Source organism: Emys orbicularis, chromosome 11 (assembly GCF_028017835.1).
Source record: "Emys orbicularis isolate rEmyOrb1 chromosome 11, rEmyOrb1.hap1, whole genome shotgun sequence".
Taxonomy (NCBI): domain Eukaryota; kingdom Metazoa; phylum Chordata; order Testudines; family Emydidae; genus Emys; species Emys orbicularis.
Genome location: NC_088693.1, coordinates 1,339,811 through 1,407,300, shown reverse-complemented (window position 1 = coordinate 1,407,300; position 67,490 = coordinate 1,339,811). Strand labels below are relative to the sequence as shown.

At 63.1% G+C, this 67,490-nt stretch overlaps 3 protein-coding genes across 3 annotated transcripts in view; 2 read left to right on the top strand and 1 right to left on the bottom strand.

Moving 5' to 3' along the window:
• The window catches only part of RETREG2 (reticulophagy regulator family member 2), a 24,355-nt gene extending 8,114 nt beyond the window's left edge, over positions 1 to 16,241 (top strand). The window contains exons 3-9 of the mRNA XM_065413150.1: positions 4,674 to 4,704; positions 5,566 to 5,701; positions 7,271 to 7,355; positions 9,178 to 9,315; positions 9,773 to 9,867; positions 10,935 to 11,070; positions 12,173 to 16,241. Coding sequence (XP_065269222.1) covers positions 4,674 to 4,704; positions 5,566 to 5,701; positions 7,271 to 7,355; positions 9,178 to 9,315; positions 9,773 to 9,867; positions 10,935 to 11,070; positions 12,173 to 12,906 — 1,355 coding nt within the window. The 3' untranslated portion in view covers positions 12,907 to 16,241. The remainder of the gene's footprint in view (positions 1 to 4,673; positions 4,705 to 5,565; positions 5,702 to 7,270; positions 7,356 to 9,177; positions 9,316 to 9,772; positions 9,868 to 10,934; positions 11,071 to 12,172) is intronic.
• Positions 16,242 to 21,574: 5,333 nt separating this feature from the next.
• ZFAND2B (zinc finger AN1-type containing 2B) lies at positions 21,575 to 28,710 on the top strand. Its single transcript, XM_065413638.1, has 9 exons — positions 21,575 to 21,629; positions 23,404 to 23,498; positions 24,583 to 24,714; positions 25,673 to 25,824; positions 26,591 to 26,698; positions 26,934 to 27,003; positions 27,626 to 27,702; positions 28,213 to 28,297; positions 28,666 to 28,710. Exons 1-9 carry the CDS (start codon positions 21,575 to 21,577, stop codon positions 28,708 to 28,710), a joined length of 819 nt encoding a protein of 272 aa, XP_065269710.1.
• Positions 28,711 to 40,068: 11,358 nt separating this feature from the next.
• Positions 40,069 to 66,552, bottom strand: ABCB6 (ATP binding cassette subfamily B member 6 (LAN blood group)). Its single transcript, XM_065413381.1, has 20 exons — positions 66,508 to 66,552; positions 62,828 to 63,359; positions 60,248 to 60,385; positions 55,147 to 55,336; positions 52,256 to 52,348; positions 50,431 to 50,623; positions 49,779 to 49,900; positions 49,267 to 49,376; positions 48,681 to 48,746; positions 48,223 to 48,348; positions 47,953 to 48,029; positions 47,486 to 47,549; positions 46,996 to 47,081; positions 46,120 to 46,177; positions 45,700 to 45,804; positions 44,408 to 44,582; positions 43,987 to 44,099; positions 42,371 to 42,465; positions 40,833 to 40,901; positions 40,069 to 40,290 (listed from the first exon to the last, which is right to left on the bottom strand). Exons 2-20 carry the CDS (start codon positions 63,341 to 63,343, stop codon positions 40,149 to 40,151), a joined length of 2,538 nt encoding a protein of 845 aa, XP_065269453.1. The 5' UTR covers positions 63,344 to 63,359; positions 66,508 to 66,552; the 3' UTR covers positions 40,069 to 40,148.
• Between the last annotated feature and the right edge of the window lie 938 nt (positions 66,553 to 67,490).

The window sequence follows — 67,490 nt, the reverse complement described above, 5'->3', positions numbered from 1 at the left end:
CCACAATCCGCTGGCTGACCAGACAGCAGGCAGAGCTGGAGGAGGTGCAGATCATTCCCACGTTCTTTTTTTTGTCTTGATATTTAAACTCTATGCATAAGTGTACAAGGAGGGATTTGAATTGAGTACATGACTGGCTGGGAGGAGGAGGAGCTGCATCTGGGGGTTAACACCTCTGCCTCCACCCATGAAGTTCACTTCTCCCAGGGTCCAGATCTTCTTGTGACTGGAAAACCCCTCAAGTCACACTCCAGCACCAGGGTGGAGGCCTGGCTCAGTAGCTGCATTCTGTATGAACAATAACTGGGACGCAAGTGAATGCCTGGTGCTCTTTTAAAAAGGGGACCTGCTTTCTAGCCGAGTTTGCACTGGGAATTTCTAAGAGCTGAGGAACCACAGGTGCCATCACCTGACCTGAATACTGGCAGTCGCGTCTCTTAGATTCAATCTGGTGTGTCAAGCTGTGTTTACACTGGGTTGTAGATGTATATAAATGTTTACCGTGAAATGTCAGCAGGCATTACTGTTCTGGACAGATGTTTAAGGCCAGCTGGCTGTCCTGAATACTCTCTAACTTCCCACTGATTTAAGTGGGATGATGGCGGATGATATCTCAGTAAGGAGAGTGGGGATTTCAAAACTTGCTCATTTGAGTGGTCCCAGCTCCTGTGTGAAGCTCTCTCCAGCTTTGTGGTGAATGTAATCCTTCTCTAGGCTCTGCACTGCATCGGGGTGGGCAGCACGCAGACTGTGCTTCTGTAAGAAGGGATGGAAACTACAGCGGACCTTCGCTAGAACGTGCGTCTATATAGCGCGAATTCGCTTATAGCGCGGGAATCCCAAATTTAATTACCTTCATTGGAATCCATAGGAACACGGGACCGCACATGGATCCAAAATCCCGCGTTCTAGCGAGGGTCTGGTGTACTAATTTTAAATGAGAGCTTGAATTTGCCAAATATGGCAATATCTGCAGAAGATCCTAACTCTGTACGACCTGCTGATTGTTCTCTACCAGTGGATTTCGGTTGCGCTCTGGTCGGCTGCGGTAGACACCCAAAATGTGCTGCCGTTCTGCATCTCCCAGAGCCACCATTGATTTGGAGCTGGTTTCAAAATCATTTGGAGTCAGCAGTTCTGGAAGGAGTCCTCTCATTCCCTCTGTGACAGCCTGCCCCCCAATATTCACCACAGTCATGTGGCACCCCAGGGGGAACCTGTCACACCCTCCATTGCCATAGACTGTCACTCTCCCATTGCTTGTGGCACTGGGGAATTCCACAGCCCTGGTGCTATGCCTCAGGAAATAGGAGAGGTGGCAGTGCGATAACAGTGCAGGCGCTACCACCTAATGCAGCAAACAACAAAACATGCCGGTGCCAAACACACCTTCCGGAGTGATACTGGCGTAGTGCAGGGGGCAGCTGCACCTCCGAGCGCTGGATTTCTCTGTGCTGTGATGCAGCAGCACCTTGGAGACTTCTCAGCATGGAGATGGGATAGATCGCAAGCGGTTCTGCTTCCACTACAAGAGAGAGGTAGACTCCCAGCACAGCAAAACGGCTGAATGAACGATGCTTACATCTCATGCTGTGGCAGAAAAGCCATGGCTCTCGGTGTGTGACCGCTGAGCTGATCAACTAGCTGCCAGAATGCAGACTGGCAAGGAGAGTGACTGGGCAGCTGACAGGGCTGATTACGGGAATCTGGGTCACAGACTCAAAGGATTGCCTCCTCGCCTCCGCACGCTGTCTCCCGCTCCAGTGCACAGCTCAGGAGCCTGTCGGTTTGGCACTTACAGCAAAGGGAAGAGTTTGACTGACTTGCCCACCACTGTCATTTCTAGGGGCAGTGTACAGCGAACAAATCTGTTAAAAAGAACAGCTTCCATCTCTGCGTCAGGACCGCTGGAGAGAGTTAAGTCTGAGAAGTCCAAGTCTCACTTAGCATTCACCACGGGGAAGAATGCTTGTTTCCTTTTTGCATCTCACTCGGCTGGGGAGTGAGACCAGGGGCGGCTCCAGGCACCAGCACAGCAAGCCGCAGGGGGCGGCCTGCCGGTTGCTGTGAGGGTGGCAGACAGGCAGTCTTCGGCGGCATGCTTGCGGGAAGTCCGCCGGTGCCACGGTTTCAGCGGCAATTCAGCGGCGGGTACGCCGAAGGCGCAGGACCGGCAGATCACCCGCAGAAATGCCGCCGAATCCGCGCGACCAGCGGACTGCCCGCAGGCGTGCCGCCGAAGGCCGCCTGACTGCTGTGCTTGGGGCGGCAAAAAACATAGAGCCGCCCCTGCGTGAGACTGGACTAGACCAGCCACTTCCACTTCCTGGTTGACAAGACTCCGGGGAGAGATTCCAAAGCCTTTCTGTTCATACAGGGTTTGGGAACCTGTGTTTTGCATACAGCTTGAATTCCAGGCCTAAACTCGGCCGACAACGGTGTGACGTTGTGCAGTCCATATGGTTTTATAAAAACTTGATAATAAGTCAATATAATGTAACTGGGATAGTTTTAGAGAAAATACGGTAATAAGTGAATGTAACGTAACTGGGATATGCTTCATGCAAGAGGTCTCTTGTAAGGTATCATTACAAACCTTATAATCTACTGAGTATGATCATCTGATTTGTATAAATGTACCACTCTTGTATCTAAAACTAGAAATATAAAATATAACTCTGAGGGCCTATTGTAATTATGTAAAGTGTGGGCCATTAATGATGGTTTGGAATCTTGATGACTCCCATTGTCTGCAGATGGCTGTTTACCTATGAGTCTCCCTGTATATGTGTGTGCTGGCAAGTGAGTAATGAAGTCTTGCAGTGACATGTGATCATGTCACCTGAACTGGAATCCATCTTTAACCTGGTGTCTTTCCATTGAGGGGAGGGGGTGGAAACCCAGAGCGACAAAGGGTTCCCCCTTATGCAAAAGATATATAAAGGGGTGGAACAGAAGAGAAGGGGAGAGGAGCCATCATGGAGAATCCCCTAGCTATGACCTGAGCTGCAACAAGAGCTGAACCAGGGGAAAGAATTGTGCCCAGGCCTGGAAGGGGTCCAGTCTGAGAAAAAACTTACTGAAGCATCTCTGAGGGTGAGATTATCTGTATTTAGTTTGATTAGGCATAGATTTGCGCATTTTATTTTATTTTGCTTGGTGACTTACTTTGTTCTGTCTGTTACTACTTGGAACCACTTAAATCCTACTGTCTGTATTTAATAAAATCACTTTTTATTTAGTAATTTACTCAGAGTATGTATTAATACCTGGGGGAGCAAACAACTGTGCATATCTCGCTATCAGTGTTATAGAGGGCGAACAATTTATGAGTTTGCCCTGCATAAGCTTTATGCAGGGTAAAACGGATTTATCTGGGTTTAGACCCCCTTGGGAGTTGGGCATCTGAGTGCTAAAGACAAGCACACTTCTATGAGCTGTTTTCAGGTAAACTTGCAGCTTTGGGACAAGTGATTCAGACCCTGGGTCTGTGTTGAAGTGGACTGGAGTGTCTAATTCAGCAAGACAGGGTGCTGGAGTCCTGAGCTGGCAGGGAAAACAGAAGCAGGGGTAGTCTTGGCACATCAGGTGGCAGCTCTCAAGGGGGTTTCTGTGATCCAACCTGTCACAGAACGGCCCTTTATTTGTATTGCACTTTTTGGATGTTTGAGGGGGAAAATCCCGTCGGAGTTTGGAATTGTGCAAGCATCAGGAAATGCCTTCAGCGCTGCACAGAAGCCCTGCTTCATTGTCCCTGAGTCTGTGTCCCAAACTGGGCTGGAGAGATGTCTCGGCCAGTCAGCATTTGTCAGATTCCCAAGCCCTCCAGTAGCCTGACTTCCATCAGTACAGTGGGGCCCTGGGCACCTTGGTAGGACAAATAGTAAATAATGTCAATTTCCCAGTGGGGTCAGTGCCGCCAGCAGGACATAGTTACACCCAGGAACCCGCAACTCGTGAATTATACAGCAGGTCTGTGCTATTTGGTACCCAGTTGCATGCTAAAAACATCCCCCTCCCTGCAAACATCCTGCCATGACTTGCAGAGAGGAGCCTACTCGGAACACTCTCCACAGATGAATCTAGGGTGGCAGGTGCTAAAGGAAATGCAGCACGTAGCTGACAGCCCAGGGCATCATATGAACCATGTTCAGGGACTTCGCTATTCAGTTTTCAAACAGCCTCTGAGCTCCTATTTTGCCCAGCTCGGGAGCTCATTGGTGCCTTGTCAGGAGTTCAAGGGACGCACCTGAGAGTGCAGCTGCTCTTGTCTTTAATACGGGGTTGCAGCCTATGGAAGCGACAGGCCCAGCATTCAGGACTCCAGGTCAGTCTGTATTGGTGTCCCTAGTGAAGATGGAATCTGTGGCCTGACTGCGTTGCCTGCTGGGGTCTGAGACAAGCGCAGCCACTGGCCCCATTAGAGACCTCTGGGGGCTGAATCTGGGCTGTGTGCAATGCTTCGGCCACTCTGGTGTTGAAAGCGAACCTTTACCAGGAAGCGTTCCCGCTTCTCTCTGCACGTAAACACGTGCAAACCCAACAGCCAGCTCTAGCCTGGTTCCTACGCGCAGGGAGATCCCTGGCTAATTCTCTGTTCAGCTCCTAGCAATTAAGCTGTCGTGTTTTATTTTTCACTTGGCTAACGAATCTCTCTTGCTCTGTCCCTACAGCGCAGCCCTCGGAGGAGCCGGGAGGGGACAGGTAGGCTCACTTGTGCCCTCTTAGGACAGGGAGCAGCGGGGGTGGTGAGGTCAGCGTGGTGATCTTGTCTGTCCTTCTCTCTGCCTGGCCCCCCTCCTTTGCCCTTGCTCAGGATTGCTCCCCACTCACACTGCAGTGTGTTTGTGAGCATGGTTCCTGAAATGCCTGTTCTTTAGCTGACACACAGCAGGGTTTGCAATGCTTCCTCCTTCCGCAGTGGCAGCCGTTTGCTTCATTTGCGCAGGAACAGCATTTTGAGATTCCAGGAAACCTTGATCCCCTTCAAATGTCTGCATGCTTCTGGCACTCGGAATGTCCAGGATTTTTCCCTAACGCTCAGGCAAAGCGGATCTGTCCCAAGCTATTTTAAGAATCCCCAGAGAGAAGGAAATCCCTGGGATTGGCTTTTGTAGAGTACATGCACCACCTGTAATTGCATGCTTCCGGTCCCCAGTGCTTAGCATTGGTTATGGGCAGCACGGTCACCCAGCATTCCAGGGCGTTTGTTACCCAGGACTGGATATTAGGAGCTCCTTGAGGTTTAATCCCAGCTCTGATGTTTCGCCTCTTGACCTGTGACATGGGGATGTTGCTATTTGCAAGGAGGTGCTGTGTTTTGCAGCAAGGTGCCTGGGCCCCTGCTCTTTCAGCATGGTTCAGCTGTCCCTCGTCAGACCCTGTTTGAGGTTGGAGTGGGGTGGGCAAAGCAGAGAGGCGTCATTAGTGAAGTTAAATTTGAGATGCACCCCAGTATTATGAAGCCCTTGATAGGGAGCCCTGCTTCCCTATGGCTGCTGTACCCCCAAGTGAAGTGGGGTGTGTTGAAGGTTTGTCCTCTTACACTTGTATCTGTTTCTCTAGTGAGAGCGTGACGGCTGGAGCACAGCCCCACCTCCTCAGCGTCCCCGAGCTGTGCTACTGCCTGGCTGAGAGCTGGGTCACCTTCCGGTTGTACCTGCAGGAGCTGCTACAGTACAAGAGGCAAAACCCTGCCAAGGTAACTTGGGCCATGCCACTCCCCCTCTGCTGGAGGTGTTGCTCTTGTAGTCAGGGGCTCCTCAGATGCCCTGGGGGGTGGGAGGAATCTTAGGGCAAGATTTTCACTGTTCCAGCCCTTCACTGATGATTGCGGGTGCCCTTCTTGCATCCCACCCTGCCCAGACTTCAGGAAAGGGAAGCTTTGCTAACGAACAATTTTGTTCCAAGCACCTGTGAGCTGGGGCCAAGCTTAACCCCTTATGGGAATGGCCAGCTCTTTGATCCTTTTGTTCCTTGAGTTATAGTCCGAGTCGGAAGTTCGTCCGATTATGGCTTTTGCCCTGTCGTAGGCTCCGTTCAGCGCTGGAAGCTGTTTGTAGCTGTTTTGCAAGCAGCACCCTCAAGCTGCTGTTCTCCAAACCCATCGTGCAGTGGTGTTCAGGGCTCCTGAATGCGTGAAAGACTCTGGCATAAACCTAGGGGTTGATGGATGTGCCAGATGTCGTTTGGAGAGGAATTACCTCTTCGTAGCCAGGTCTTGGTCCTGGCCTGTATTAGGTCCTCGACATCCCCGAAGATCAATGACATCCACACAGGCTACCTTTGCAGCAGACTTGGCAGACTCCAGTGCGCTCAAGTTATAGAAACAAGTGGGGTTTTACTATATTTATTTCCACTGCTGGCTATACCCGCTTCTCAGACTGGTGACTCCACAGTTACAATATTCAGCCAGAAGGGGGAGAGAAAGCAACTCAAGACAGATGCCATAAACTTAGTCTGGTGTCCTCTAGTGTTGAGCTTGAATTAGTTAGAAGATGAGACTCAGAGTGCACCAAACTCTCCTATATGGCTTCCTTTACTTGGCAAACCAGCATTTCAGCTCACGCTGAGCACCGGTCTCTCCAGCCCTGATCCCTTTGACAGACCTCCAGGACACTAGAACCATCATCTAACCCGTGAGAAGGGCCTGTGCCCCTTGCAAAGAGCAGAAGAGTCTGGGCTGGACGGTCACACACCCACCAATTCCAGATGAGCCATACCAGGGGGTGGGCAGGGCTCCATGGATTGTGAACTAATCATCTAACGTCTCTATGCCTCAGTTTCCCCATCTGGGTAACGGGAGGGACAGTATAGACGCCTCTATAATTTGTTAATCTACAAATGAACAGCACTATCTAATGCCTAATTATAATATATCCTATCTTACTTCCAGGAGACCTTGTTGAACTTCAGAAGTGAGACAGTTTAGGACATTCCCATAAAGCTTCTTTGGTCGGGGGGCAGAGGGGTGGTCACAGGTTCTTAGGTTTCCCTAGGTCTCATCTACACTGACTTGCTCTGTTGCACTTCACTCTGCTTCTCCCCCGGGCTGGGAAGTTTGAGTTCTGACCATTAGTGCCGGGAGCGCAGCACAAAGCTAAGCCAGAATAAGCCATTGGGTTGGATCAGGCTTTTGTGTGTTAAATTTGCATTACAATATTTTAAGGTGAGAAATGGCGCCGAGCACGTCTCTTGCCCCAGCTGCAGGGATGGCGTCTTTGCCTCTTGTCTGTTGTTTTGTTCATCCCTCACCTCTTTTTTCCCCCAGTTCTGTGCGAGGGTCTGTTCGGGGTGCCTGATCCTGGCTATGGTCGGACACTATGTTCCGGGCATAATGATCTCCTCCATCATCTGTGAGTATAAGTGGCCCCTTGGTGTCAACTGAGACTAGTCGTGACTTGCCTGAGTCATTTGATACGCTGGTAGAAGTGTGCTCACGATTCTTTCATATCCCACAGCCCATACCAGATAAAGTGAGACGCATAACCCCTCACCTCCCTGCCGCCTCAGGTCATTTGCTAGCATACTGTTTACGTTGGACCTGCAGTGTGATGCAGTACTGCACAAAGCCAGAAGAGGGAGCCACGGTCAACCAATGAACCCTCTTCCCAGATCTGCACTGTTCTACGTGCTCAGTGATTATATGCAGTGTAGTTGTAGGCGTGTTGGCCATGGTATTAGAGAGACAAGGTGGGCGAGGTGTTGGTCCAATAAAAGATATTACCTCACCCGCCCGGTCTCTCTAACATGCTCAGTGAAGCAGGTGTTCCTGCAGGGAAGCAGAGAAATGCAGTGTCACTCTGAAACTTCAACAGAGAACAAGTCCATGTCTGCCAGGTTTGAAAGGAAAAAATTGCTGGGGAAAGAGAATGTGTATTCAACCTTCCCAAAACGTTACGGGCAGCAGGAGGTAAAATCGGAAGGAAATGTAAGTACTTGGCTATCTTAAGATCATCCTAAAGAACTTCATTATATAGTCAGAGCAACCGTTTGGAAACTTGGAATGCTGAGCTGCTTACTCTTCCCCTGCTCCAGTGGACGTGTTAGCTTATCGGGTCACTCAGGTGTTCGGCACACTGGCTTCCAATTGGGGCACAGCCTTGCTTGTAAGTCCTAGGCTGCTGCTGCCCTTTCAGAAGTCAGTCACTTGAATTAACCCCCAGCTATAGCTCCAGCTCCGAGGTCAGGAATGAGGTGTGTTGACTGAGCTACAGAGAGCTCAGGTTTGTAATAGCAGGGGTGTCACAGGGAAGGACTGCTGTGCATTGGCAAAGCTGTTTGTGGATGAAAGCAGCCCTGGAATAATAGGGCGGTGCTGCAGATCAGGAGTGAGGTGCATTGGCAGACCTGTAAGGGTGAAGCCAGTGCCATCAGACTGCTCTTCAGCTGACATGAGGTTCCATTCCTGGCGCTTGTGTGCCTGGCTACTGGGAGAATTGGCCTATTTTTCCTTTCCTAGTGTAAGAGCGGCCACAGCGAGTCAGACCAAAGGTCCACCCAGCCCCGTATCCTGTCTCTGACAGTGGCCAATACCAGGTGCTTCACAGAGAATGAACAGAACAGGGCAATTATCAACTGATCCATCCCCTGTCATCCAGTCCCAGCTTCTGGCAGTCAGAGGTTTTAGGGACACTGGGAGCCTGGGGTTGCACCTCTGGCCATTTTAGTTAAGAGCCATTGATGAACCTATCTTCCAGGAACTTCTCTAGTTCTTTTTTTAACCCAGTTATAGTTTACAACATCCCCTCGCAGTGAGTTCCACAGGTTGACCGAAGAAGTACTTCCTTATGTTTGTTTTAAACCTGCTGCCTATTCATTTTATTGGGTGACCCCTGGTTCTTGTGTTATGTGAAGAGGTCAATAACACTTCCCAATTCACTCTCTCCACACCAGTCATGATTTTATAGACCTCTGTCCTATCCCCTGTTAGTGATCTCTTTTCCAAGATGAACAGACCCAGTCTGTTTGTTCTCTCCTCATATGGAAGCTGTTCTATACCTAATTTTTGTTGCCCTTCTCTGCACCTTTTCCAATTCTAGTACATCTTTTGTTTAGCTCAGGTGACTAGAAGTGCCTGCAGTATTCAAGGTGTGGGCGTGCCATGGATTTATATAGTGATGTTATTGACCCCTTTCCGAATGGCTAACGTGTTCTGGGTTCTCTCTGCATTTCCAGTGCTCAGCATTCTGCTGTGGCCATTGGTGGTTTACCATGAGCTGATCCAGCGGATGTACACTCGGCTGGAACCTGTCCTGATGAAACTGGACTACAGTATGAAAGCAGAGACCCTGCACCTGAAGCACGAGAAGAGAAGTAAGGCAATACCTTTTCTCTGTTCTCTCTGCCTTGGCCGGCTGGGAAAACAGCACTGGCAAGTCAGAATCGGTGTGGAACGCCTGAGAAATGGCATCCCCGGGGGGGGAAGGGGGGGAAATAGCCGGGGGAGGGAGGGTCATCCTAGAGGTTATGACTAGGGGTGATGGGGGAAAACTGAGCAAAGGAAAATGTAGGCTGAGTATTGGGAGTACGGGGAGAGACTGCTTGGCAGTGACCTGTCAAGCAGTGAAAGGGGTTCCTAGGGGGAGGGGTGAGAGCCCCATTCCTTGGGATGCTTAACTGGGCCGGGCAGAACTCTAGCGAAGGGGCTGAAGGGAACAAAGCTGGCCTGGGGTGGGGATGGCCTAGACGGGACCCCGCAGCTCCTTCCCTCCCTTTCCAGGATTCTGAGCCCGGTGCCGCTCAGTGACGTTTCTTCCGTTTCCTCACCCAGAGCGCCAAGGAAAGAGTGAACCCATGGCTGGCGATGAGCCAATGGCGGAGACCGAGAGTGAGAGCGAGGCGGAGCTGTCTGGCTACTCCCCAGTGGTAAGGGCTGCAGAGGAGCCGTGCGGTAGATAGCCCTCTCCTCCCTGCCAGCACCTCCCCAGAGAGCCAGGAACAGAGGGTTGGTCAGAATGCGGCCACACTGGTAACCAGCAGCAGAGCTGTGCAAGTCGGCCCTGGCCTCTGGGCCCTGGCCGGGGTTGGAAAGTCACCAGTGAGTGCTAAGGGAGGGGTGCGAGCTGCCTCTGTGGAGGGGCTGTCACCGAGAGCCTGCTTGTCCGGTGGCCCCGAGAGCAGTGTGGTGGAGTGCAAAGCCCAGGGACCTGGAGTAAGGGAATGCCCTGCCTGCTCTCCCTGCCCCCTCGAGCCAGTGACTAGAGTAGCCCCGATGGGCTCTGCAGGGAGTCGCGCTGCACCTGTCTCTGCTGGCCTGCAGGCAGCGGTGCTGGTGGTGCAGATGGCTTGCTATTTCCTGGAACCCTGACCACGCCCAGGGTAAAGGGTCATGGAGCTGTTCCCCGCCCCCCTGCGCTTGCTCAGTAGATGGGAGATGTGTAGTCCCGTTTATTTCCACGCTGATGGGGTGATCAGGGCAGGCGTCTGGTTTTGCTGCAGCTGCCAGTGGAAGGAGAAGCTGGGCTGGGAGGTGGGAAGCTTTGGGTCACGTGAAAGTATCTGCAGTGCCCTCTGCTGCTGCGTGTATGGATGTCCTTTTTGGCATGGCCTGTTGGCACTAGTGTGAAAGGGGTCCCTGCCCTTTGCGACAGTGCTGTAGCCACCGCAGGATGGGGGAGAATCTCCTGCTGTGGGGATTTCTAGGGCTCACAGGAGTTACACATGTGCTTTCCACTGGGCCCTCCATGTTGGGCGCTGGCAGGACGCAAACCCCTCCGCGCTCACTCCAGGAGCAGCAAGGGTGAGTCTGTACCTGGACAGTGTCATGAGGATTCTGCCCAGCCCCCTGCTCGTACAGCGTGAGAACCCGTGTAACGGTTCATCTGGCAGATACCTTCCGCCCCTGCGGCTCCGGTCCGTGCAGAGGAGCCAGCAGGGAGTGCTGCCAGCTGGACACCCAAACCTGATGTCCCCTCTGCTCTCCTCCGCCACAGGTGGATGTGAAGAAGACCGCACTAGCGCTGGCGATTACAGACTCTGAGCTCTCTGACGAGGAGGCTTCCATCCTGGAGAGCGGGGGCTTCTCTGTCTCCAGGGCCACCACACCGCAGCTGACTGATGTGTCTGAAGGTAATTCCCACCCTCACCCCACACATTGTCCTGAAACAGCTGTCTGATAGGAACCGGCCATCCCTGTCCCTTCCCCTCCTCTGGAGCTGGGACAGGCCCCTGGAGGGCAGGGGGAGAACCAGGCTGTTTGCAGGGGGAAAGGGCCAGAAGGGAGCTAGGAGACCCTCACTTGGCAGTGAAGGTGGCATGCCCCATCTCCCCCATCACTGGGCTGGGAGTCTGTGTGTTGTCATTTCTCCTAGCCGGGCTGCTAGTCCAGCCTCCGTGGGGATGGGCTCTGTCCAATTGCTGCCTTGGGCGGGGAGGGAGGCCTTAGCAGCAGCACAGCTTGTCATGGCTTCCCCGATATCCATGACTGCTCCAGCTGTCTGATCTCTGCTGCCTGGATGATCCCGCTCCATGCACTGCCCTGCTCCCTGCCTAACTCTGGAGAGGGAGGCAGCGCAGTCCTCAAAGGCTCTGCCAACGAGCAGAGAGGCAGGCAAGCCCGGCCAAGTGCTGACGTGTGCTCTGGTGCCCACGCTGTGTGTGGCATTGTACAAAACAAAGCCAGAGGCCTTGCCCCGCAGCACGCGCTGGCTCCGATGAGGGCTGTGTGGTGGTGACAACAGGATCACGGGGCTGGTTGGGTGTGTGCAGGAGGAGTTGTGGGCACTGGGTAATCTACGGGAGTGTAGCTCGTCAGACACTTCGGGGTGGGTTTGAGGAGGGATTGAAAGGGGAGAAGGTGGAAGTGTGACAGGAGCTCTAGGCATGAACAGCCCCACTGGCAGGTGGAGGATGGCAAGAAGGGGATGGTCAGGTGAGCCACCTGCTCCGCACATCCCACATGTGGGGCAGAGTGAAGGGAGGTGGCTCCTAGGCAGGAAGAAGCTGAATTGTGGAGGAGCTTGAATCCAAACCTATGTTCCTTCAAGCACTCCTCTCGTGGGAGTGCAGGGCAACCCCTGCTTCCACACTAAGCAGGATGGAGCAGCCCAGGGGGCAAAGATCAGCTGGGGCAGGCAGACGCGCAGCCCGGGTCTAAGGGCCTGGGACTGTGGAGAGTGGGAGAAGCACCCAAGAGCTGCTGCTAATGCCATTGCCTGGCTCTGCCTTTCAGACCTGGATCAGCAGAGCCTGCACAGTGAGCCGGAGGAGTCCTTCGCCAAGGACCTGGCAGAGTTCCCCTCCGTAGAAGAGTATCATTCCAGAGACCTGGGGCCACAAAGCGATGACGATGCCTTCGGGGTGCCACTGGGCCCTGAGCTTGCCCATGCTGCCCACGAGCTAGACTCTGTGGAGAAGGAAGCTGTGGACTCTGACCTCTCTGTTCTCCATCTAGCTTCTCCTCTCCATTTTGTAAATACGCACTTCAATGGGAACGGGCAAGTGGCGCCAGGCGGCGCAGAGCCACAGACTGCTGCTGCCCCCGGCCTGGGCATCTGCATCGATGTGCTAAGCGAGGAGATTGTCACCACTGCCATCACCACGGTGGTGCAGAACACCCTCTCGGCCCTGCTGCGCTCCTCTGAAGCTAGTGAGGGGCCTTCCCTCTCCGAGTTCCTCCCCACTGAGCCCGAAGAGAGACTGAACTTCCAGGCGCAGCTGTCAGAGACCGAGGTGGTGGGGACGGAGACTGCAGCTCCCCCGGAGGAGGAGGGGGAAGTGGATGACTTTGAGCTACTGGATCAGAGGGAGCTGGAGCAAATGGATGTAGAGATGGGGCTTGGAGGAGAGCAGGAAGTGCAGGAATCGCCCGTCACTCCAGTTCCAGCTTCCTCCCAGCCCGTCTTTTCCGAGCTGCCAAAGCAAGAGGATCCAGAGGAGGCGGCGTCAGCGGCGTCTTTGTCTTAGGTCGTCTCTGTCGCCCCCTCTTTCCTCGTCCTCCCTGGAAGGAAGGAAGGAAGGACGGACGGACGGACTCCTGCAGTGAGAGATTCATGTTGACCAGGATGGCAAAAAGGCTGTGTTCATGTTCTGTGTCTGGAATAACCCATCCTGCCCAGCCCAGCCTTCCTCCGTCTGAGTGAGGAGAGGAACCAGGCCGCAGCTGTAACACCAACCCCAGCAAAAGCTTCCTAGTGATGATGCAGTATTTTGGTCTGTCTTCTGTTTGTCTTTCGTTTTGCACGCAGGGTCCTGAGCTAGATGTAGCTGCTGCTATCCCCACACCCCCCGTAGGACAGATGCAATCTTATTTTATTGGGTTTTTAAATGGCTAAAAGTGTAAATAATTTTAACTGTCTTTGCTTGAGCTGGATGGGGGGAGGGGAAGGAAATACAACTCAGATCTCCGGGTGGGGGGAAGAGCAGAGGCAGGCCGCTTCCTACCAGCAAGGAAAAGGTGGGTGGCTGCAGGAAGGGGCCTGCGAGGCTGACAGCAGACTGTAGTAGCCTCTCCATCAAAGCTAGTGTCGGGCATTTCCCTGTGTCTGGCCTGGAGACCACTGCTGTGAATGGAGCAGCTTCCAGGTCTGGACCAGTTGCTCCTTGCCCCGGTTCTCTCCTGTCTTTAACTCTGCGGCACACAGATGGCTCCTCAAACCATCGTGCTCTAAATAAGCGTGACCAAGCCAGACCCCCGAGTGCCGCTTCCTCTTGTCTAGTGTCTCGCTGTGGCAGCTGGCTGGCTTTCCGGTGGCTTGTGCAGCGGAGAAGCGTCTGATTGTTTTATGGGTGAGACTGTTTTGTGGCCCTAGTCCAAGGGGCTGCGCAGACAGTAATTGTGTGAGAGGGACCCCCCAAAATCTAATTTTTTTGATAACTAAAGGCTGTTTTAGGCAGTGTTCTGCAATCTCTTACTGCACTTTACGTCCCAAGTGCCCCCTCCCACGCCCAAGGCCGGGCCAATACAACTCCACTCTACCACCTCGTCCCTCGTAACCCGTGTCCCTGCTGTGAGCACTTGGCATCTCTGTTCCAGTCCCAGCGCAGGATCGTTCACTGCTGCCCGGTGAACCTGCTCCTCCTCTGGCAGGGCTGCCCTTGCTGGGTCTGGGAGCTGTGAGGGACTGAAGAGCTGCCTCAGATCTTGTCCTCTCAAGCAGGCCCTTTGGAAGCACCTCCCATTCTAGCCCAGTTGGGTACCCAGCGCTTCCTGGGCCTGTCCCAGAGTGTACCGTGGACTAGGTTCTGATCTCGCTTCCAGCAGGAGGCTCTGCTCCCTGTATCGCAGCCACAGGCCGTCCTAGCTCTAGTCCCTGCCCGAAATGGCTCCTGGAGCAGGGACTGGGCGTCCTTGGCCGTAGCTCTGGCATGGGGGGAGCTGTAAACTGACTTGGCAGCTTCTGTGCACAGCCCAGCAGAAATGGCTCAGCCAGCGTGTGAAGGCTCAGCATGTACGCTTGGAAGTTCTAGGCCTGTTCGGGCTAGCTCTGTCCGCACAGACAGCGGAGCGCCGCAGGTGTATGTGCAAAAGGCCTCTGTGAAATGGTGGGCCGTGGAACTTCGGGCTCTGCCTTGGGCATCTAGGCCAACACGCCCAAGAGCAAGGCTGCCTGGAGTCCTGCCTGTCGTCGCACCTAGTACGTCCAATCCCTCTCACTTTCGTAACCCTCGTACTGTCTTAATGTACCCCGGGGTCTGGCTGAGACTGCCCAAGCGTTACCGCTAAGGGTCTCTGTGTCCTCATTGCACGTAGACCCTGCAGCGTGAGGGCCCTTGACTAGCGGAAGTGGAGGAGAGGGAATCTTGTGTATGTACGGGGCTGTTGCAGCCTCTCGTATCAACTCTTACTTAAGGGTGCTGCAGTCGAGGAATGTATGGAAAGTGAGAGGCTGCATGCCCGTGGCCACCAGTCCCTGGAATATGGGCCCAGGGTGGGAGTCTGTCTAGCCTGAGTGCCGAGGCAGGATGCCTTGCTGTGCTTCCCTGCCCCCAGCCAGCACTCTCTCTTCCAGAGGTGAGACGGTCAGCTCGTCACGCACCCAGGCGCAGCCCCTTGACTGGATTTCTCATAACTGACAGCAGAGCTTTTAAATTCAGAAAACTCTCCTGAGATCAGAGGGCTGAGATAACCAGGGGATGGGAGCAGAGGCCCAGTGACGTCCTTGCTACACCCCTTGGGCAGAGCATTTTGGAGAGTTCGTGGGGCCAGAGAACGCAGTTGAAGCTGGGCTTCGGCTGTCCCCCTGTATTGTGTGTGGGTTGATTTCCCCCCCCCTTTCCCTGTTTGTGTGGGACAGGGCAGACTCCAGAGGCGTTGGTAGCTCTGTCACTGTTTGACTGTTCAAAGCGTGGACTAGATGGACACTTCTACACCCTGTATGACTGCCCTGCTCAATGGAACATTCCATGGGCGTGGTGGCTTGTGGGTCTATGAATTCTTTAATGGCAGCCCCTCCTGGCCTCTTTCGAGCTAGGCCGATCTGCTTTCCAATCCCAGGTTTGGGAAGCGTTAGATTATTTATTGAGTAGATAATATAGAGGCATTTCCCGAAAACCTTCTCCTAGCCCAACGAATGCCAAACTGGCCCAAATGGAGCCTGTTCTCACCCACTTTACCACAGCAGCGTAGCCCTAGCAAGCAGTGCCCTTCCTCGGAGAACACCATGTCTCAGGAGGGTGGCTGCAGTCTGCTTGGATGTAAATTAGATACGCTCCTGGTAGGCTGCCAAAGCAAAATGTCGGCCTCCTTGTCCTGCATTGCATTGAGAATCCCAGGCGCAGCGTCCTGCGGTCTACAGGGTTGTGTGCATGGCCCACATGGCAGCCACCCACATTCAAATGGTGCTAACGTTGTTCCAAAAAGCCCCCGCCAACGTATCCAGTGAGCAGGCTGCCACATATCGCTAACCAAGGCATTGGTGCACGGTAGGAGCACAAATGGGTCACAACAATTTGGACCCCACCTTTTCTTTCAGGATGTGGGGAGGGGAAGGGATCTTGTTTGCTTGTGCTCATATGCCCGCCCTCTCCCTGAGCACTATGTCCGCAAGAGAATTTGAGGCACCAGTGCTGGTAGCCGTGGGTGGCTTTTCATTGCTGGTAGGTCTGCAGGAGAACTGGTAATAAAAATGTGTTAATCTCTTCCTAAGAGCATCCAGGAAAAGGGGGAGGGGGGGAGGGGTCCTTGTAACCAGTGTTCATTCTATGGCTATATTTAAAAGCAAAATGTAGAATTTGTAATAAAAAATAAAAACAAACAAATGTTAGAGGAGAAAGTTCTGGGCAATAAAGTTTGTTGGCTGTATGTGATGGAGTCTTTCTAGCTTGTCTTGCTATCCTGGCTTGGGGTGCCAGTCTGACATTCAGCGCCAGGCAAGGGGGGAGAAATCACTTCTTTTCAACCTGGCGGGAGCTGTCTGTCAGTGGCGGTACTGTACACGCAAAGCAGAGCTAGCAGCGAGGCTCGTATCAGCTGGGGGTGGTGTGAGCAGGCCCCCCGAGGGAGGTAACGTGTTGGGGTGGGGCAGAGCCGGCTGGATTCTCCTCTCCTGCCCAGCTCACTCAGGCTCAGAAAACCCCCTTTCTGTTGCAGTTGCGCAGCCAGCAGCCTTGCAGAGTTGTTGCAATGACAATGAGGGGATGGGTGAATATGGAGGACACACAGCTGTGACTTTGATGCCTCTGGCTGTCTGGTCAGCCTCACTCTTCTTGGAAACCTCGGCAGCCTCTACTCTGCAGTGGCCTAAGATGCTCTAGTGTCAAGTCCCTCTAGGGTGACCAGATGTCCCGATTTTATAGGGACAGTCCCGATTTTGGGGTCTTTTTCTTATATAAGCTCCTATTACCCCCCACCCCCTGTTCTGATTTTTCACACTTGCTGTCTGGTCACCCTAAGTCCCTCCTTTACTGACACCTCCCCAGTCTTTGACCTCTGCTGACCAGGAAATCCCCAGGACAGCTGCTACTGTCTGGAATCGGGGCCCTGGGCCTGCTGGGCACAGACAGGAGCAAGGCTAGAGCTGAGGGGCTCAGACTCCAGTACTGCAGCCCTCTCCCCTTGCAGCTAAGGGAGCCGGGCGAGTCCAAGCCTCCTGCTAGTTAACTTACAGCGGTCGAGGGGGGGTGGGACCCAGGTGACCTGGATTCTACTGGCTCTGATGGTGGTCTGCTGGGAGACTAGGGCAAGAACAGTTCTCTTCAGGACTGGAGAAGGGCAGCCATAGCCCCATCTTTAAAAAGTGGAACAAAGGGGACCTGGGGCTTAGACCAGTCAGCCTGACTTTGATACCTGGAGAGATACTGGAACAATCAACTTGTATGCACCTTGAGGCTAACCGGTTTAGAAGGGATAGTCAGCATAGCTTTGTCTAGAACAAAGCATGCCAAACTACCTGGATTTCCTTCTTTGACAGGGTACGGGCTTAGGGGAGGGGGGGAAGCAGCAGACATCATGTTTTGATGTCAGTAAGTCTTGACAGTCCCACATTCTTAGACGCAAACAAGGGAAATGCGGTCTAGATTAATTTACTATCAGGTGAACATAAGAACAGCAATACTGGGTCAGACCAATGGTCCATCTAGCTCAGTGTCCTGTCTCTGGTAGTGGCCAGTGTCAGATGCTTCAGAGGGAATAAACAGGGCATTTAGCAAGTGATCCATTCCTTGTCATCCAGAGCCAGCTTCTGGCAGTCAGAGGTTTAGGGACACTCAGAGCAGGGGGTTTTGTCCCTGCCCATCTTGACTAATAGCCATTGCTGGACCATCCTCCATGAATTTATCTAATTCTTTTTTAAAACCAGTTACAGTTTTGGCCTTCACAGCATCCCCTGGCAATGAGTTCCACAGGTTGACTCTGTGTTGTGTGAAGAAATACTTCCTTATGTTTATTGTAAACCTGCTGCTGGTTAATTTAATCAAGTGACCCCTGGTTTTTGTGTTATGTGAAGGGGTGGATAACACTCCCCTGTTCACTTTCTCCGCACCCCGTTCATGATTTGTAGACCTCTACCATACCCCCTCTTAGTTGTCCCTTTTCTAAGCTGAACAGTCCCAGTCTTTTTAATCTCTCCTCATCTGGAAGCTGTTCCATCCCCTATTAATGTTTGTTTCTAATTTAGACCCCATCATTGTATATGTATAGTTGGGATTATGTTTTCCAATGTCCATTACTTTGCATTTATCAACACTGAATTTCATCTGCCATTCTGTTGCCCAGTCACCCAGTTTAGTGAGATCCCTTTGTAGCTCTTCGCACTCTGCTTTGGACTGAAGTATCTTGAGTAATTTTGTATCATCTGCAAATTTTGCCACCTCACTGTTTACCCCTTTTTCCAGATCATTTATGAATATGTTGAACAGCACTGGTCCCAATACAGACCCCTGGGGGACACCACTATTTACCTCTCTCCATTCTGAAAACTGACCATTTATTCCTTCCCTTTTGTTTTCTGTATTTTAACAACTTACTGATCCATGAGAGGACCTTCCCTCTTATCCCATGACTGCTTAGTTTCCTTAAGAGCTTTTGAGGGACCTTGTTAAAGGCTTTCTGAAAGTCCAAGTACCCTATAGCCACTGGATCCCCCTTGTCCACAAGTTTGTTTGACTCCCTCAAAGAATTCTAGTAGCGTGGTGAGGCGTGATTTCCCTCTACAAGAGCTGTAGACGTCACATGTTCCTCTGTGTGTTTGTTTATAATTCTGTGAGTGCCTAACTGGTTGAAAGACGGTACTCAACGAGTAATTCTCAATAGGTCACTGTCACACCAGGAGGATGTATTTACTGAGGTCCCACCTGTGACAAAGTGGGAATGTTCTTAATGTTTTCTCTGAATACTGTGTGGGTGCCTCAGTTTCCCCCATGCAGTTCTCAAGTCTCTAGGTGGTGGGATCAGGGGGTGTGATGGTTGCAGAGCCCGAGAGGGCCAGTGTGATGGTGTCTGCACAGAGAAGGGCCGACACTCTGTCTCCTGGCAACTGATGGCCTGGGCCCCTCCTCTGCAAAGGTGCGGACTGAAGGTGTTGGAGAACAAAGAGATCAGGTGACCTCCTGGCCCGGGAAAGAGACAAAGGGAGAGGAGGGGCTGGAGAGTTTCAGTTTGGAGCTGGCTGAGGAAATGGAGGGGAGGCCAGACAGACCTCCTAGCCCCCCCAAGATGGTCCTGACTGAGGGGGTCCTGTTGTCTGTACCTGCAAGACCTGTCTTGGACTGTATTCCTGTCATCTAAATAAACCTTCTCTGTTACTGGCTGGCTGAGAGTCCTGGGGAATCGCAGGAAGCCGGGGGTGCAGGGCCTGGTCTCTCCCACACTCCATGACACCCGGGGTCAGTCCTCGGTCTGGCACCAGGGCCGGCTCTAACTTTTTTGCCGCCCCAGGCAAAAAAGAAGAGAGCCACCCTGCCGTACCCCCGCCCTGTGAGCGCTGCCGAAATCCCCGCCCCCCCAGCGCTGTGCCACCTGAAGCCCCGCCCCTCCTCCGAGTGCTGCACCGCGCCAGCCCCCGCCCCCCCCGAGCACCACGCTGCCTGAAGCCCCGCCCCCCCAAGCACCACGCCGCCCGAAGCCCCCGCCCCCGAACACCACGCCGCCCGAAGCCCCCGCCCTCCCTCTGAGCGCTGCCCGAAGCCCCCGCCCCCCCTCCGAGCACCACGCCGCCCGAAGCCCCCGCCCCCTCTCCGAGCACTGCGCCGCCCGAAGACCCGCCCCTCCAGCACCACGCCGCCCGAAGCCCCCGCCCCTGCTCCGAGCACCACGCCGCCCAAAGCCCCCGCTCCGAGCGCCACGCCGCTGAATCCAAAAAATAAAAATAAAAAATCGAGCGCTGCCCTGCCCCAAGGTGCCGCCCCAAGCACGTGCTTGGTTGGCTGGTGCCTGGAGCCGGCCCTGTCTGGCACTATTCAATATTTTCATTAATTACTTGGATAATGGAGTGGAGAGGATGCTTATAAAATTTGCAGATGACATCAAGTTGGGAGAGGTCGCAAGCACTTTGGAGGCAGGATCAGAATCCAAAAGGTCCTTGACAAATTAAAGAATTGGTCTGAATTCAACAAGATGAAATTCAATAAGGATGAATGCAAAGTACTTCACTGCACCGTGACAAAACGGTGAATACCTGGCCGGGGGTGGAACTTCTGAAAAGCATCTGGGGGTTCTAGTGGATCACAAATTGAGTCAACAGTGTGATGCCGCTGCAAAAAAGGCCAATCTCATTCTGGGTGTATTAACAGGAGCGTCCTAGGTAAGACACAGGAGGCAATTGTCCTGCTCTATTTGGCACGGGTGAGGCCTGGGTCCAGTTCTGGGCGCTGCACTTCAGGAAAGATGTGGACAAATTGGAGAGAGTCCGGAGGAGAGCAACAGACCTGATCCAAGGTTTAGAAAAGCTGAGCGGTGAGGAAAGGCTAAAAGAAGACTGGGGAGGGGGACCTGATACCGGACTTCAAATCTGTGAAGGGCTGTTATAAAAAGGACAGTGCTCAATTGTTCTCAGCGGCCATGGATCGCAGGACAAGCAGTCATGGGCTTAGCTGCAGCCAGGATAGATATTGGGAGCAGCTTTCTAGCTCTCTGAGCAGCCACCGATGCACCAGGCTTCCCGGGGGCTGGGGAATTCCTGTCACTGCAGGTTCCAGAAACAAACCCGTCCGGGCTGGTCTGTACGTGGGGTGAGGAGGGTCCCCCAGCCCCACCTGTCCGTGACTCCACGGAGCTGAAGTTGCACCAATTCAGACAAGAAATAAGGTGCAATTTTTAAACAGGGAGCGTCATTGAGCATTGGCACAATAGCGCAGGGGCCGGGGCGGAGTCTCCAGTGCTGGCAGCTGGGGTGTCTCCAGGAGCCCTGCCCGGGCGTTATTAGCCCCGCCCTGGGGGAGCCCTGCCCGGGCGTTATTGTGGGGACGTTCCCTAGCCGGGCCGTGCGGGGGGCCAAGCTGGTCCCACCCGGCTTTGGTCTCTGTGACAAGGGGTCACGAGTCTCCCCTTCCGCGCCCCCAGCAGCTGGGCTCAGGGCCGGGCCGGACCCGGGACCAGCGGCCGCGCTGCCGGGCGGGGCGAGGAGAGGCGGGCGCTAGGACCCGGGGCGAGGCCAGGGGACCCCGCTGCCCCTAACCCCGCCCACCCGCTCAGCGCCGGGAGCGGACGCGTTGTTGCGTATCGCTGACGTCATCGCGTCTGCGCGTCCGCCCCGCGGAAGTAGGAGCAAGTCCGGGCTCAGGCGGGGTCGGGCCCACATCGGTCACCGGGTGGGTTCCCCCTGCCCCACAGCTGGGTGCCCCGCCCCCCGAACCCCTCCCGCCCCATAGCTGGGTGCCCCGCCCTCTGCCCCCAACCCCCATTGGGTGCCCATTGTCCCGCCCCATAGCTGGGTGCCCCGCCCCCTGCCGGGTGCCCCCCACCCCCTGGGTGCCCCCATCCTGCCCCATAGCTGCCCCCAACCCCCAGTGGGTGCCCGTTCCCCTGCCCTATAGCGGGGGGTACCCCGCACCCTGCTTTCCCCCGGAGTCCCCCCCAACCCCCAGTGGGTGCCCATCCCCCCGCCCCATAGCTGCCCCCAACCCCCAGTGGGTGCCCCCCCCGCCCCACTCACTCTCTCCTCGCTGCTGCAGGGGACCCGGCGCCGGCCCCGCCACCATGGAGTTCCCGGACCTGGGCGCCCACTGCTCCGAGCCGACCTGCAAGCGCCTGGGTGAGGCCCTGAGGCTGCTGGTGGGGCAGAGCCTGGAACCACCTGCCTCCCCTTGGACACCTCTGCCCCCCGAACTCCTGGGTTCTCTCCCGGCTCTGAGAGAGGAGTGGGAGGGGCTGGGAGCCAGGACTCCTGGGTTCTCTCCCCAGCTCTGGGAGGGGAGTGGGGTCTAGTGATTAGAGCAGGGGGCTGGGAGCCAGGACTCCTGGGTTCTCTCCCCCACCCTGGGAGGGGAGTGGGGTCTAGTGATTAGAGCAGGGGGCTGGGAGCCAGGACTCCTGGGTTCTCTCCTTAGCCCTGCCACTGACTTGCTCTGGGACCTTGTGCCGGTTGCAGGACCGCCCTGTCTTGGTGTGACTGTGAAATATGCTGCCGCTGTTTACAGCGCGTTGTGCTTGTGCAGGTTTGGTAGCTCACTGAACTCCCCAAGGAGTTTGCCGTTGTAGCTGGCGGCTCAGGGACCTGCAGCGGAGGTGCACTCTCTGCAGTGGTGTTGGGATCATGTGTATGATTTGTGGTGCAGTAACCGTGACTTTCTAAATCACATTCCTTTGCTTACTTGGTGCCTTAGTGCTTAAAACCTCCTGACAGACTGTGGGCCCCGTGCTTTGTTACAGTGAGGGGCGCAGTGCGTTCTGGGGTGGGAGCGAGGGGCAGCAACCCATGCAGTCCAGTCTGACTGCAACCCCCTAGGGGAGCAGGGGGTGATTGGAGCCCTTCGTGCCTGGGGAGCTGGAGATGTTGGCATGCCCACCTCAAAGCCGGTAAACAAGTGTCTTTCTCAGGAGTGGTCTGATGCTGACGAACCAGCCACAGCCCTTGTTTGTTACCCACGTGTCTCTCTTGTGGGCTGTGTCCCAAGTGTTCAGACCGTTGGAGGATGGTGGGGACCAGACAAATGATCAGTCTGATTCCTGCGCACGGTGCCCCGGTCCCTCTAGGGCTTGTTAGGTGATGGTCGGCAAGCAAGTGCTGAGCATCGTCCCGCGCCAGAGCGCTTCAGCCGCCCAGCTTGTAAAGTGCGTGAGGAGCAGAAGTTCCACCTTCATGTCTGGGGTCTCCCTGCCAAAGAGAACGTGCAATATCTGTCAACAGGTGCTAACTGGCCAGTCCAGGGCTTGCTCCCCTGGCACCTGGCTGTCCCCCAGAGCTCGCTGTGGGGTGGGATCGCTCGTGCTGCGGGAGCTGGCTCGGCTTTGCTCGCTCCTCTCGCTCGTACTGCTCACGAGCGCTGAGTGGTGATTTCTCAATGGCTTGCCTCCTGCCACGGAGACCTGCAGACTCCACTGCTGCTTCTCTTCGGTCGGTGCCCCCTTCTGATTTCAGTGACTGGCATCGTTAGTCTCCTCATGGGGAGGGGGAAGGGCGGGCGCTGAGGTTCCAAACCCTCGTTGTCAAGAGCGTGTCGCTTTGACATGAGAACTGTCTCTTGCTGTCTCTCCTACTGCGGTGACGGTTTCGGGGTCGAGTCCTTGGCATCCCTGAAGAAGCTGTGCCTTTGGCTTGCTAGGAAATACCCCGGATCACTTAAACAACTTTGAAAAGCTACAGACGTTTCGCGTAGGCCATAAAGGTGGGGTTTGTTTTTAAGCTGGAGCAGTGCATGCTGGGAGCGGTAGTCTGGAATGGCTCAGTCTGTCAGTTGCTGCAGCCCTGTGTCCCTGCAGGCGGGCTGTCCCAGGCAGGGTGTGGCTGGGCTGGCCCCTGGGCTGTGCAGTGGGGAGCGCTGACTCCTTGGCCCCTCACCTGCCTGCTGTCTCTCCTGTCTTGCCAGACTTTCTCCCTCTGAAGTGCGACGCGTGCGAGCAGATATTCTGCACCGACCACATCACCTACACCCAGCACCAGTGCACCTCTGCCTACAAGAAGGTAAGTGGGGAGCGGTGGCGGGGGGTGGCTCCGAGCACTGTGCTCCCAGCGGAGTTGGGACTACCTGGCAGCCTCATTCTGAGACCTGCTGAGCAGCTCCCAGCGAAACCTCAGGATCAGACCCCACATGTGCAAGTTAAGCCTGGGACGAGAGAGGCAGGTGGAGCCAGGGGGCTGCCTGAGGCATAGCTGTGTCTGGCTAGTCCGAGAGCGAGGCGAGCATGGCCGGCGACAGAAGGGCACTGGTTGGCCCTGGAATCCTTGTGGCGATCCTCCAGCAGCCGAGCCCAGCGGTGGGGCGGAGAGCACGAGGTGGCGACGTCTGCCAGGCCAGCTGAACGGTTTCTAGAACCCCGATGCTTGGGGATGGAGGGATCACAGCAGGGCTAATGCACGTGGCCACGTCGTCTGCTGAACTAATTCCCACGGGCTTGGCTCGGAGCGCTGCCCGCGAGGCCACACTCAGCAGAGGGGCTCCGGGGGCCGCTGGTGTCAGGCCGGGGCCGTGACCCGTAAAGCTGTGGCGTTGTAGCTGTGACCCTAGAAAGCAGCGGACGGGGTTTTCCATCCCCCCCGCCGCGTTCTTTCCTTGACCTCGCTGGAGCTCCCTCGGGCGATGTGGCTGCGGTGTTTGGCTCTGGGTTTTTACACCCTGGGTGTTTAGTGTCACTCCTCCACGCAGCCCAGGCCTGAGCTGCGGTTCACAAGGGACGGGGTAGCGGCTTTAACCCAAGCCTGGCAGCTGCTCTGCAGGTTCCGTCCTAGCTCCGCTCACGTGGCTGGGTGCGGTTCTGTGGCCTGTGTTGTGCAGGGGCTCAGGATGGATGGTCCGAACCGTCCTTTGCACTTTAACACCTGTTCCTTCCCTGGCCCTGAGCACAAGCTGCCAGCGTTCCCAGGGGTGTGCCTGTGCCCCCGGCCTGCTTGCTTAGCAAAGGCAGAAATAATCCGAAGGGTTAGAAAATACCACATGAGAGAACCATCATCTGCAAGGCAGCTCCTGCCCCTGGGGGGAACGGCACGGCACAGACAGGCCTGGGGTGGGCTGGGGAGCGTGTTCAGCCTGGCCTCTGCTGTGTTACAGGACGTGCAGGTCCCCGTGTGCCCCCTCTGCAACATCCCCATCCCTGTCCGAAAGGGGGAGATGCCTGATGTGGTGGTGGGGCAGCACATCGACCGAGACTGCAAATCCGACCCCGCCCAGCGCAAGCGCAAGGTAGGTGGCTGCGACCTCGCTTCCGCCTGGCCCTAGGGGCCTGTGCCTCCGGGGCTTGGAGGGGGATCTCCGGTTGGCACTCGCCGATGCTGGCTGGGCGCGTTGAGCCAAGTCTGCTGCTCTCAGCTGACTCCCCAGTGGGCATTGGGCTGAATCACATGAGCAGCAGGGTGCAGCACGGTCTGGATGGAAATGCTGGGGGCTGGAAATCAGGATGGGGAGGGGCGGGGGGGCAGGCAGTGTCCAGGCCTGGAATGGCTGTGGGTTGGGATTGGGGGGCACCAGGAGAGCTGGGTGCAGGAAGCCCAGGCCTGGAACAGCAGGGGCTGGGGTGCTGCTGCTGTGAGAGGAACTGAGGGAGGCGTCACAAAATCTAATGGAAGCTAAAGTTAGAAAAATGAATCTTGTTTTGAAGTAGCAACTTTCCCTCGGGGGGGCGATTTGTCATGGGAACCACCGTCCCTTGGAGGCCGTGACAGGAGCCTGGACCCACCCCAATTCAGCCACAAGCTGCTGGGCTCTGTAGTGCCCCTTACGGCATAGGAAAGGACAGGTCCTCGCTGTGGGAGTGCCAGCGTGCGGCGCTCTGGCCTGTGCCACGCAGGTCAGATGAGGGGGGCAAAGTGAGCTCTTCCGGCCTTACCCCTGTGAATCTACAAGCTGGCAAAGCCCCTTTGCGCTGCAGCACTTGGTCTCTGCCAGCCACCCCTGGCGCTAGAGCTGAATTCCCCAGAGAGCAGCGTGGCTGGGGGCTGGAGCTGGGACTTGGAGACCTGGGGTCTGACCCAGCCTTGCTGCTGGCGTTGGAGCTCCTGGAACATACGTTGCCAGGGCTCCGGCCACGTAGTGACCCCATAGCGGGGCCGGACGCTGCTGCTGGGCTGCTCCGTGCCGGTCGGGGACGGCCCTGTGTGCCGCGAGCTCGCAGCTGCTCACCGGGTGCCTCGTCTCTGGTTAGATTTTCACCAATAAGTGTCTGAAGCCCGGCTGCAAGCAGAGGGAGATGATGAAGGTGATCTGTGACCAGTGCCACGGGAACTTCTGCCTCAAGCACCGGCACCCCCTGGATCACGACTGCAATGGGGCGGGGCGCCCCCTCTCCAGAGCCGGGTAACGGAGGGGAGTGGGGGGGGAGAAGTGCTTCGCCAGGGCAGAGCCATGCCCACCACAGTGGTGATGACAGGAGAACTGCATAATCTGCGCTCACCCTGCCTCGTGTCCCAGCTCCCCCCCACGACCCCTTCCGCACCGGCTGGGTCTGCTTCGGGCGCCCTGGTTCCACACACACACCCCGCCCCGCGCCGGCTGGGTCTGCTTCGGGCGCCCCGGCTCCACACACACACCCCGCCCCGCGCCGGCTGGGTCTGCTCCGGGCGCCCCGGCTCCACACACACACCCCGCCCCGCGCCGGCTGGGTCTGCTCCGGGCGCCCCGGCTCCACACACACACCCCGCCCCGCGCCGGCTGGGTCTGCTCCGGGCGCCCCGGTTCCACACACACACCCCGCCCCGCGCCGGCTGGGTCTGCGTTCTGGTGCCAGGCGACCCCCTTGCAGGGCTGCAGCCGCAAGGTGCAGAGGAATAAGGGCCCCCTCCCTTGACGCTGGTCTGCGGTGCAAGCCGCTAGCACGTCCGACGCTCCTGCTGTTCGTAGCGGGTCTGCCCGAGGGGCGCGCAGCACTGAGTGACTGCGCAGAGAGCAGGGGGTGAGGGCCCACGCGGGAGATGAGCACACAGGACAGCAGGAAGGATGCAGGGCGCACGGCTGGGGCTGAGTACCCGAGGGAGGGGTGGGGGACATCCAGGGATGCAGAGACAGAGGGCTCTGAGCCCCCCCGGCAGGGGAAGCTGTTACTGACGGACGGCGTCTGTCGCAGACATGCTGCGGTCGCGAGAGCCCAGGCATACTCCTCTGTGGCAGCCGGGACGTCGAGCAGAGGAGCTTCCAGGCCGGCAGCCAGCCCCCCTGCTCCAGCCCCAAGCAGGTACGATGATGCCGACCCCTCCTCTCGCCCCCAGGGCCTGGCTCGGGTGGTTAGACCCAGCAGCCCCTCCAGAGAGCCGGTGTGTCGAAATCCCCCCTGCCCCCTGGGGGGCTCGCACATCCCCTTGGCCTGCTGGGAGGGGCACGGAGCCGGGGTGGGTGTGTCCCTGCCTGGGTATTGGCCCCCCGAGCTGCTCCGTGTGCTAGCACTAACCCTGCTCCTCCTCTTGCCCCAGAGGTGGCGTGATGGCAGCACGGCAGCCCAGCAGCACCTCGCCCCCAGCCGTCGCGCTGCAGAATGGACTGGTGAGTGGCCCGGCGCGAACCTCTCCCAGTGAGTGCCCTGGCACGGAGAACCGGGTGCCCTCGCTCCCCGGCTGTACAGCCTCATCACCCTGAGTGTGAGGTACCCACCAGAGCAGGGCAGAGAGCCAGGCACAGGAGCCCTGTTCTGGAGCCAGCTCCGTCACCCAGCGCTCCCCAGGACGCCTGGGCTGGCGCTCGGCAATGGGCTCGGTGACACTATGACAGAGCCTGCACGTGAGAGCCAGGGCAGGCCTGAGGTCTGCTGGAGCCTCTTAGGGGACCAGGTCCGGCCATTGCCTCCCTCGCTGTGCTGTGTGAACGTGGAGCCGTGCGACAGCAGCAGCCCCTTGCCACAGGCCGGAGGGGCGCGAGCTGCTGCTTGGTGAGCCTGTTCCCTGCAGGGGAGGCTCTGAATCCGGGCGCATTCCCTCTGACCGTGTCCGACTCCCAGGCCTACAGCTGGGCCTAGGGTGGGAGGTGGGCCAGACCCCCCCCCCCCCCATGGCTGGGGGTCAGGGTAGGACTGCCCCCCGCAGCGCGACCTCTGGGGCTTGGTCCCGCCCTCTCTCCAGGGGGTGGCTAAGCCGGGCAGTGCCGTGGGCACACCCCACTCTCGTTTCAGAGCGAAGAGGAGGCGCTGCAGCGAGCCCTGGAGATGTCCCTGGCAGAATCGGTGCCCGGCTCGGCACGGGCGCTCAGGTACGGTACGGGGCTGGGTAGGGCATGTGACACGCTGATGTTCCCCTGAGAACCGCACCCCACGAGCCTGCACAGGGCACCATTGTGGGGGCCTGTCCCGGAAGGGGACCGGCTGGGGAGGGGCCGAGGTGCGTTAACTGTCCTGGGCTGTGATCCCTTCACCTCTTGCCAACGAATAGGCAGGAATAGACTGTGCCAGGACCTGGGAAGGGCCAGGCTGCTGCAGGGAGTGGTGCAGTCCAGCAAGTGGTGCCCTTTTGAGCCCCGTTCTTCAGTCTGGTTCCAGGGGTTCTGCCTGGGGGGGGAGGGGGGTGTCTCTGCCTGGTTCTCCTGGCTCCGTCCCAGCTGGGACGCCTGCAGCCTGGCTCCCGAAGTCCCCTGTGCTGTTTGCACGGGGATTGTCCCAAAGGCGCCCCCAGCCTCGCTGGGCTCAGTAGCCCGCTGCTGGGAGCTGTCCCTGGGGCGGCTGGGCTGCGGGGTCTCCTGCCCCTGAACAAAGGCTGTCTCCAGCAGCGCGCAGGAGGAGGAGGACCTGGCCCTGGCGCGGGCGCTAGCCACGAGCGAGGAGGAGTACCAGAGGCGGCAGCAGGAGCAGGTGAGCTGAGCTGAGCTGCTGGAGGCTCCGTGCTGAGGCCCGGCTCTCACCAGGTTCTTCCCCACTCCTCGGCACCGGGGGCTGGAGCTCTGCAGCCCCGCTTCCAGGCTGACGTGAGCCGAGGCAGGACTGTCCCCGGGGGCAGCCTGACCTCCCGCAGTGCGGAGACCCCACTGGCTAGGGGAGCTGAGCCCCTGCCAGCTCCAAGGGGAGGGGTCAGCCCTGCTGGGGCGAGGCCTGGGATTACTGCAGCAACCCCAGGCCAGTTTCGCCAGTCTGCCCCATCCCTGCCCTGGAGGCCCCCTGAGTGCTGCGGGGGGGCGGGGCGGGGGGGGCGCTTGCTCACTCCTGCTGTGTTCACGTTGCAGGCCCAGAGCCGGAGTTCGAGGCCATCAGACTGCAGCATGTTCTAGGCTGGGAGCACCACGATGCCTAGGGCCTGTCCACAGGGCTGAGTACCATCGCCCAGCTCTGCCAGGCCCTGCCCGAGCGCCCCCTGCAGAGGGCCCGCGGGGGCTTCTCCTGCCTCTTCCACAGCTAGAAACAACTGACCAAGCGCTGGCTGCTCCTGCTCCCTGGACAATAGACCGTAGCTGAACCGCTTTGAGCTGCACGGGACCGCCTTGCGCCACGCCCCGTTCTCACAGACCAGAGCTGGCTGCAGCCGCGTGGGAGGAGCGACCTGCAGCTGCCAGCAGGCCGGCCGTAGCCGGGGACGAGGAGCAACGGCAGCAGCCGTGGGCCTTGGGATCGATGGTGGGCGTCGTGCCTCGGTCCCTCACCCACCTGCCACAGTGCCCAGAGGGGGTGAAATGGGGGGGCACCTCTGGCCTGGAGGTGGAGTGTTACACCTGGGGTGTCTTGACCCCAATACCTGTGCTCTGACCCAGGCTGGGTCATGTCCAGCCCCCTGCCCCACACACTACAAAGGGACAAGGACAGCCCCCCAGCTCAGCGCTGCCCTGCCCTGCCCCGCGCAGGGGGCCTGCTGGATGTTTTAACAAGACGGGCTGCTCTGCCCACTTCTCGCTTCCTGGGCCGGAACTGCCCTCACCTCTTCCCCCTCCCCCCGGTGCTAAAGCAGCAGGTCAGCTCCCTGGGGTGCCCGGTCGGGTAGGGAGGGTTGTAGCCTCAGGAAATGGCTGGGTAACGCTCATTTCCCCCAATGGGGACTCAGCCCTGTCCTCGTTAGCCACCCGTGGGCCAAGCTATGTGGCAGAGCCCCCTGCCCCGCAAGGCCTGGCACCTGCCCCTGTGAGTGACTCCCCCCCTGTCCTCCAGGCAGGGCTCAGCTGGGGGGCCAGGCCAGCCTTTCTCAGCCCCTCTCCTTAACTCCTGGGGTGCTGGATGTGGGGCAGGAAGCCGGGAAAAGCAGCTGCCCTGTTTCCCATGGGAACACAGCCCCTCCACGCAGTGATCACAGACCGCTCCACTGCCTCTGCTAAGAGCCCTCCCCCAAACCCAGCCCTTTCCCTAAGGCATCACCTGACCTCAAAGGGGAGCCCTGGTGGAGCGTCTCCCGTGGCGATAGGGACCAGGCCTCTGGAGTCTTCCCCAGAGCAGCCCCTTCTAGTCCTGCTGAATTCAGGGCCAGTGCCCTGCCACCAGGCTCCTGGGTCGAGGCGGGCGGCTCTCCTCAGCTCGGGCCTTGTGCCGGCACCTGCTGCCTGCTCAGTGCAGCCACTTGGACACGCTGGAAGCTGCTTCCCCTCCAGCTCTGCGTGCACAGGACTCCGCGTGTGGCTGTGTCTTGCTGTAGTGGGTAACAGCTGCACCTTCTGCAGCTGGGCATCATCTCTTCCTGGGCCGGCTGGGGCACTCAGGAGTGGGGGGTGGGGGTGGCGAAAAGGTAGCTCTCTGCAGGGCTGGGGCTGTCTGGCTACTACGTGCTGCCTGGAGGGAAATAAAGTCCTACCTAAAAGCAGAGTGTCCTTGGTCGCTTTCCTGGGGGAGGGACCCTGCCCTGGGCTGCGCTCACCAACCGAGAGCCTGACTCCTCTGGCCTGGCACAGGTACCACACAAGCAGGGGCAGGGCCCCGGGGCCAAGAGCGCTCAGCAGGAGCCCTGTGGCCTGAGCCCCTGGCTCTCTGCAGGCTGCTAGAGCGGCCGTGGGCCCAGCTCTGGTCTCTATCCCCCTCCTGTTGCCCCAGCTCTGGGCCGGCTCCCAGCCTGACACCAGCAGGGGCCTAGGTGGCTGCGGGCAATGCCCCATTGGAGCCAGGGAAGGGGCTGGGCTGGGCCCAGATCAGCCCTCCCCTGCTGGTGAGTGCACGGTGCTGCTCCTGGCCTGTGGGTGCCCCCCTAGTCCCACACTGGAGTCGCTTTGTCTCCTTGGGCCTCGCCTGCGTTCAGTTCAAGCGAAGCTGCTGCTGGTCTGGGCAGCCTCCAGCGGCTGGGGTTCAGGAAATGTCCCAGGGAGAGTTTCCTGCCCGGCTGCGGCCAGAAGGGGGGAGGGAGAAGGGGACACAGGCAGCCCCTCTGAGCAGCTTGTTCCCATTAGGACTGCAGGGGCAAGCGCAGGCCTTCCCCCCGGGTGGGGCGGCCCTTGCTGTGTGCAGGGCTGGGGGCCTCTCCAGGAGCAGGTCACGGACCTAGGGCAGGGCCTCTGCCCACTTTCTCCTGGCAGTCAGTGCCAGCGGATCTCCTCCCTGGGCTGGGGCGAAGAGCGCTGGCTCCGCACTGCAGCCTTGTTCCCCTGCCTGCGTTGCACAAGTCAGGGCCTCGCCCCACACGCTCCAGCCCCGGCGGAAGAGTCCCTGCCCGGGTGAAAGCGGTGCCAGGGCTCTGGACTGCCAGGCCCCGCACAGCGGGCAGGGAGCGCTGAGCTGATCAGGGCCCCTGTGCCCAGCTGGCCCCAGAGGCCTTGTGTAGCTGCAGCTGACAGAGCCTGAATCAGGTCTGAGGACGAGGCTGTGGGGATGGGCAGCCACAGGAGGCCCCCGGGTGGGCAGCCGACCCCTCCAGGCCGGGCCTGTTCCAATCACCCACAGGGTGGCTGCTCCTGACCCCATTGGCAAGCGATACGGCTGCTGCCGAACTGCCCCTGGTGGAGTGCGGTGCCCCTGGGGCCCCAGCCAGCACTGGCAGGCCCCGTACAGCGAACAGCCGGCTGCCCCGGGAACCTGGCATGGGAGGGCACTGGCGGCATGGCAGAAAACCCCGGCTAGTGGCAGCCAGACTGAGTCACTCACTGCCCCTCCAGGGCGTGGGGCTGCCACCTCCTGCAGCCCCTGCACGGGGCTTCCCAACACCTCCCGCCCTTCCTGCCAGTGGCTGCCTGGCTCCGGGGGTCCGGCTGCTTGGTGTCCAGCAGGGGGAAAGCACTGCCAAGGCTGACCTGCACTCGCAGCCCTGGGCTGTCCCCCACCTGCACCCCCTGCCGCCCCAGCCCTGGGCTGTCCCCCCACCCCCCCATCCGCACCCCCTGCTGCCCCAGCCCTGGGCTCACCCCCACCTGTCCCCCCACCTGCCCCAGCCCTGGGCTCTCCCCCCTGCCCCCCGAACCCCCTGCTGCCCCAGCCCTGGGCTGTCCCCCACCTGCACCCCCTGCCGCCCCAGCCCTGGGCTGTCCCCCCACCCCCCCATCCGCACCCCCTGCCGCCCCAGCCCTGGGCTCACCCCCACCTGCCCCCCCACCAGCCCCAGCCCTGGGCTCTCCCCCCTGCCCCCCCGAACCACCTGTTGCCCCAGCCTTGGGCTCTCCCCCCCACATCCCCTCCCGCCCCAGCCCTGGGCTCTCCCCCCGCGCACCCCCTGCCACCCAGCCCCCAGCCCTGGGTCACTTGTGACTCGCTCCCAGGGCGGGCCCTCAGCATCCCGCTCATGACATTAGCAGGGACCGAGGCTGCATCCACCCGACTCCTCCCCGGCGTCCAGGGGGGCCTGACTCCGCCCGCTCCCCCCTCGCCTCCAGCCTGCCCGGCGCTGGCAGGGTCGGGGTAAGCAGCGGGGCTCCCGGCAGCGCCTCAGCCCAGGGTCCCTCCAGCCAGGGCTCCCGCCTCCAGGACCGGCCGGGACCCGGGAGGGCAGAGCCGGGGGGAGCGGGACGTGGGCCCCGCAGGGCAGCGCCCCGGCACCGGTCCCCTCTATGGCCCCGCTGCTGCTGCTGCTCCTGGCCGCCCTGCCGCAGCCCCTGGTTGGCTCGGGCCGCTTCGCCCAGCCCCGGCTGCGGCGCTGGGGGGCGGCAGCCCTGCGGCACCTGCAGGCGGCTCCGTGCGCCCCGCGGGGCGGCCCCCAGCCGGAGTGTCCCGCGCTCTACGTGTCGGAGCCCGCCCGGCCCGGCCACAAGCTGCGGGCGCTGCTCCCCGACGGCTCGGCCGCGGCCAGCGGCGCCAACTGGGGCGGCCCCGGGGCGCCCCCCGCGCACGACGCGCTGCTGCTGCTGGACCCCAGCCCCGGGGCCAGCTTCGGCCACCCGCTGTGGCTCTTCCACCTGGACTTCGGCGTCAGCCCGCGGCGCTGCCGGGGCCCGGACCGCGTCTACCTGGGTGAGCGCCCGGCCGGCCCGCGGCCGCCCCCGGTCCCCGCCCCAGCCCCTATGTCCCCTCTGTGCCCCGCTCCCCGTCCGCCCCCGGTCCCCGGCTCCCCTCGTGCCCCCGAGCCCCGCTCCCCGTCCCCTTCCGAGCCCGGCCTGGCCCGCGTCTGCCCCCGGTCCCCGCCACAGCCCCCCTCGTGCCCCCGAGCCCGGCCTGGTCCGGTCCCTTCCGTCCCGGCAGCGCCCGCGGCCTCTTCTCTCCCCCCGACTCAGAGCGATGGGGCAGATCGCGGGCGCGCCCCGGCTCCGGCAGACGGCCCCGGGGAGTGGAGGGTCGCTAGAGCCGCCGGCGCAGCCCCCTTGCCCCGCCTGTCTGGCGTGGGGCAGCCGGGCCCCCGGGGGCTGCGCCTGCCCCCGCACCGCCTGGACAGGTCCCGGCTTCGCAGCCCCGGCGTCTGCGGAGGGGCTGGGGCCAAGGCGAGACATGGCCCCGTGTCCTGCCCTGGGAGCTGGGCCCGGCCAGTGGCGGGGCTGGTGCCTGTAGCCCAGGGACGGGGAGTGCGCAACCTGCGGCCGCTGCCTCCCCCTGGGGCTTCAGGGGTGGGGGGGACTCTCCCCGGCAGTCAGGGCTGGCCCCAGTGCCCGTGGGCGGCGCTAGGGGGCGTTGTGCACGGGGAGCGGGTGGGGGCTCAGTAGGGGGCTCTCCCCGGCAGACAGGGCTGGCCCCAGTGCCCGTGGGGGGCGCTAGGGGGCGCTGTGCGCAGGGATGGGGGGACTCTCCCCTGTCAGTCAGGGCTGGCCCCAGTGCCCGTGGGGGATGCTAGGGGGCGCTGTGCGCGGGGAGCGGGCGGGGGCTCTCCCCGGCAATCAGGGCTGGCCCCAGTTCCCGTGGGGGGCGTTAGGGGGCGCTGTGCGCAGGGATGGGGGGCTCTCCCCTGGCAGTCAGGGCTGGCCCCAGTGTCCGTGGAGGGTGCTAGGGAGCGCTGTGCGCAGGGATGGGGGGGCTCTCCCCGGCAATCAGGGCTGGCCCCAGTGCCCGTGGGCGCCGCTAGGGGGCGTTGTGCACGGGGAGCGGGTGGGGGCTCAGTAGGCGGCTCTCCCCGGCAGAGAGGGCTGGCCCCAGTGCCCGTGGGGAGCGCTAGGGGGCGCTGTGCGCAGGGATGGGGGGGGCTCTCCCCGGCAGTCAGGGCTGGCCCCAGTGCCCATGGGGGACGCGGGGAGTGGGCGGGGGGCTCACTAGGGGGCGCTCTCCAGCGCTAGGTGTGAAGTGGCCGGTTCTGCCCCACACCGTGACTGGCGCGATGCGTCCCGGGCTCTGGCCGCGTGGGTCACCGTGTCCCTGAGCTCTGGCTCCCCATCCTGGCGTGCTCAGACCGGCCCCCACAGCGTGCGCTCGCCCCACAGGCAGCTACGAGTGCCTGACCCTGGCCCTGCGGAGCCGCTGCGAGAACCAGACGAAGCGGCGAGGGCGTGGCGGGCAGGGCATGCGGGAGGCCGCCGGGGCCGGGCGCGCCCACCGGGAGGAGCCGCTGGTGGGGGTCTGCGAGATTCACTTCCTGCCCTTGGTGGTGGCGGCGCAGGACCCCAAGCGCCATCAGAGGCTGCACTGCGTAGGTGGGTGCGCGGGGACCCCTGGGGGGCGGCAGCGAGGGGCAGCTCTGGCACCAGCTCCACTCCTCTGCCAGGGAATGCAATTCCCCCCGCCCGGGGCCCTGGCCGCTGGGGCATGGGGCCCACCCCGGGTTACCAGCCCCGGCCTTGCCCGCAGCTGACTGGCCCCAGTCTTCCCTGGCTCTCCGGGACTGGCCCCGCCCTGCTAGTGCAGGAGGCTGTTCCCTGGCCCCCCCGGCGCTCTGCCCCCATCGCTCCTCTGCCCCATTCTCACTCAGCCATGGCAGCTGCTATGAGCCTGCTGGTGCCCCGCCCCGCCTCCGTCTGTCTGTCTGTGTGCCCCACCCCGCCTCTGTCTGTCGGCCCCGCCCCACCTCTGTCTGTCTGTCTGTGAGCCCCACCCCGCCTCTGTCTGTCTGTGAGACCCACCCCCATCTGTCTGTGAGCCCCGCCCCACCTCTGTCTGTCTGTCTGTGTGCCCCACCCCGCCTCTGTCTGTCTGTGAGACCCACCCCCATCTGTCTGTCTGTCTGTGAGCCCCGCCCCACCTCTGTCTGTCTGTCTGTCTGTGGGCCCCGCCCCGCCTCTGTCTGTCTGTGGGTCCCGCCCCACCTCTGTCTGTGAGCCCCACCCCACCTCTGTCTGTCGGCCCTGCCCTGCCTCCGTCTGTCTTGTCTGTGGGCCCTGCCCCCATCTGTCTGTGTGCCCCGCCCCACCTCTGTCTGTCTGTCTGTCTGTGGGCCCCGCCCCGCCTCTGTCTGTCTGTGGGTCCCGCCCCACCTCTGTCTGTCTGTCTGTGAGCCCCACCTCTGTCTGTCTGTCTGTCTGTGAGCCCCGCCCCACCTCTGTCTGTCGGCCCTGCCCCGCCTCCGTCTGTCTTGTCTGTGGGCCCTGCCCCCATCTGTCTGTGTGCCCCGCCCCACCTCTGTCTGTCTGTCTGTCTGTCTGTGGGCCCCGCCCCGCCTCTGTCTGTCTGTGGGTCCCGCCCCACCTCTGTCTGTGAGCCCCACCCCGCCTGTCTGTCTGTCTGTGAGCCCCGCCCCACCTCTGTCTGTCGGCCCTGCCCTGCCTCCGTCTGTCTTGTCTGTGGGCCCTGCCCCCATCTGTCTGTGTGCCCCGCCCCACCTCTGTCTGTCAGTCTGTCTGTGGGCCCCGCCCCGCCTCTGTCTGTCTGTGGGTCCCGCCCCACCTCTGTCTGTCTGTCTGTGAGCCCCACCCCGCCTGTCTGTCTGTCTGTGAGCCCCGCCCCACCTCTGTCTGTCGGCCCTGCCCCGCCTCCGTCTGTCTTGTCTGTGGGCCCTGCCCCCATCTGTCTGTGTGCCCCGCCCCACCTCTGTCTGTCTGTGTGTCCTGCCCCGCCTCTGTCTGGTCTGTGGGCCCTGCCCCACCTCTGTCTGTCTGTGTGCCCCACCCCGCCTCTGTCTCTTTCTGTGGGCCCTGCCCCCCTTCTGTCTGTGGGCCCTGCCCCCCTTCTGTCTGTGGGCCCTGCCCCGCCTCCCTCTGTCTGTCTTCTGTGGGCCCTGCCCCCCTCTGTCTGTCTGTCTGTGGGCCCTGCCCCACCTCTGTCTGTCTGTCTGTCTGTCTGCCAGTCCTGCCACATATCACCTGTTGCTTTTCCTGGCAGAGCTGCCGGGATTCGGCCCGTGTCCGCAGCCGCTCCCTGTGGTCAGCCCCAGCCCCGCGGCCGCTCGCTGCGAGCTGGACAAGAACACCCGCCGGTGCCACCGGCAGCAGCTGCCCGCCCACAAGTCCTGCCGCGTGTACCAGACCTGTGACCACGCCGTGCTCCTCTCAGGTGTGCCCCAGGGTGGGGAATGGGACACACTCCTTCCCCTCTAGGGGGCGCTGGCTCTGACCCGGCCCCAGGGCAGGGGACTGGCTGGCTCAGGGGGGCGGGGAATGGGACACGGGGCCATCAGTTTGGCTCCAGCCCCATAGACTGGGGGTTAAAGGCATTTCCCAGCTGGGGGCCCTGGGGGAAGTGGGTTGGGCTGGGGCATCTCCAGGCCGCGAGGCTGAGGGGGGCTCACCTCCTGGCCATGCTGGAGGGCGGCTTGCCCTGGGCTCTGGCTTTTCTGGGGCTGAACGGGGGCCGAGTCCTGCTGCTGGGAGCTGGGTGCTCCATCAGAGCCCGAGTGGCACGGTGCCTCCCCCACATCCCATTGGTGGGTGCTGCCAGGCTCTGGCCCCTCCCTTAGGGCTGCAGACACACTGGCCTTGGTGCCTCCTCCCTGCCCAGCCAGCCGAGCCCTGTGATGCCCTTAACACTGTGCCCCCCCCCCCCAGGCGGCTGGCAGGACCAGATCACCTACCCCCACCACGCCCGCAACCTGCGGCTCTTCGCCCAGATGCTGCGGCGGAATGGCTTCCGGCAGGAGCACATCAAGGCCTTCTTCGCGGGCGATGGCCAGGCGCCAGGTCAGGGCCTGCGGCCCCGGGGGCAGCTGGGGGCTCGAGTGACTCCCCGGGGGGGGGGTACCAGGCCATGGGGAACCCCTGTGAGTCACCCCCCGACCCCTCCAGCAGGGGCTAACTGGGGCTTTGGGCACCAGCGCTGGCCCCGACACCGGGTCTCTGCGCCGCCTCCAGGTGCGGGGTGGAGACCCCATGGACTGGGCCCAAGTGACTCAAGGCTTAGGGCACTGATTGGCACAGCCCCTCCCCCCCTCCTGCAGCTGGCATCAGCCTTCTCCCTCCCCCATTCAGCCCTGCAGGGCAGGGGCGAGGTGGGGCAGTACCAGGCGCAGGGGGATGAGCTTGGTGCAGAAGGGGGCTGGGTGGGGACATGGGCAGAGCGGAGACCAGGCCAGAGGCATGACGCAGGGTGTGGTGACAGGGTTGGGGCTGTAGCGGCAGGCAGGAGGTGGCTGGGGGAGGCCCAGGAAGCCGGGGGGGCGCTGCCCGAGGCCTCACTGCCGGGTGTCTGTGCCCTCTGCCCCCAGTGGCCGCGGAGGTGGGCGACGTGTATCCAGCCACGGAGAAGCTGGTGATCCGCAGCCACCTGGCGCTGGTGTGCCGCACGCGGCACTGTGCCGACTCGCTGGTGCTTTACCTGAACAGCCCCACCCGGAGCGACGGCACCATGCTCCTGTGGGACACCAACAAGAACGGCATCGTGAGTGGGGCGCTGCGCGGGCACCCCCCAACTGGGTTCCCGGCCCCCACTGCCAGGCTGTGCCCTCGCCCGGCCTCCCTGGGGCAGTGGGGCTCTCTGCAGCCAGGGGAGGCGGGGTGACTCCATGGCTCTGGGCGTCTCCCACGGCAGCTGGCTGCCCCCCGCGGCGGGGCTGAGAGAACCAGGCGCCCCCCCCATTGATCTCCAGGTGGAGGTGAGCTCGCTGCCCTCCCCCCTTGCCTCTGATCTGCTGCACTTCAAAGGCCCCGGCTTGGCGCTTCCATCTGCGCTGGGTGGATGGGAGGGAACCCCCCCCCCAATCCCCCCTTTCAAGTGCTGGGCTGCTGGAATTCCCTTGATCTCCTGCCTGGAGTCTCCGTGCAGCTGGTGTTTGGGGGGGGGGCCCTCCCCTCCCCTCCCCTCTGTGCTGTGGGCTGGCGGGGGAAGGGCACTGACGGGCACGCTCTCCCCCCCCCCCGCAGGCCGACCCCAAGGAGCGCTACCCTGTGGCCGAGCTCCTGGCCGACCTGGAGGGCTGCAGCGCCCGCAGGGTCTTCCTCTTCCTCGACCAGAGCTACCCGGGCCCGCTGGCCAAGAAGCTGCTGGCGTCCGGGCGGCACGGGAACGTGGTGCTGGTGAGCGGCCAGCGGGGCTCTGACTTCGCCCGGGGCACGGCCTTCAGCGAGTTCTGGGCTCGGCTGCAGCCCGACCAGTGCCTGCTGCAGCACCTCCTGCAGGTGGGTCCGCGGGGCGGGGGGGCAGCGCCGCGGGGGAGGTGGCACCAAGCCCCACAGGAGATGCCCACGTCACACGGTGCAGGCCCATGCCTGCCTTGGAGCTGCCCCTTGGGCATGTCGGGGGGGGTGGCCCTAACCTCCAGCATGTGGGGGCACGGCTGGTACAAGTCTGGGGCACCGACACCAGCGGCTGCCCTGTCCCTGGGGTCCCCCCTCCACTGGGGATTGGCACAGGGCGGCAGCATGTCCAGGGAGCGGGTGTCATGAGCAGCCTCTGGTGCCCGGGCTGGGGCTCAGGACAGCTTTGGGCACCCACCCGGGGGACTCCCAGAGCAAACTGCACCCCCGGGAGCCCCCTCGACCCTGACGCTGCCTCCCTTGCTCTCCCAGGCGGGCCTGCGGGCAGCCGGCTCCTCTCCAGGGGACACGCTGCAGCTGCTCAACGTGACCCTGGCCGGGGCGCCCTGCCACAGCACCCCGGCGCTGACGGAGGACGAGCGCCAGAGGGAGTTCCTGGGCTGCCAGAACCTGCCCACCATGCTCTGGTACCAGGCCGCGCACACACAGCAGCAGCAGGACGACGACTGAAGCCAGGTCCCCTCCCTGGGTCCTGCTCCCTGATGAGCCCCCCACGCCCGCCCAGAGCCAGCCACAGGGGCCGTGCCCCCTCCCAGGCATCAGCCACAGCCTCCCGCAGCGCCAGGCCCAGCTGGGCTGAGCAGCCAGGGGCGGGGGCGGGAGGGCAGTGCTCGGGCTCTGAAAGGGCCCCCGGCGCGTGCCAGGCAGGGGCAGGGGGGGACCGGCTGTACGGAACCCGCTCTCTCAATAAAGAACCAGTTCTGGCCGCCCGCGTGGAGCCGTTTAACCCTCTCAGCGCCTGCCCTGGACACCGGGGTTCTGCACAGCTGAGAAGGAGGGCTGGGCAGGACTCCTGGGTTCCATTCTCAGCTCCCCCGGGGGCACTGTCCCTCACTTACTGGTTAACACCTGAAAAGCGCTTTCAGATGCCGATTGTGCGGTGTGGCGTCTTCCACGCTGCTCCTGTGAGAACTGCGCAGGGTCGGCTCTCGCTGGGCCCCCCGGCGTGTCTGGGGCAGGGACCCTGAGAATGGCGCTGGGGGACCTGCTGAACTCCCTTCCCCCAGGAGCCCGGTCTGGAGCTGGGCCTGGCCTCCCCCCACCCCCAATCCAGAGAGCTGGGCCTGCCCCCACCCCCCAGACAACACGGAGCCGGAGCCCAGAGCTGGCCACAAGCAGTTTACAAGATTCAGCAAGAAGAGACATCAAATCAAAACTTAAAACCCAACCAACCTCCTGCTCTGCCCCCCCAGTGCCCTGTCCCTTAGTGCCCCCCTCCAGGGCTCTGTCCTGGGGGGCAGCACCTCCACCCTCCCAAGTGCTGCCGGGAGCCTCCCGTAACAGAGCGGTGCCCTGGGACACGGCCAGCCAGAAGGGCTCCCCCCCGCCCTGCCCACGGGCAGCCTGGAAGCGGCCCTGGAGCCGGGCCAAGCTGTAGCAGCACTGCTGGGGGTGCGCAATCCCAGCATGCAATGCTCTGCCGGCTGCACCGTCACCCCCCATGCCAGGGGCGGGTGGGGGTGGGGCGGTGGGCTGCACGTGTGCCCAGCCGGGATCCAGGCTCACAGGGGGTCCCTGCGCCAGGACGCGGCTCGCCCAGTTTGGCCGCTCACTGTACAGCAGGAAGAGTGGTGCGGCCGCGCCCCGGGAGCCAGCCCCCCGCTGCCCCCCTGCTCCAGGAAGGTGCCGCAGCTCTGAAACAAGCCGAGATAACGCAGCCAGGGGGTCTGGCGTGCCGACCGATGCCAGGGCAGCAAACTGCAGCCACGGCGCGGGGGCTGGGGGCAGCTCTGTGCTGCTGGCGCTGCCCGAAGTCCCCTGGCTCCTGCCTGCGCTCACGGACCCTTCCTGGGGGCCGCCGGCAGCTTCTCGGAGCTGCGGTCCTTGCTCTCCGTGTCGGAGTCGGACGCGTCCCCCGCCTGCTGCTGCTGCCACATCCCGGCGTAGACGCCACCCTTCTGCAGCAGCTCCTCGTGCCTGCGGGAGAGCCGGGGCTCAGGGGCTGCAGCTCCAGCCTGCCCTGCCCCGGGCACTGGCCAGCCCCTGCCCTGCCCCCTGCAGCCTGCCTGGCCCCCCAGCCCTGCCCCCTGCAGCTCCAGCCTGCCTGGCCCCCCAGCCCTGCCCCCTGCAGCCTGCCTGGCCCCCCAGCCCTGCCCCCTGCAGCTCCAGCCTGCCCTGCCCCGGGCGCTGGCCGGCCCCTGCCCTGCCCCCTGCAGCTCCAGCCTGCCCTGCCCCGGGCGCTGCCCAGCCCAGCCCAGCCCAGGGACCAGCTACCCCCCTCTATGCCCTGCCCGTCTCCCCGCTGAAGGGCTCTGCCCAGCCCAGGGCACATTGGCGAAGTCCCCACCCCTGCCCAGCAGCCGACGGACCCATGTGTATCCATCCCACCAGGCAGGAGCCTCCCGCTGTGGCCAGCATGGCACCAGGGAGCAGCCGGGCACCTGGTGCCAGCCCAGGGGCAGCTGCATCTCCCAGGGTGGGCATGGGACCCGCCGCCTGCGGTTGCGTCGGTACGTTACCTTCCGCGCTCCACAATGCGCCCGTCCTTGAGAACCAGGATCTGGTCGGCGTTGACAACCGTGGAGAGCCTGGGGGGGGGGGGGGGGGGAGGAGGAGACAGTACGTTACCAACACATGAGCAGAGTCCCCCGCCCCACCCACCACCAGCCACACCTGGCCCAAGGTGCCCAAGTTCCCAGGGCCTGCGAGGCCCCCGCCCAGCTTGGCTCAGGGGTGCCCTGCACAGGTCACAGCCCCCAGCCCATCTCGCCACCCAGAGCGCTGCTGGCACTGCCAACCCATCACGTCTACGCTGCTTGCCCCACCCAGCCTGTCCTTTCAGCCCCTCTGCTCCTCCCCCACCAGGGGCACCCCGCCGAACTCGCTGGCCCCTTCCTGCACCACCCCCTCCCCACGCAGCCAGCGGTGCCAGCCTTGCCCACCCCAGCTCCCGACATCACAGAGAGCGCTGCCACGGGCACCAGCACCACACGCTGCTCCGCCCCAGTGACACGGCCTCCTGCGGCCTGCCCAGCCTCGCCGGCTCCAGGACCCGCTGCTAGCTCCGGCGCCCGGCCAGCCACGGCACAGCAAGGCCCTCGGTCAGCGTCGCCATGGGCTGGGGACGCCCCGCCTCCCCTGCCAGGGGCCAGGGTGGGACCCTGCCCCACACTCTGGGCTGGGCTGTGGTCCCCACCTCTTTCCTTTGCTCACTGCCCACCGTGCCCCCCGGGGCAGACACTGCAGACGTGCCCAGCACCCGCAGAAGGGCACCAACACCCCATGTCCCAGCTCCGTGGGCGGCCCCGTGCAGCCAGGCACAGCGGCTCATGGGGTGATGCTCCCTCCCCCCCCTCCCCCGGCCAGCACACGCTGTGGGGCCAGGCCCGGCGAAGAGGGAGGCCCAGGCAGGGTTATGGATCAAAGGGGTCTGGCTCCTTCTCAGCGGACAGCCGGGCCCACCCAGCCCAGCTCACACCATGTGTTTCTCATCGGAGGAGGGGGCGGTGACAGCTGGGCTCTGTCCCCCCCCTCCACACACGGGAGCCCCCCAGCAGACACTGGGCTTTCGGCAATGCTGACCCCCACCCAGGCTGGATCCCGAAGGACGGGGGCTCCGAGCACCCCCCTTCCTCAGCTTCTTTCCACCCATTCGCACGGGAGACCCCTCCCCAGACAGACACCAGCCAGAGCCCGACCCATGGCAGCGAACCCCCCAGCTCGCACGAGGTGCCCTGTTCCCCCAGCATGTCGGGCCCCGCTGACCCCTGTGCCAGCCCCCACTCTACTAGGGCTGTTCGGAGCCCCGCCCCGCAGTGTGGCACTAGGGGGCGCTGTGCTGCAGGGAGGGGTTACTAGGGGTATCCCCCCCCCCCCCGCCGCATTCAGGGCCAGCCCCAGTGTGGCTGTGGCACAGCAGAACTCTCGCTACTCCCCCCGAGGTGTGGTGACAGCCCCCCAGGGAATGCCCCCCCCCAGCCCTTGGGCCTGCAGGGCTTCCGCCACCCCCCCCCCCCCCGATCCTGGTATCCCGCGCAAAGTCCTGCCCCGTCCCCACCTGTGGGCGACGACGATGGTGGTGCGGTTGGCGCAGACCTTGGCCAGTGAACCCTGGATGTTCCTCTCCGTCTCGGTGTCCAGCGCTGACGTCGCCTGCGTGCCAGGCACAGCATGTGGGAGGGGATGTGGTGCCACGCAGTACCCGCCTGTGCCCACCCTGGGTCACGCGGTACCCACCCTGTACCTGCCCTGTGCCACATGGTACCCACCCTGTGCCCTGCTGTACCTGCCCGGTGCCCACCCTGTGTCACGCTGTACCCGCCCTGTGTCACGCTGTACCTGCCCTGTGCCCACCCTGTGCCCCGCTGTACCCGCCCTGTGCTGTCCTGTGCCATGTGGTACCTGTCCTGTGCCACTGTACCCACCCTGTGCCCACTCTGTGCCATGTGGTACCCACCCTGTGCCATGCTGTTCCTGCCCTGTGCCCTGCTGTACCCACCCTGTGCCCACTCTGTGCCATACTGTACCTGCCCTGTGTCATGCTGTACCCACCCTGTGCTGCCCTGTGCCCCGCTGTACCCACACTGTGCCCACCCTGTGCCACACTGTACCCGCCCTGTGCCATGCTGTACCTGACCTGTGCCCACCCTATGCCACACTGTACCCGCCGTGTCATGCTGTACCCACCCTGTACCCGCCCTGTGCCACGCGGTACCCGCCCTGTGCTACGCTTTACCCCCCTATCGTACCCACCCACACCCCGTGCTGTAGCTGCCCATACCCTACCCAGCCATGGTGCCAAGGCGCTGGCAGAAGCTGCCCGCAGTGCACCTGCTCAGCGCTGTGAGGCCCCCCCAGCGAGGACAGGTCGGCCGCCGGCCCCAGGCCTCGCTCAGAGCCGGTGCCCCGAGGAATGAGGGCGGAGATGTGGGGAGTGAGAAGCACATGGGAGGGAAGTGGGGTACGCGGGGGGGCCAGGCCTTCACTGGTGGGGGGCAGCGTTCGCTGATGGCGGGAAGGGGAGGGCCCTGGGGGATGAGGGTTGGTGATTGCTGATAGAGTGATGGGCGGTGGGGGGGTTGATGGGGGGAGGGGGCCCTGTGGGTGGCAAGGAGGGGGCAGGGAGAGGGGCTGATGGGGTGACAGGGGGCAGGGGCCTGTGGGGGGCAGGGAAGGGGCCAAAGGGGACAAGGAGGGGGCTGATGGGATGATGGAGGGCAGGGGCCATGGGGGCAGGGAGGGGGGCTGATGGGGTGATGGAGGGCAGGGCCCTGTAGGGGGCAGGGAGGGGGCTGATGGGGGCAGGGGCCGTGGGGGGCAGGGAGGGAGCTGGGGGTGCAGGGAGAGGGGCTGATGGGGGCAGGGGCTGTGGGAGGCAGGGAGAGGGGCTGATGGGGTGATGGAGGGCAGGGCCCTGTAGGGGGCAGGGAGGGGGCTGATGGGGGCAGGGGCCATGGGGGGCAGGGAGGGAGCTGGGGGTGCAGGGAGAGGGGCTGATGGGGGCAGGGGCTGTGGGGGCAGGGAGAGGGGCTGGGGTGATGGGGGCAGGGGCTGTGGGGGGCAGGGAGGGGGCTGATGGGATGATGGGGGCAGGGGCCATGGGGGGCAGGGAGAGGGGCTGATGGGGGCAGGGGCTGTGGGGGGCAGGGAGAGGGGCCGTGAGGTCCCAGTTACCTCGTCCAGCAGGATGATCTGCGGGCCCTTGAGGATCGTGCGCGCGATGGCCACTCTCTGCTTCTCCCCCCCGCTCAGCTTCAGGCCTCGTTCCCCCACCTGGGTCTCGTAACCTGCGGGGCGCAGAGCCAGACACGTGGGACCCGGCTCCCCGCTGCCATGACCCGGGGCCAGGCTGGGCTCTTCTCCCTCCGTCAGCACCCCCCGATTCCTCGCTGCTCCCCTGGGCCCCTCGCCCCCCGGGCAGGCAGGGGCAGGGCCGTGCCCAGAGAAAGCAGCTGGCACCACGGTACCGAGCTGAGCCCTGGGAAGAGGGAAGGGTCCCAGGTTCCAGGGGCTCCCGGCGGGGTCGGTGTTGAACGGAGCTGGGGGCCGGGCGTGATGCAGCAGGGCCTGGGGCCGCGCGGCGGGACGAACTCACCCTCGGGGAAGGAGAGGATGCGCTCGTGGATGTCGGCAGCGCGGGCCGCCTGGCACACCTCCTCGTCGGAGGCGGCGCCGCGCCCGTAGCGGATGTTGTTGCAGATGGAGTCGTTGAAGAGCACCGTGTCCTGGGGCACCACCCCGATGTGGGCGCGGAGCGAGGCCTGCGTCACCTGCAGGGCAGCCCCGGCCGTGCCCGTCAGCGCAGGCACCGGGGGCAGCCAAGCCGGCCCCGGCCCTGCTCCCCACGCCTGCCTAGCCGAGCCGGAGCCCCATCGGTCCCCCATCCCCCTGCCGGGTCCCCCACAGGGAGGCCGAGCTCTCAGTGACCCATTGCCGGGGCCCCCCAGCCGGCCCCCCGGCTCCCAGCCCCCAGCCTCAGCCTGTGCATGGAGCACAACTGAAAGGAGCCCCCTCCTCCCCCGTGAGGGGCTGCGGTAGCACGGAAAGCCTTTGATCTGTCCCCCTCAGCACTTCAAAGGGGGCTGCCCCGGCCTGGGCCCCCTCCCCCTCTGCCGGCAGCTAATTGAAGCCAGGCTGGGAGCCGGCCTGTCCCATTAGCCCTGGTGGGCTGGGCTCTGCCCCCCCCCCCCCCCGGCTGGAAATGGGGGGGTCCCACAAAGCAGGCCAAGTTCCCGGGGGATCACATGGCCCCCGACCTGCCCTTGGCAGGAGACGCTCAGACCCCCATCCTGGGGCCCCCACGGCACTGGCACCAGGGACTGCGGGACAAACCCAGATGGCCAAGGCCTGGCAGGCTCCCTCCCTGCCAGCACTGGGCCTGGCTGGGCCTGGCCTTCCCTAAGCACCCTTGGGAGCCGGCGCTCCAGGACGGATCTCCCCCATTAGGGAGCCAGGGGCTGTCTCACCCCCCTGCAGGCCGGGGCTCCCTCCCTCCCTCCCTCCAACGCTGGGGCCGCCGGGAGGTGACACCGTCCATGCCCAGCGCGTGTGGCCGGGGGTGGCTGCACCTCGGGGGCTGTGGGTGGGTGCGCAGACTCTCCCCTTGGTTCCGGCTCTAAGCGGAGCCCTGGTACCCCGCGGTGCCCCCCCTTAGCCATCAGGGCGTCCCCGACCAGCCTGGGAACGGGGGACGGCCGGGCCCTGACGGGGAGGGACCGGCCCAGCAGAGCTTCGCCAGCCGCCGGGAGGACAGGCACTCAGCACCGGGGCAGACGCCTTCCCTGGACCCTGCCCCCCAGGAAGCCCCCATACCCTGCCCCAGGCGCCCCAGAGCCTCTCACGCCCTCTCTGGACCCTGCCCCAGGCCCCCCCAGCGCTGCCCCTCACCTTGGCGATGTCCTGCCCGTCGATGCGGATGCAGCCGCCCCACACATCGTAGAAGCGGAAGAGCAGGCGGATAATGGTGCTTTTCCCTGAGCCAGACGGACCCACCTGAGCACGAAGAGCACAGGGGTCAGCAGGCCAAGGTGCCGCTCAGTGCGGTGGGGGCCGGGGCACAGAGAAGGCACCGTACAGACTGGCAGGTTCCTGAGTAAAGGGAATATGTCGTATGGAGACGCCAGTATTCCCGGGAACCGGCAGCTCTGTACAGACCGATACCAGACATCATTCTGCAGACTGGCACGAGAGGGCACAGGGAGCCGGGATGGGGCAGGGGCAGGGTGGGCAGGCTCCATACGGACCGGTCCCTACTGCCATTGGCCAATCCCGTCCGCACGGATCCCAGCGCAAAGGTCCCGTTCTCACCAGGGCAAGGGTCTGTCCGGGCATCACCGAGAAGGAGACGTCCTGCAGGATTTCCCTCCTGGGGGGAGAGCGGGGTTCAGCTGCTTCCCTCCCCATTCCCCCACGCAGCCTTCAGCACGGGGCACCGTGAGCGCCTGCGTCCCGCCCTGCACGCCTGCCTCCACCCCGCATGCCCCAGCCCTGTACGCGCCCCACGCCCCCTCCACCCCGCACGCCCCAGCCCTGTACGCGCCCTCCACTCCCTCCTCCCTCCACCCCGCACGCCCCAGCCCTGTACGCGTCCTACACCCCCTCCTCCCTCCACCCCGCACTCCCCATCCCTGTACGCGCCTTATGCCCCCTCCACCCCGCACGCCCCATCCCTGTACGCGCCCCACGCCCCCTCCTCCCTCCACTCCGCATGCCCCATCCCTGTACGCGCCCTCCACCCCTCCTCCCTCCACCCCGCATGCCCCATCCCTGTACGCGTCCTACACCCCCTCCTCCCTCCACCCCGCACTCCCCATCCCTGTATGCGCCCTACACCCCCTCCTCCCTCCACCCCGCACTCCCCATCCCTGTACGCGCCCTCCACCCCCTCCTCCCTCCACCCCGCACTCCCCATCCCTGTACGTGCCCTACGCCCCCCTCCTCCCCACATGACTCAGCCCTGTATGCGCCCTACGCCCCCCTCCTCCCCACACGCCTGAGCCCTGTACCCGCCCCACGGCTCCATCCCTGTACCCGCCCCACTTCCCAGCTCTGTACCTGCCCCACGCCCTATCCCCACTCCCTACTGCCCAGCCCTGATCCCTGTACCTGTCCATCCCCACTGCACCCCGTAGTCTCCATCCCTGCCCCACCCCCGATCCCCGTGCTGGCTCCACGCCCCCCTACCCGTCCATGTAGCTGAAGTGCACATTCTCAAACTCAATGCGCCCTGAGCGGAAGCGAAGGTCCCCTGCATTCACCTCGTCCTTCACCTGCGGGACAGAGACACGCGGCCTCACAGCCCTGCCCGCCCCAGGGCCGGTCCCTGCACTGTCGCTCCCCAGACGCGGTGGGGGGAAGGGAGCGCAGAGCAGACCCCGCACTACAGCTCCGTGCCCTGCTCCCTGCCCCCCTGGGGCCCCAGGCCGAGCAAAGGGACCGGCGCAGGGGGAGCTGCCTGACCTGTGAGGGGGGTGATGGCTGGGGGGAGTCACCCTCATCTCCTGTGGAGAGGAGCAGCTGATCTGCTGGGGGCGGGGCACCCACCTCCTGGGGGTGGAGCTGAGGGCAGGGGGCGGGACACCCACCTCCTAGGGGAGAAGCTGGGGGCAGGGGGCGTGGCAGGGGGTGTGGCCCCTCCTGGGGGTGGAGCTCAGGCAGGGGGCGGGGCACCCACCTCTTGTTCCTCGTTGAAGAGCTCGAACATGTTTTCCATGTCGATAAAGGAGCTCTGGATCATCCTGCAGGCGGAGGACAGGGCAGGTGAAGATGGGACAGGGGGCCACCGCCCCACTCAGCCCACGTTCCCACCCCTATGATGTGGGGAGGGGGGAACTACCTTGGTCACACCTCGAAGGGGATTTCACCAGCAAAGTGCCAGCAGCAAGAGGGGGCTGGGCAGACCAATGGCCTGATGCAGTACAGCAGGAGGCGGGGCCACAGGCTAGATGGACCAATGGCCTGATCTGCCACATGGGGCGGAGCTACCAGGTTAGATGGACGAATAGCCTGATCCAGTGCAGCAAGGGGCGGGGCTACAGGCTGGCTGGCCCAATGGCCTGATCCAGTGCAGCAAGGGGCGGGGCTACAGGCTAGCTGGCCCAATGGCCTGGCTCGGGTGGGTTTCTCCCACGCTGGCGTTACCTGTAGTAGGTGCCGAACCAGTTGAGCGGCGTGTAGAGCTGGATGATGTAGGTGCCGAACAGGACAAAGTCCCCCACCTGGCAGAGATGGGGAGAGACGCCCATCAGAGCTGGAGCCGCGGCCCCCACCCCTGGCTCCCTCAGGCCGGCAGGGGTCAGGGGCACCCAGCTGGGGTGCAGCGGTGGGGGCTGGGTCAGAGCTGGCCGGGGGGGGCTCGCGGCCCAGAACGTGCCAGGACTCCTGGGGGGCACGGGCTGGCCCCAGGCTCACCTGGAACCTCTTCTCAGTCACAAAGTAGGCGCAGAGCAGGGACCCCGCCAGCAGCCCCAGGCCGATGATCAGGTTCTGGGTCTGGTTCAGCAGGGCCAGCGAGGCATTGACCTTCCACTCCGAGACCTGCCGGGAGGCGTGGGAGGGAGTGTCAGGGCCTCCCTTCCCCCCAGAGCCACATCCCCAGCATGCCCCATGCTCAACCCACTGCCCCCCCCCAGGCCCCCCCCACACCTCTGAGCTGAATTCGCCCCCCCTACAATGTATCTGCTGGAAACCCCATGGGGGTGCAGGTGGCTGGGGCTCCCCTTGTAGGGCTGCCCCCCTGCAACGCAACGCAGAGGGGCAGGCTGGGGTCATGCTTATCCCCCTGGGGCTGCCAACTGCCCCATCCCCCAGTGCAGGGCGGTGAGGGGAGCTAGGCACAGGGATGGGCGCCCCTCCCACCCCCCCAGCACCTGGTACTTGAGGATGGCGTCATTGAATCGATTCACTTCATAGCTCTCCGCGTTGTAATACTTCACCTGAAACACATGGAGCCCGAACTCAGCACCGGCATCCACCTCCCACCCACCGCTCCCTGCTGGGCTCACGTCCCTGTCCCCCCTCCCTGGAGACTGCCCGACCCCAGCCCCCCACGGCTCAGCACCAGCCTCCCGCCCACCGACCGCTCCCTGTCCCCCCTCCCTGGAGACTGCCCAATCCCGGCCCCCCACAGCTCAGCACCAGCCTCTCGCCCACCGACCGCTCCCTGTTCCCCCTCCCTGGAGACTGCCCAACCCCTGGCTGAGAACTGGCCCCCCACGGCTCAGCACCAGCCTCCCGCCCACCCACCGCTCCCTGTCCCCCCTCTCTGGAGACTGCCCGACCCCGGCCCCCCACCTGCCCCCAGGGCTGAACACCTCCACACTCTCTGCCCCATGCCGCCGGAGCCCCCACACTCAGCCAGCACCTCCCCAGACCTGACCCTGCCCCGCCCAGCACCCCAGGCCGGAGCTCAGCCCCCGGGTGGATCTCCCCAAGGCCCCGCCCGCGACTCGGTACCGTCTCGAAGTTGAGCAGTGAATCCACGGCCCGGGCCTTGGCCTCGTTGTCGCGGGAGTTCATGTCCCGCCGGTACTTGGTTCTCCACTCCGTGATGATGATGGTCAGGGCTACAGAGGGGGGGTGTCACATGTCACCGGGTCCTGCCGCCCGGCCCCACACGCCCAGCCCCTCAGCCGCTGCTCCCCCAGATCTGCACACCAGGGTCACCGAGTGCAGGTGGGGGAGGGATCCCAGCACAACCATCCCAGGCAGCACCCCCGCCGCCCTCCCCCCTCCCGCCGGGCCGAGCAGCGCAGGGCTCCCCTGCCGCCCTCCCCCCTCCCGCCGGGCCGAGCAGCACAGGGCCCCCCTGCCGCCCTCCCCCCTCCCGCCGGGCCGAGCAGCGCAGGCCCCCCCCCGCCAGAACGAGCAGCACAGGCCTCCCCCCGCCGCCCTCCCCCTCCCGCCGGGCCGAGCAGCACTGGGCTCCCCTGCCGGGCCGAGCAGCACCGGCCCGCCCCCGCACGCACTCAGGTAGAGGCTCATGCAGACGAAGATGATGAGCCCGAACCAGAGGCTGAAGGCCGAGCTGAAGTAGATGATGCCGATGACGATGTCCGCGATGGTGGGGAAGATGCTGAAGATGATGTAGCTGTGGGGGGGCGGGGGGACAGGAAGGGTCACGTCAGCCCAGGGTTACCCCGCCCTGCCCATCCCTACCCCCTTCCCCCACTGCCCCATGGCCCTGGCCCTGGCCACCCCCCACCTCCTCTGCCCGCCCCATCCCCCCACCTCCTCCCCCCATGGCCCTGCCTAACCCCTAGCTCCTCTGCCCTCGCCATCCCTCCCCTTCCCCCCACCCCGATCCACCTCCCCACCACACCCCATGGCCCTGCCTACCCCTCACACCCTCATCCCCACCCCGTACCAGTCCCTCTGCCCTGCCCATCTCCCCCTTCCCCCACTCTGACCCACGCTCACCCCCCACCTCTCCTTCTGCCCCATAGCCCTGCCCCCACCTTATCCCCCTTGCACCATCCCCTTCTCACCCCCCACCCGGGTCAGCCCCGCTCCTGGGACTGGCGACCCTGCTGTGCGGGGCAGGGGCTTTGGAGGTGAGGCCGCAGGAGGTTCCCCTGGCGGCTGGATCCCTCGGGGAGCCCCCCCGCCCCCCCACGGTACCTGAGCAGGCTGTTGACGCTGCTGGTGCCCCTGTCCACGCTGCGCAGCACCTCGCCTGTCTTGCGCCCCAGGTGCCAGCGCAGGGACAGGCCGTGCAGGTGGGCGAAGAGACGCACCTGCACCTCCCGGTTGGTGAACTGCTGCACCCGGATCCACAGGAAGGTGCGCAGGTTGCTGACGAAGCCGGTGGAGCCTGCAGGGGGGATGACATGAGATGAATCAGCAGAGACCTCCCCCACCCACTGCCCAGCACTGGGACGCCCAGGGCCACCGGGGCGAGGGGGTACGTGGCACCCAGAACCACCCCCTGGGCTAGGCCTGGGGCAGCTCCCCCCCCAAGTGCCAAGGGGCCCCTGGAAATCATAGAATATCAGGGTTGGAAGGAACCTCAGAAGGTATCTAGTCCCACCCCCTGCTCAAAGCAGGACCAACCCCAACTAAATCATCCCAGCCAGGGCTTTGTCAAGCCTGACCTTAAAAACCTCTAAGGAAGGAGATTTCACCACCTCCCTAGGTAACCCATTCCAGTGCTTCACCACCCTCCTAGTGAAAAAGTTTTTCCTAATATCCAACCTAGACCTCCCCCACTGCAACTTGAGACCATTACTCCTTGTTCTGCCATCAGGTACCACTGAGAACAGTCTAGATCCATCCTCTTTGGAACCCCCTTTCAGGTAGTTGAAAGCAGCTATCAAATCCCCCCTTATTCTTCTCTTCTGCAGACTAAACAATCCCAGTTCCCTCAGCCTCTCCTCATAAGTCATGTGCTCCAGCCCCCTGATCATTTTTGTTGCCCTCCGCTGGACTCTCTCCAATTTTTCCACATCCTTCTTGTAGTGTGGGCCCAAAACTGGACACAGTACTCCAGATGAGGCCTCACCAATGTCGAACAGAGGGGAATGATCACGTCCCTCGATCTGCTGGCAATGCCCCTACTTATACAGCCCAAAATGCCGTTAGCCTTCTTGGCAACAAGAGCACACTGTTGACTCATATCCAGCTTCTCGTCCACTGTAACCCCTAGGTCCTTTTCTGCAGAACTGCTGCCTAGCCACTCGGTCCCCAGTCTGTAGCAGTGCATGGGATTCTTCCGTCCTAAGTGCAGGACTCTGCACTTGTCCTTGTTGAACCTCATCAGGTTTCTTTTGGCCCAATCCTCTAATTTGTCTAGGTCCCTCTGTATCCTATCCCTACCCTCCAGCGTATCTACCACTCCTCCCAGCTTAGTGTCATCTGCAAACTTGCTGAGAGTGCAGTCCACGCCATCCTCCAGATCATTAATGAAGATATTGAACAAAACCGGCCCCAGGACCGACCCTAGGGGCACTCCACTTGATACCGGCTGCCAGCTAGACATGGAGCCATTGATCACTACCCGGTGAGCCCGATGCCTAGACACCAGCCCCCAGCGCCCAAACCCTGGCACCCAAGGGGAGCTGGGACCCACCCCAGGGCCCTGGCTGGGCCAAAGCAGGGAGGGGCTGGGCACGGGCTGGCTCATCTGCTCCCTCTGCTGGCCTGTTCCAGAGAATGCCCCAAGCCCCGCTGCTGCCCTCCAGCGTGCCCCCATCTCTGTGCCCAGCACTGGGTCAGCGGAGCTGATGCCCACGCCCCTGCCACAGCACCCCCAGGACTGCCCGAGGGACCGCCCCCTGCCAGGTCCAGAGGGTTGGGGGCCCCAGCTGGGGGATCGTCCCTGGCTAGGGGGTTAAGGACGAATTGTGTGCAGGGCACTGCCCGCTACCCTCCCATGGGACAGCATCTCCACCAGCCCCACCCCACCCAGCCGGGAGCCCCCCAGGCCCAGCCCCAAGACGGGTCCTACCGGCGCCTCCACCCTGCAGGAACTTCAGGAACACGTAGGTGCAGATGGTCCAGGCGACTGTGTGCCAGGCAGTGCCCTCCGTCAGTTCGTTCACTGGGGAGAAGGGAGACCCGGATCAGAGCGCTGGGGGCAGGGGCGGCTGGCAGCACTTCCCTGCAGCCGAGGGAGGGAGCTGGGGTCTGTGTGGCACCCCAACCCCCGTGCCGTCCCTCCCGCAGCTTCTCATGCTGCTGCTCCCCCCACGTGCCAGGGTGCCACTGCCCAGCCGGCGCCCTCCCACTACTGCCCCGCCAGCTCCCGGGGCAGGCGCCTGGGCTCAGTGGTGCTAGAGAGAACATGGCCCACGCCCCCGACCACGAGGCAGCAGCAACCAGCGCTGAAATGCAGCCTCTTCTGGGGTGGGGCACGACAACCACTGTGCGGTTAGGCCAGGTGAAGGCGAATTCTGGGCCCCTCGGCACTGTGGCAGGCCAAAGGGGACACCGGGGCCAACTGTGACCCTGGGGAAAGGGCCCCGGGCTGGGCAGTGAATGCAGGGGGCTAGTGGGGGGCCCTCAGAGACCGTGGCCCCTAGCACCATGTGGGGGGAACTGCTCCAGAGAATTCCCCCCAAGCGCCTCACCCCCCGCAGCCTGGGGAGGCAGCTCGGGCAGAGCGCAGGGCAGGCTGGGGGGCAGGAGGGGTCTGGCGTGTGTGGGCTCGTTATCATGGGGCAAAGCTAATATGACTGGGGCAGGGAGGGCACTCACTGGGGCAGCTGTGGGGGAGAGGAGGGCTGCCCCCCACTCCCAGGCCTACCCCCACCTCCCCAGCCTGGGCCCCAGCCCTGCCCCCCAGCCCAGGCCCTAGCCCTGCCCCCCACCTTCTACCCAGGGTACTCGTTCCCCACCAATGAGAAATGTGTCAGTACATACCCAACCCCACTCCTGTCATCCCCCCTTTCTTTGCCCCCCCCCGTTTTAAGGTAGCTGCAGAGACTGGCGGGTGGCCGGGCCTGGAGCGCACACAAAGGGCTCTTGTTCCTGGCTTGGGCTTTGTCCGCCGGAGACGGGGCGAGGGCTGCCCTAATCCTAACTGACAGGGGGGGGGGCCCTTGCGGGGGGGGGGGGGGGGGGCGCACAGCTTCCCAATGCTCAGAGACGGGCCCCTTGCCCCCAGCCGCTCCTCTGTCCGGCCGCCCGGCACGGCTGGGGGGACCTGGAGATAGGCAGGGACACCAGCTGCCGGCTCCATGTGGGGAGAGGTGGGGGTGCCTGCCCCACTGCACATAACCCAGGGGCCCGGCGAGAATGCAGGGGTGGCCAGAGGCAGCCTGCAGGGGGCAGCCAAGCGCCGGGGCTGGGCAACCTGGGGCCAAGCTCCCCCCAGCCCCCAGGGGAGCACCCCCATGGGGGGCCTTGGGGCCCCGGCCAGCGCAGTGCAGGGCTGGATGCACCCCAGGGGCCACGGTTGGGATGGGGAGACGGGACTGCAGCCTCCAGCCTGGGCCTGATGGGAGCTCGCTGCGTAGCCCCTGAGGCCGGAGAGCAGCCTCCTCCCCAGCCCCCCAGTAGCAGGGGGAGGGGGCAGGCGTTTTGTATGCAGGCCACAGGCCGCTCCCCCCATTCAGACTCCCCATTATCCGCCCCGGAGCCTCCTGCCAGCACCGCTTAGCGACGCCTTTGTAAGTCTAGAAGTCAAGGCTGAAAGGCAGACACCAGGGCCGGCCTCTCCCATTCTCGAGGCCTGACCTAGCGCCGGGAGCTGGCACCCGGGCCGCCCGCCGGGGCCTGGGAACCTGGCACACTGCAGCCCAAGCAGCAACAAAGGAAGGGGCCCTGTGCTCCGCCAGCCCCAGCCCCACCGGCGGGCTCTGGCAGTGACTCCCACCTTCCAGCCCGGCCCAGCTCGGAGCCACTCGGAGCAGCACCAAGTGTGGAGCCCGGAGCCCATCAGCCCACCGACTCAGGGCATCGGGCCCAGCCTCCTGCTTCCCTGAGCCCCCTGCAATCGCCACTGGATGCAGACCTCTCCTTCGCCTTCTGTCCCAGCCTGCTGTGCAGCGTCGCTGTTATTCTGCTGCTGTGCCCCACCCCAGAGGTGGCTGCATCTCCGCGCTGGGTGAGGGATCCCTGTATAAACAGCGCCCTCGCCCCCCCCCCCCAGAGGTGGCTGCATCTCAGCGCTGGGGGAGGGATCCCTGTATAAACAGCGCCCTCGCCCCCCCCCCCCCCCCGAGGTGGCTGCATCTCAGCGCTGGGTGAGGGATCCCTGTGTGACAAGTGTGTTGGTTGCCTGTGGGGTGGACACACCAGGGAAGCAGCACCTGATCGCGGGTGCAGAAGGCAGGTCCCCTCTCAGCCCCAGGTCACACTCTCCTGCCAGGCCGGGTTTGAGACTCCAGACCCCGGAGCTGCTGCCTCCATCCCACAAGGCCCCTGCTATGACCCCCCGAGCTGGCTGGGCCCCAGGGGCTGCCCCGGGCTGGAAGCAGGGCAGGGACTGAGCAGCACCTCCCAGTGCCGCAGTGGATGCTGGCTGGACCTCGGCTGAGGGCAGCCTCCCCCCCACCCCGCCAAACACGGCTCATCCTAGCCCCCCTATAAAGCCCCATAGGGGAGCAGAGCACCCCCTGGTGGAGAAGCCCAGGCGTTGCCCAATATGTGCAGCAGCTCCCCTCCACACAGGGCCTCTGCCCAGGGGGCTGCGGACAGAGCACGGGCCACGGGAACCAGCGCGTACTGGGGCAAGGGGGGGGTCCCCTAGGCCTGGCCACCAAGCTTCAGACACCCCTCCCACACCTGCTTCCCGGTGGCCCTGTGTCTGCCAGAGGGGGTCACTGCACAGCGCCAGGGCCGCACCAGCCTGCCCTGCGCTGGGGGTGCGACCCCTCCCCCCCCCCCGGGCCTCACCGATGTTCTTGTAGTAGATGGGCACGAAGACGTTGATGACGCGCTCCAGCCCCATCAGCACCATGCAGAACAGCACCAGGCCCTGCAGCAGGTGGCTGCCCCGCGGCCACACGTACTGCACCAGCAGCCGCAGCTTCCGGCCCAAATCCTTCCAGGTGGAGTGGCTGCCGCCGTCGCCTGCCAGGAGGGGCTGCGATGGAGAAAGGGGGTGAGGAGGGGGGTGTGCCCAGGGGGATCCCTCCCTTCACCCCCGGCCCCAGAGCAGCGTGAGTCACTGAGGGACGGGGGATACCTGGGCAGGGGGCAAAAGTTCCCAGCCGTGGGGTGCTGATCCCATTGGCCTTGGGGTGACCCTGGCACCGGGGTGAACCTGGCACTGGGGCACAGATGCTCCTAGGCCTTGGAGGAGGAGGCCAAAGTGTGAGTCCTGCTGCTCGTATGGGGCAGTGGGGATGTGGGAGGAACCCTGGCACAGGTGCACAGCGCCCCGGGCTTGTGGGAGGGGAGAGGACTGATGGGGGGGCTCCGACCTCAGGGGTGCAGACCGTGCTGCTCTCAGGCATGGGGGAGACCGGGGGCCTGACCCCTGACCCCAGGTTCCGATCCCGCAGCGCTAGGGCAGGGAGCCAGAGTCCGGCTGCCCCCCGCTGCGCCGGAGTGACCCACAGCCTGCTGGTGACACGGCCCTGGCAGCTCGCATCCCCTGCCAAGGGACAGGCCAGCTTCCCCGCCGGCTGCGGGACACCGCAGAGCCAGCAGCACCATCTGCTGGCAGCTTCACTCCTAAGCCAAACCCATTCTTTGCTGGGTCACGTTTACACACTAGATCCAGACCCTGCCAGGGTCACCCCTGGGCTGGGGAGGGCGAATGCTGGGGTGGGGGGGCCCCACGCCCGGGCACTGCGGTGGCAGGATCAGGGCCACGGCTGCCTTCCCCCCTTGCTGCTGGCTGCTGTGGCGGCCCCAGGGTGGGAGAGACAAGGTGGCCGCGGGAAGCCCCTCTCGGCCCAAGGCCTGTGGGTGGCAGGTGCCCGCTGTCGAGCACCGCAGAGCTCCAGGCCTGGGACAGACGCACCCTCTGCTTCCCTCTTCGGGCCGGAGGAAGAGCCTGGCGGAGCTCGGTAGCGGGCACCTGCCACCAGCAGGCGCTGGCCCGAGGCGAGAGATTCCCTCCCCCGCCTGTCGCTTGCTCTTTGCTCAGTTCTGCCCAGCGGGCTCCAGCCCAGGGCTCTGGGGTGCTGGTGTCCACCCCTGCCCGGGACCCCAATCCTGGGACTGAAACAAATGACAGAATAAACCTTGTGGACAGCTCTATTCCCACCATGGTTCCGGGGCCTGGCCGAGCCTCTGGGCTACGGGGGGGGCTACTCCGGAGCAGTGGGACGACCTGGCCAGCAGGCCCTGCAGCCTGGACACGGGGAGACGGCTTCTGGTCGGGCCTGGGACAGCCTCCCCTTGGAGCAGTGGGGGCCACCTGTCTGGCTTGACGATGGAGCGTGATGCGTGTCTGAATGGGCTGGGGGTTGCCTGCAAGAGCAGCGGCTGGACTCGATGGTCCAGGGGGTCCCATCCAGGCCTGTCCCCCCCGGTCCCCATCCTAGGCACAGGGACGGACAGAACTGAGGCAAGTTCCAGGGTCTGGTCCTGATCTCGATGGGCCGGGCCCAGGGATCCGGGCTGGAGACCGCAGGTACAGCCTCCTGGGCCCCCCGACCGTTCTGCTCTCAGGGGAGAGCTTGGCTGGGCAGGGGACAGCGGCCTCGGGAGGAACTCACTGGAACTAAGACTCACCCCAGCCCTTCCCGCTACAAACATCCTGCAACCCCCCCACCCCACCCCCGGCTCTCCGGCACACCCAGCGCTCCCCCTGGTCCAGGGATGAGAGACAGACCAGACCACCCGGGCCAGGCAAGAGACAGGACGGCCCAGTGGGTAGGGCAGCTCCCGCTGGGCCCCAGACTCCCTGTGGCCCGCTCGGTGCCTCCGGCCCCTCTGTACAATGGGGCGCTAGCTGGCCGAACTCCCAGGCCTGGTGCGGGGCTGAAGATGCCCACCTGCAATGGGGATGGGGCCCAATAAGGACTGGGACAGGCGCTGGTCGTGGGGTTTAACGCACAGCGGGAAGGCACTGGATGTTGGTGAAGGGGGAGGGAGAAGAACCTGTCCGAACAGAACAGCGGGTGGGTGGATGAGCCCCAAGGGCTGGGGCGAGGGGCTCAGACAGAGACCTGAACGCCTGCCCCAAAGGAATGTCTGGGTGGGGAATGGAGAGAGTCTGACCCGGGGGGACGGGCCTCCCCTGTCCCAGACGGTCACAAACTTTTCCAGCTCCGTCATCATCCCAGGCAGGGCATCTGCCCCCCACTCCTCTTGGAGGGCTGGGGCGGGGGCACCTTGCTACGTGTCTGTGAAGCTCCCAGCATGCTTTGGGGGTGCGGTGCTCATCACACCAAGACACGGGTGAGCGGGGGCCAGTAATGCATACTGAGCTCCCAGGCGATGGGGGCCTCAGAAGAGATTACACATACCGGGGTGCAGCAAGGGGGGCCCGGCCCCCCCACTCCCTGACCAGAGCTGGGTGGCTTAATGCCAGAGCCCCTTCCCTCCTGGCATGACGGAGGGGAGCCCGGCCAAATCTGAGTGGTGCTGCGACCCTGTGTGACGGCTTCCTCCCCTTTGCAGTCCTTCAGTGCCCGTGGGCACTGGACACTCCTCGCCCCAGGGAGAAGTGGAGCAGGGGGCACCAGGCACCCCCAGGAGGGGTGAGGGCTGGAGCCAGGCTTTGGGTGCTTCCTGGGGAAGCGAAGGGCTGGGCGTGGGGCAGTATGGATGGAGTGTGGGGCGGGAGGCAGGTCGCAGGGCTGGGTGTGGGGGAGTGTGGGGCTCGATGTAGGGCAGTGTGGATGGAGTGTGGGGTCAGGTCGCAGGGCAGGGTGTGGGGCAGTGTGGATGGAGTGTGAGGTGGGGTCAGGTCACAGGGCTGGGTGTGGGGGAGTGTGGGGCTGGGTGTAGGGCAGTGTGGATGGAGTGTAGGGCTGGGTGCAGGGCTGGGTGTGGGGCAGGAGGGGAGTGTGTGGGGGGCTGGGTGCAAGGCTGGGCATGGGGAGCAGGAGGGGAATGAGTGGGAAGCTGGGGGCTGGGTGCAGGGCTGGGCATGGGGCAGTGTGGATGGAGTGTGGGGCTGGGGGTGGGGCAGCAGGAGGGGAGTGAGTGTGGGGCTGGGTGCAGGGTGCAGGGCTGGGGCAGCAGGAGGGTAGTGTGTGTGGGGCTGGGTGCAGGGCTGGGGGGTGGGGCAGTGTGGATGGAGTGTGGGCCTAGGTGCAGGGCTGGGGGTGGGGCAGCAGGAGGGGAGTGTGTGGGGTGCCACGGGGCTATAACACGGCATGCAGACTTCCGGGCTCCGGGACATGCCCGATGCCGACACTGTAGTTTGTAGCGGGCCAGCCGTGGGACTGAGTGCCCTAGTGAGGGGTCAGCCAGGTTCAGCTTGGCTGGGGGACATCAGCCCCTGCTGTGCACTGAAGCTGGCGGGATTCATGTCCTCAGGAGGGAGCTGTAGCCGGATAGCAAGGCCGGGTGACTGGGACACTCTCAGAACCATCGGGGGTGGCTGTCAGCAGCCCCAGCCCCCGCCCTGCAGGGTCCAACTGCCCCCAAAGCCTGGGGCTGGGTAGGGTTCAGCACCCAGGGAAAGTTCAACTCAGTCCAGGCTGGGCTGTGACGTTCTTGACATGAACTGTGACCGTATAGATCATTGTTGCAACCAAGGTCCTATAGTGGCACCAACTCTCGTACAAAGGTTGTCGGGTGAGGTGTCTATGGACAGGTTATGATTCGCTGGTTATGATGCTGCTGTCTGTAGGTGTGTGTCATGTTTGTAGTTGAAGTTATGAATATTGACTCTGTACTTGTATCTCAATGTGTTTGATTCTAAGTAGCCTCAGGGAAGCGTTTGCTCAGCTTCTTGAGAAGGGACAATTCTCAGGAAATGCCCAATCAAGAAACACTGAACTGACAATGGACTTTGGGAGACGCCAATCCACATCTGAGCTTTCCTGGGAACGTTCAAACTAACATGGAAACAATGGCCTCGGCCTGCAAACTGAGTCATGCACGGACATGTGACTTGCCCATGTGACTCCAAACTCCACCTTGCTACTGGGATTTTCCACAGTAAGAACGAAGGGGTCCTTCCACAGGGCAGAGAATATAAAAGGCCCTGGAAACCCCTCCATTTTGTCTTCAATCCTGCTTCTTACCTCTGGAGGGACTTTGCTACAACTGAAGCTCTGAACAAAGGACTGAAGGACCCATCCCAGCTGGGATGTTTGTACTCCAGAGTCTTGCCTGGTTTAAATCAGCAGTAATCCCACCAAGCCTGAACTAAGAATTTTGCCATAACTGCATGTATTTGATTCCCTTTAACCAATTTTAACTCATCTCTATTTCTTTCTTTTTATGAATAAACCTTTAGATTTTAGATTCTAAAGGATTGGCAACAGCGTGATTTGTGGGTAAGATCTGACTGGTATATTGACCTGGGTCTGGGGCTTGTTCCTTTGGGATCGGGAGAACCTTTTTTCTTTTACTGGGGTATTGGTTTTCATAACCATTCGTCCCCACAAGGAACGGTGCTGGTGGTGATACTGGGAAACTGGAGTGTCTGAGGGAATTGCTTGTATGACTTATGGTTAGCCAGTGGGGTAAGACCGAAGTCCTCTCTGTTGGGCTGGTTTGGTTTGCCTCAGTAGTGAAGGACCCCAACCTTGGGCTGTGACTGCCCTGCTCTGAGCAATTTGTCCTGAATTGATACTCTCAGTTGTGTCCCGCCAAAGGCCGCTTTGTTACAAGGGCTCCTCCCTCTGGCCTGCTCAGCCCACACCCTAGATCCTCTCTGCCTCATGGAGCTGCTCCCATCTCCCTTGTGCCCAAGTGGGGCACTGAGCCACCACCCCAGTGAGCCAGCAGGACCCATTGAACCCTTTCCCAGCAGGATCGACACCTCACAAACCACTGCGATAACCCAACACTGCCCTGTTGTGGTGACGCCCCTCGCCCCCCTGCAGCCCCCCCGACACCTGCGAGGGACAGGGGGACCCACCTGCCTGTTCTCCACATCGCGCTCATCCTCGTTCACCAGCAGCATGTAGGGCTTGTGCGGCAGCCCGGGGGCCTTCATCCCCAGCACGAAGAGGGTGAAGGTGCAGACGTATCGCAGCACCCACAGACTGAACTGCACCTGCGAGGGAGCCACAGATCAGCCACTTGCACCCCCGAGATCCCAGCCCTCCCGCAGGTGGGAGCCCTCAGCTTCGAGACAGAGACCTGGAGAACAGGCTGGGGGCTCAGAGACAAGCGGCCCCCGGCAGCACTGGGAGGGGAAAGGGCCCAGGCGCGTGGGCGAAGGCAGGACGTTTGGCTGGGCTGGGTCGTGCCTGCGTGGACGGGCTCAGACCGGGGCGGCAGGCCCACGAACCAGGAGGTGAGCGGAGGCTGCGATACAAGCCGGGCTCTGGACAGAGACAGCAGCTCTCACCAGGGCCGGACAGACAGAGAGAGGGAGCCGGAGCCCAAACGGTCCTGCCGCTGGCCACGTCCGAGCTTCCGCTCCCCTGCGCTGACCCGCGGCCTTCCCCAGGCTGGCTGCAGGGCACTAGGAAAGGCCTGGCGCTGCCGATGCCGGTGCACGGATCCGGCGCAGCGCGGATGTCTCCGACCGCGGCCTGCGCTCGCTGGGCAGAGCTGATGGGCCAAGCTGGAGGGCTGGGGCCAGAGGCTCAGCATCGGAGGCCGCGTGGGCTGCCCCAAGGGGAGTGGGACCCTTGGGGCCTGGCACACTGACGGATCCTCCCAGGGACTCTTCAACGGCCGGGGATCCGGGACTGCAGGTCCCGCTGAGGACCAGGCCCCAGGGGGCACCAAGCCATGGGGGAGAGGGGTTCATGCCACGTCCTGGCAGCTCCCCCTCCGGCTAGTCTCTCCCCGTGTCCGGTGAGGTCTGGGAGCTCCGGGATCTGGGGCGCTGGGCAGTCACCTCCCTCCCAGCGCAGAGAGGGGCCCCACGGCCCAGGCTGGTGGGAGCCGTCCTGCCCCAACCAGGGGTGGGGGAGCTTGGCCAGCCGGAGCTCTAGGATGCAGCTGGGGGCTCCCCTCGCCTGGGAACTGGTACCCCTAGCACCCCACAGCAGGGGACTCCACAGCTGCCCCGATGACTCTCCCCTCCACGGCTGCCGGGTGAGGCTGGAGGAGAGGAGCCAGGGTCCCACCCCGGGAGGAGCTGTGGGGAGCGCGGGGCCCCTAGATGAGATATCGGGACTGGGTCGAAGGGGGGCAGCTGTCTGGCTGGGGGGTGAGGGGTATCTAAAGCCCCCCCTTCCCCTGAGAGCTACCCCCATCTGCGCAGTGGGACCAAAGAGGGACGGGACAGATATCCTGACCCACGGTGGTGGGGGCAGGGCCTGGGGTGCCTGGGGGTTCAGTGCTGTGTGACTGGCCCGGGAGTAGGATGAGCAACCTGCAGGGAAGGGGGCCCCACATCCAGTCCTGGGGACCCAGAACGCAGACACCCTCCCCCAGTGACTCAGCCAGTGGGAGCCCTGCCCTGCCCCCCCCACGTGCCTGCCCCACTGCTGGCTCCACCCCACTGTGACTCAGCAGAACAGTCAGCGGGAGCCGCCCCCCCCCCCCCCCCCGCCACACTGCCGACTCCACCCCACCGTGACTCAGCAGGAATCCCAGGGCCCCGGCAGCAGGGGGGGGGCGGGGGGGGAGAAACAGGGGCTGCCTCTCCCCAGGGTACCCGGCGTCCGCAGGGTAAACGCCCTGGAGGGGGAGGCAGTGCTGGGGGGGATTCCAGGGGGGAGGGATAGCTCAGTGGTTTGAGCATTAGGGTTGTGAGTTCAATCCTTGAGGGGGCCACTTAGGGATCTGGGGCAAAATCAGTATTTGGTCCTGCTAGTGAAGGCAGGGGGCTGGACTCAATGACCTTTTGGGGTCCCTTCCAGTTCTAGGAGATGGGATATCTCCATTATTAAAATTAAATTAACAATACGGACTGGAGAGCAGGACAAACTCCCCAGCCAGGAGGTGGCTCCGCTGGGACTGTCCCCACGGGAAGGGCCGGGGCCCTGGCGTTCGGGGCATTCCAATCCAAGCCAGGCACTGCCCTCCCCACCGCTGGACGCTGGCAGTGACTGGCACGACCAGCCCAGTGCCACCGCACACAGCTGCCTGGTGAACAGCCCTGGTAATGGGGGAGGAACATCTGGGACCAGCCCCTAAGCTCTCACTGGAGGGCTGCCTGGGGAAGGGGGTTCAGAGGCAGCCGGCCTGGCAGATGGGGGATCCTTCAGGCTCGGCACCGGCCCCAGGCCAGACCGGCTCCGGTGCCCTGGCGTTAGGGGCTGGGGCTGGACCAGCCAGCACCAGTGACATCTATGGGGTCAGGTGGGGCTCCAGACCCTGGGCAGCAGGGTTCTGCTCTGCCCTGGGCTCGGGGGATGCAATCGATGGGCTAACCCAGGGCGTGGTGGCCCAAACCCGCTCCGGCGGCTGGACCCTGCTCAGGCTGGGGGGAGGCTTCCTGTCTCTACCCAAAGAGGGACTGGGGTGCACCCAGCAACAGCCCCAAGCCCCCCACTCCGGGCTCCACCAACCCTCCATGCCTCGCCCCCCGACCTACCTTCTGAGGGGTGTCTCCCAGGGACCACCACCAGAGGGGGCTCCTCCAGGACACCAGGGCCAGGTTCTCGGCGGCAAAGGCCAGCGCCCAGAAGAGCAGCAGGACGGTGCCGTGGCCTCTGGTCCTGTCCTGCGCCAGCACCCGGGTGTGCTCCAGCTGCAGGAGGCCGAGGGCGCAGCCCCAGCCCACGGCCGAGAGGCAGCCGTACAGCAGCGCGTAGCCGTACAGGGGACCCGCATCCAGCGCCTGCCACAGGAGGGCGCCGAGGGGCTGCACCGCCAGCAGCAGCGAGAGCAGCACCTGCCCGTGGAAGAGGCGCGAGCGGGGGATGTGCTTGGGCTCCATGGCGCGGCCGAAGCGGGCGTAGCAGGCGTACTGCAGGGCGCCCAGCAGGAGGCAGACGCTCAGCAGCACCGTGGGCACCAGCGTGAAGTAAAAGCAGGGGGAGAACCCCTGCTGCGTCCATGGCTGGGAGATGGTGCCGTTCCCCGGGCAGTAACTCCCCAGCACCACCATCCTGCCGGGCGAGAGGCTGCGGAGACACAACGGCACAAACACAACCGCTCAGCGGGGTCTGGCACCGACACGGGCTGCTATGCACCAATGCATGCTGACACGGCTGTGCACAGACACATGCGTGTGAGCACCCACGCACCAAGGTGTGCAAATACACACTGACACAGCTGTGCAGACACACGAGTGTGAGCACCCACATGCCCGCTCAGACACACACAATGATATTCTATTCTACGTAGGTTCTCCTACCACGCTCATCACCCCAGCAACTCAGCCCCCCAGGAAGACAGGCTCCGTCAAGAGTGGGATGCAAAGGCAGGCATGCACAGCAGAACGGATTAGCAATCCAGCGCTGCAACCACTCAGCCATCTTGTCTGACGGGTGTGCAAATGTACACACAGACATGTGCAAATACAGGGCCACAAGCCCCCTTGCACTACATGTTCAAATCCCCAAGGCAGTGCCCTGGCACGCGCGTGGAGGGATACAGTCCCATGTCTTCCCCCCCCCATTTCCTGCAGAGATTATGGCCTGGGCCTGTCTGAAAGCTGCGGTTCCCAGCACTGGCCTGGTCTGGCCCTGCACCAGCTCAAACCCTGCTGGGACGCAGGCAGGGAGGGGGGCTGGTAATCACAGGGATGAGCTATATATCTCCGGCTCCAGAGGCCGGGCCTTGCACTTCTCGGAGGCCAAGGCTGAGTAGTGGCCATTCATCCAGTGGCCCCAGCCGGACAGCGTGCCCGCGCTAGCCACGCTGGGTGGGGGCAGGGGCCTGTGCTCCCCTAGTGCAGCCGCACTGCCCTCTGGGTATGTATCCCATCATTCTCTGCCCAGCTCCCCAGAGCAATGGCTCCTGGGAGGCCTTGGAACGAGGGCAGGTCACTCAAGCAATTAACTCAAAACAAATTAAAGCGATTAAAAAAATTCCTCGCGATTCCTCGCAGTGTGAAACAATAGGGTACCCGTCGAAACGGACTATAAATGTTTGTGGGTTTTCTACATTTTCAAGTGTATTGAATGCAATGAGAAGGCAGAACCCACAGCATACAGGGCTCACTTTGTATTATTACTTTTGATGACAAATATTTGCACTGTAAGAAAGATAAACAAAAGAAACAGTATTTTTCAGTTCACCTCCTACAAGTCCTGCCCTGTGATCCCTTTGTCCTGAAAGTGCAACTTACAAATTATCTTTGTTCCATAACCGCTCTCAAAACCCAAACCACGTAAAACCTCAGAGCCTGCAAGTCCACTCAGTCCAACTTCGTGTTCAGCCAATCGCTCCCACAAACCACTGTGGTAACAACGTCCCCTGAACGTGAGCCCAGGCGTTCGTTCGCATGGCACCGCTGTCGCCGGCATTGCGAGATAGTGACGTGCCGGATGCGCTAAACATTCGCACGCCCCTTCGTGCTTCGACCTGCAGATCCCACTCTCCTCTGTTCAACTTTTTTTACAGTGCAACTCTTTGTAATGAAAACCAACAACATGAAGTGAGCCCCGTGCCCTTTGCATCCTGCGTTGTCCTTGAAACCAAAATACTGGAAAATAGAGACAAACATCCACAAATACTGATAATAATTCGATTAAAGCTGCGATTACTCACGATTCATTTTGTAATCATTTGACAGCCCTAGTTGAGACAAATCAAACCAAGCCGGCAGCGGGTGCAGGACGCAGCTGCTTTCAGGTAGGACTCCCCCGTTCTCCTCAGCCCCCACACCAGCCCCACATGGGGGGGACCGGCCCCCTTGCCTCCCCCGGCCTCCTCAACCCCCCCCCCACCAGCCCCACATGGGGGGACCGGTCCCCTCGCCTCCCCCGTTCTCCTCAGCCCCCACACCAGCCCCACATGGGGGGGACCAGCCCCCTCGCCTCCCCCAGCCTCCTCAGCCCCCCCATGGGGGGAACTGGCCCCCTCACCAGCCCCACATGGGGGAACCGGCCCCCTCGCGCCACCCAGCCTCCCCAACCCCCCTCACCAGCCCCACATGGGGGGAACCGGCCTCCTCAGCCCCCCCCCCGCCCCACATGGGGGGGACCAGCCCCCTCGCCTCCCCCGGCCTCCTCAGCTCCCCCCAGCCCCACATGGGGGGGACCAGCCCCCTCACCTCCCCCGGCCTCCTCAGCCCCCCTCACCAGCCCCACATGGGGGGACTGGCCCCCTCGCCTCCCCCAGCCTCCTCAACCCCTCCTCCCATCAGCCCTACATGGGGGGACCAGCCCCCTCGCCTCCCCAACCCCCCCCACCAGCCCTACATGGGGGGACCGGCCCCCTCGCCTCCCCCAGCCTCCTCAGCCCCCCCCAGCCCTACATGGGGGGACCAGCCCCCTCGCCTCCCCCAGCCTCCTCAGCCCCCCATGGGGGGAACTGGCCCCCTCACCAGCCCCACATGGGGGGGACCGGACCCCCCGCCTCCCCCAGCCTCCCTCACCAGCCCCACATGGGGGGAACCGGCCTCCTCAGCCCCCCCCCCCGCCCCACATGGGGGGGACCAGCCCCCTCGCCTCCCCCGGCCTCCTCAGCTCCCCCCAGCCCCACATGGGGGGGACCAGCCCCCTCGCCTCCCCCGGCCTCCTCAGCCCCCCTCACCAGCCCCACATGGGGGGACTGGCCCCCTCGCCTCCCCCAGCCTCCTCAACCCCTCCTCCCATCAGCCCTACATGGGGGGACCAGCCCCCTCGCCTCCCCAACCCCCCCCACCAGCCCTACATGGGGGGACCGGCCCCCTCGCCTCCCCCGTCCTCCTCAGCCCCCCCCCCCAGCCCTACATGGGGGGACCAGCCCCCTCGCCTCCCCCAGCCTCCTCAGCCCCCCATGGGGGGAACTGGCCCCCTCACCAGCCCCACATGGGGGGACCGACCCCCTCAGCCCCCCCCCCCGCCCCACATGGGGGGGACCAGCCCCCTCGCCTCCCCCGGCCTCCTCAGCTCCCCCCAGCCCCACATGGGGGGGACCAGCCCCCTCGCCTCCCCCGGCCTCCTCAGCCCCCCTCACCAGCCCCACATGCGGGGGCTGGCCCCCTCGCCTCCCCACCAGCCCTACATGGGGGGACCGGCCCCCTCGCCTCCCCCGTCCTCCCCAGCCCCACATGGGGGATCGGTCCCGTCACACAGTCCCCGCCTCCGGCCCCACACAGGGGCTCTGTCCGGCCCCTCTCACCTGCCCCACTCCGACTCCGGCTCCGGCTCCCAGCCCAGCTGCGCACACGCTGCGGCCCTGCCGGCTCCCGCCGGGTCCTAGTGCCCGGACGGAGACTGGCCTGGTGTATGGACCCCCCCCGGGGTCCCCCCCGAGTCCCCCTGCACCCTCTGCCCAGACACCCCGGGACCTGATCCCCCACATGCCCCATCCCCGAGCCCCCCTGCACCCTCTGCCCAGACACCCTGGGTCCTGATCCCCCACGTGCCCCATCCCCGAGTCCCCCTGCACCCTCTGCCCAGACACCCCGGGACCTGATCCCCCACACCCGCACACTCCCCCAGTCAATGGAGAGTCCATGCAGAGGGTGGCAAATCCAGGCATTTGATACCTAGCATCTAATGACCATGGATGGCCACCCTCAACAGGAGGCCGAGGAGGGGCCAGGGGGACTGGCCTGGGAACTTGAACAAAGACAGGGGGACACACCTCTGGCTGGGTTCTGGGCTAACCCGAATGGACCAGAGGCTGTAACTTTCTTGTCTCCGGGATCCCTGGGCTGGTCCAGGTGACTAATAACCCGCCTGTTGGCCCATGCTGGCTGCGTGTCCCTGCAGATGCTGGCAGAGGGGGCACTGCCCCCCAAGTGGTACAAGTCTCCGTCGGGGTCTGTCTCAGGAGGACTCGCTGCCCAGGGGGAGCAGGGGGGCTGTAGGCCCAGAGGTCCAGCCCCAGGAGGCGATGAAGTCGCGTGGCTTCCCCTGGAGGAGGTGTGAGACCCCTCGGGGGCCTGGCCCCTGACGGGGCCTCCCAGAGCCTGTCCCCACGCTGGGGCCGTGGCCCCGCTCCTGTGGCTCCGGGACACCATGCACGGTGTGAACCCAACAGGGATGAGGCTCCTGCTCTGGCTTAGGCCCCAGGCGTGGTGGCTCCTGCAGCCCGGATGCCAGGGGGCAGGCGCTGGGTTGGGGGTTGTGCACATTAATGCATGGACAGAGCTCCCC

Bases quoted from the DNA above. Each gene is read 5' to 3' on its own strand.
- ZFAND2B (XM_065413638.1), top strand. From the start codon at position 21,575: ATGGAGTTCCCGGACCTGGGCGCCCACTGCTCCGAGCCGACCTGCAAG. The intron at 26,699-26,933 runs GTACGATGATGC...CTCTTGCCCCAG, and splicing joins CCTGCTCCAGCCCCAAGCAG to AGGTGGCGTGATGGCAGCAC. The intron at 28,298-28,665 runs GTGAGCTGAGCT...TTCACGTTGCAG, and splicing joins AGAGGCGGCAGCAGGAGCAG to GCCCAGAGCCGGAGTTCGAG.
- ABCB6 (XM_065413381.1), bottom strand. From the start codon at position 63,343: ATGGTGGTGCTGGGGAGTTACTGCCCGGGGAACGGCACCATCTCCCAG. The intron at 45,805-46,119 runs GTGAGAACGGGA...CTTCGTGCTCAG, and splicing joins CCGGACAGACCCTTGCCCTG to GTGGGTCCGTCTGGCTCAGG. The intron at 42,466-43,986 runs GTAACTGGGACC...CCTGGCACGCAG, and splicing joins AGATCATCCTGCTGGACGAG to GCGACGTCAGCGCTGGACAC.